Source organism: Coloeus monedula (genome assembly GCF_965178545.1).
Source record: "Coloeus monedula genome assembly, chromosome: 10".
NCBI lineage: Eukaryota > Metazoa > Chordata > Aves > Passeriformes > Corvidae > Coloeus > Coloeus monedula.
In genome coordinates, this window is record NC_138790.1 from 11,237,088 (window position 1) to 11,309,176 (window position 72,089).

At 39.3% G+C, this 72,089-nt stretch overlaps 2 protein-coding genes across 7 annotated transcripts in view; both read right to left on the bottom strand.

Moving 5' to 3' along the window:
• Positions 1-1,524: 1,524 nt before the first annotated feature.
• TFDP2 (transcription factor Dp-2) lies at positions 1,525-59,424 on the bottom strand. 4 transcript variants are annotated; one of them, XM_082288177.1, is made up of 13 exons: positions 59,174-59,424; positions 47,592-47,685; positions 41,602-41,668; positions 32,146-32,249; positions 29,111-29,232; positions 26,627-26,674; positions 25,362-25,524; positions 24,700-24,843; positions 22,422-22,490; positions 20,630-20,781; positions 16,258-16,424; positions 10,055-10,160; positions 1,525-9,158 (listed from the first exon to the last, which is right to left on the bottom strand). In XM_082288177.1, the coding sequence occupies exons 2-13, from the start codon at positions 47,631-47,633 to the stop codon at positions 8,990-8,992; spliced, it is 1,353 nt and encodes a 450-aa protein (XP_082144303.1). In that variant the 5' UTR covers positions 47,634-47,685; positions 59,174-59,424; the 3' UTR covers positions 1,525-8,989. The 4 variants fall into 4 exon arrangements, with proteins under 4 accessions (XP_082144303.1, XP_082144302.1, XP_082144304.1 ...); XM_082288176.1 differs by having other exon boundaries at positions 24,700-24,846; XM_082288178.1 differs by lacking the exon at positions 26,627-26,674 and having other exon boundaries at positions 24,700-24,846.
• Positions 59,425-62,812: 3,388 nt separating this feature from the next.
• XRN1 (5'-3' exoribonuclease 1) overlaps positions 62,813-72,089 on the bottom strand; it is a 63,896-nt gene continuing 54,619 nt past the window's right edge. For all 3 annotated transcript variants that reach the window (XM_082288168.1, XM_082288169.1, XM_082288167.1), the window contains exons 53-57: positions 71,175-71,260; positions 69,830-69,933; positions 68,451-68,510; positions 66,018-66,151; positions 62,813-64,924 (exon numbers count right to left, since the gene is read on the bottom strand). In XM_082288168.1, coding sequence (XP_082144294.1) covers positions 64,788-64,924; positions 66,018-66,151; positions 68,451-68,510; positions 69,830-69,933; positions 71,175-71,260 — 521 coding nt within the window. In that variant the 3' untranslated portion in view covers positions 62,813-64,787. The remainder of the gene's footprint in view (positions 64,925-66,017; positions 66,152-68,450; positions 68,511-69,829; positions 69,934-71,174; positions 71,261-72,089) is intronic.

A 72,089-nucleotide genomic window follows, 5' to 3' on the forward strand; every position in this document is an offset into this window, starting at 1 on the left:
GTTTAATGAATAATAAACCTACACAAATTTGGGGGTTTTATGGTTTTCCTGAATGTTTTCAGACATTTTTGCTTTCTAACAGAATGTGTGGAATTCAAAAAGATATAGTTTTAGAGACTGTTACTTTTAACCAAGAACAGTATTTGTTGTTGTCTTAATGTTTCCATTATTAGCACAGAGCACCTTAATCCTACAGCAGTTACCATTGCTTGATTCCTTTTTTTTAGTAAACATGCAGATTTACTTATGTGAAGAAAAACATAAACTAGTTTATATGATGATGTCTGGTTGGACAGTCAGAGAAACTCTAACCAAAAGTATTTGTAATTTCAGAGAGCATTATCATGCAGACTTCTTAGAGATCCATGCTGAGTACTTCTTTCTTAGAACAGATGAAATGGGCTTTTATGCTTTCACATTTTCTTGGTTGCTTTGTTGGGTTCTTGGGGAGGAGATCCCCAGCTGAAAACAGCACAAAGAACGAAGGATTCTTTAGAGGAGAGTATTTATTCCAGCCAGGTTCACCATCGGCTTAATGTTTCAGAATCATTCTGATAGCAACTTATGGAGCACTGACACAAAAGAAGGTAAGGATTTTTAAGACTTTTTAAACAAGCATAAATAAGCCCTAAATACCTTTATTGCTGATATAAAGACTGTACCCTCTCATTTCTGCAGTCATGTTTCTTGCCCATAGAAAACACATTGCAAGAGTTTTTAGCTGGTTGTTAGCCAAATCTGTTAGTGAAAATGCCTTCCCAAATATGCCATTGCATTTTAGATGAAAGGGGTTTGTGGTAGAGTTTCTATTTATTACACAAGAATGAACTCAGAGTTTTGCAAGTCTTCTGCTATTGTCTTTAACCTCTTCTTTTAGCTGGTTTGAGATTAAAAATAGTGAGTCGTGGGTCTTCTGTGCACATGGGGAAAAGCAAGCACCGTGACATTACTTGGTGTTTTCGTATTTGGCAGAGCTGGAAAACCAACACAGAAGATGAAGAGGGACTGCATTTAATGCTGCCTAAATTCTTGTCATGTGGATTCTTGCTACCAAAATAGAAGGAAGGGGTTTGGAAGGATATATGTTTAGAATCTATAGGTGTTTGAAGGGTGTTCAACAGGATAGAGGATCTAGCATGAAACAGGGGGAACACACCCTGTTTCTGGGGCCTTCTCTTAGGTATAGGTTAGGTGTGTATCTTGAATGGATAGGAATGATAATATCCCTAAACATTTTGTGAGTTATCAAAATGTAACCATTTCAGAAGCCCAGCATCTCTCCCTGGACAATGACATAAGAAGTTTTTCTGAATGATCAGCCAATGAGGATGCCATTGCTAGACTGTGATATTTTCAATAACCAAAGGATGCAATATTTCCTATGTGAAGTAGGGCAGTTCATTTTTTTTGTAACGAGGTGCACATACTGGCAGTGGTAACCTTGAGTGACCTTTTTTCTGCAATGTTTTTCTCAAAGACAAGCTCCGTTCTGTTGCCTTGAAATTCTTTTATTCAGTTCTTCTGCAGTTAAGGTTTACATTCCAGTCCACAGAAAACTGGATGTTCTTCTCCAAAGCATACACAGCTTTCACCTCAGTCAGACTGTCTGCTCCCCACCCCCATTTGCAATGTACAATTCCCACTTGCAGCATTTTCAGTAAACATGGGATCGATTGAGTATACAGAAAAAGCTTCTATAAAATTTCCATTAAAAAAATAACAAGTTTTTATTTACAAAGTGTTTGCTACTACAAAGTAATATTTCCTATTGGTTCAAATATACTATTTGCTAATGCCAGTGTTCCTATTAGGAAAGTAAGACTTTGTATATGCACTTTTCTGTATACATTTTTCAGTGTTTAAAGCACATAAAATACTACCACGTTCTTTTTTACACTACTCCTAGCCACGTGCAATGTGGCAGTAGAAATTAACACTATTTGATCAGAACAAAAAATCAACATAGCTTAATAGCAGACTTTCTGCAAAAATAAAACTTTAGTCTATAATTTATAGGTATTTGGAAAGAAAGAAATCTATGGAGAATTCAAAAATATGCAGCAAATTAAGATGAATAGGAAGCTTGGACTGTCCTGAAGATAAGAGTTTAGCACAAGAAAAGGGAGAAAAATTTCCACTAAAGTGTTTGTGTGACGCTTTGTGCCAATACACATGTTGGGAGAACAAGATAAGTAGATTAAAAAAATTAATTAAAACTTCAAATCCCATATAATTAGTATCCTTGTAATTGGATTTGTCTCTTCCCACCCACCATGTTTACAAACCCTGCTTTGAGTTCAGCATTGGAGGTCATAAAATAGCTTTGTCCATGACTGGCCTTGTTCTTAAAAAAAAAAGTTTTATTTAATTTAAAAGTTAATGGGCTTTCAAGTGGTTTCTACATTTTAAATATAAAAAGGAAGTGTCTCTACAATTTCTTCCATGTAGAATATAGTGGATATTAAAAAGTGCTACTGTAAGGGGGGATGGAGGGCCACACGTGACTTTTCTACCCCTTGCTGCATGTTGTAGCACCTTCAGAACATGGGCTGATGGCACATGAGCATTCATTCATTACCAAGGACTCATCTACTGCCAGATGATTCCCCAGGTGCCAACAAACATGTCCTGGTGTAAAACTCTGCCTGTGCTTGCTGGCCGGTTACTCCTGATGCCATGTAGGGTATGCAAACACAAAGGCTGTGCCTTGGTCTCAGGGCATGAACGAGGACAGACTCACATCCTACTTGTTACAGGTTTGTTCAGAGTAGGATTAATTTTTTTACAGTAGCTGTTTGTGAGATACAGTGTCATAACATTTGCATTATGCTTCTCTGAAGTATTTTTCATGTATAAAGCATGGCCTTTAAGACAAGGGAATGTGCCAGAAACTTGTATGATGGATTCATTTTGTGTTTTCCTGGGGAAATTCTGGGAGAATCCCTGCATTAGTACAACCAAATGTACTAGTTGTTAAAGTTACAATAGTAATTTAACAACCCACCGAAACGCCTGGAGACTGATTTTGTGGACTTCACCTTTTCTGATCATTTTAACTTTTGTGGCCATTCAGAGTAGTTGTATGTGATCGTAAAATGTCAGCAGGAAGGGCTGTGGATATGTGGTGTTTTTTTCCTCTCTGGCTGCCTGGCTCATGCAGCTGGGCAGCACAAGAACCAGGCAGTGTGAGAACGAGTGTTTCACTCAGCCTGCAGAAGGAGAATGGGCTAAAGCCAACTCACCAGTAAACTCATTTTGTCTTGGAAAAAGTTTCTGTCTAGATGAGTTTGATCTGCATCTACAGCTGGATTTAAATTGGACATTGCTGTATCCTGCTCCCCCATGGTGTCCATATATCTAAAGTACCTATGCCTGGAGAGTGTTGAGTACTTAAGAATGGCATTTGGAGAAGTCAGATCTAAGTAACTGCACTTGTTCTAGCCAGTACAGAAGACTAAGTAGAGATGCGAGTTTGGGCTACTGGGAGGTTCCTGTATCTGCTTGGAATTATCATGGCCCTGTTACAGATACTGACCTGATCCAGGTCAGTCTGCTTTTCTCCTTAGATAAATGTAGAAGTATTTATTTGCTCCATGTTGTTCCTAAGCAGGAGGCTTTCCTTTGGGATTTGAATGCTTAGATCTCAGATGTTACTTCTGTCCAATTCTGGGAAAGGATTTTTGGTGTCCTGCAGTTTAGGTGGATATCCTAAATGTTGGATTCTAGGGTACTGTCAAAAATATGGAAGCAGAAAGAAAACAGTTTGGTTTTGGCTGATCTCTGGGGTAGCCAGACAAGGTAGTATTAAAGGTGGAGAGTGACTGTACAATCTCTGAAGAGCTGTGACAAGCAGCCCCTTCAGTTGTTACTGTCAGACTGCTTTAATGAGCATTCCCACCCCTCACTGTCAGTGCCAGCTGGGGAGAGATCCATAGATGCCACCTCAGGCAATCAGACTGAAAGATCTGGCAGGTTCTTGTACATGCAGCTCTACAGTGACTTGAAAGGATGGTAATCCTTTGCAGATGGAATGAAGAACTGGGAATAACATTGGTTACGAGTATTTTCTTGGCAATATACAGGATCAGGGGGAGAAGAGTTACTCACAGCCTCTTAAAAACACTCACCAGACAAAATTTTAACAGCGAAACAGGAAAGAGATAATCTGATTTGGGAACTTTTAAGTCTAAGGAATGAGTTTCAGGAAGTTTTATGGTATCAGGATTGGGTTATGTGAACACCTGCCAGCAGAAAATTAAGTACTTGCAGCTGTTCACATGCTCAGGTAGGTGTGTGATGTCCACAAATTAACAAATGATTCATTGGTGTACTGCTTGCAGACAGAGGCCAGAATTCAACAAGTGGCACATTTTAAAGAACAAAACCTCCATAAACAGGTCCTTGGCCTCTCTCTCCCCTGTTCATCACTAATGCTGCAAGAGGCACCGCTTCCCAGTGCTGACAGCTGAGACTCCTTTAGCCACAAAATAGACCAGACCTCTGAGTGACCCAACTGCAGCAGAAGGATGTCACCCCAAAGTATGGCTATTACTAGAATTTTTAAAGTCACAAATTAAAAGTGATTTAAATTTAGTAGTCTTCCCCCAGCTCATTATATCTGGTTATTTAATATCATCATGTTCCTGAGAGATTCTTGGCAATGAAAAGATATAAATGAGGTGGCTCAGGCAGAAGATAGCTTGTTTGGTTTGTTTTCTCTAGACCATACCCTGTGGTACTGGCTTTGTTTTTAAATGAATCCAAATCCCAAGCATCTTTAACTCACTAAAAGGAAAGTCTTTACAATCAACTGCCTGGATTATTTTCAGCTGAAAAGGGCCAGTTACTACAGAAAGGAGTATTACCCAGAGTTCAAATGTGGTTAAGTTTCAGCCATGCTCTTGAATTAAAATGGTGGATTGGTTCAAAAGAAAGAGCACTTGAGCTTTTAAATCTTAACTGTGGAATTCTAAATTCAAGCATCATTTCATGTATGAACATGGACTTGAAGGCCTCATTTTCCTTTAAAAAACCAAAAGGATTAAAATTTGGTTATTAGGCCTTTTTACATAATGTTACTTCAGGCTGACATAGTGGATCAGCAGAAGCCCTTCTGTGGAAATTCTATATTGTCAGCAATTTCCAGTTGCTCAAAAGGATTAGGGGTATTTGCAAGCTGTAGTTTAAAAATTAAAACCCCTTAACCAAAATGGAAACACCTACAGCGTGGCTTGTACTGGGTTTAATGGTGTTAGTTGAAGTCATACTCTCAGTTAAAATTGTCTTATTTGCTTAGATACACACACTTTCTGAGATTAGGTGGATTGTTGGCATTAATTCCAGTGTTGAAATGAGAACACTGGTGCACTTTAATACAATTTTAAATACCAAAATTCACAAACATTATGTTAGATTTCCACATAATAGAAAAATGCTGTCTCCCATTTGTATTTTGTCATTTAGTTAGTGGAGCTGACAAGTTTTTCTAAGTCAAATTTAGATCTTTCAAGCACCACAAAGTCAGTCCAGAAATAAAGCTGTTTACTTCACTATAGCTATAAAAGCATTTACATGCAGCATTACATTGCTTGCAGCCAAGTGCCTTTTGAATGTATAAGTGAGAGAGTGTTCCAAGACACAGAAACATCACTTAAATTTATCTTAAATGTAAGTTGCATGGAAATTTAAATGTTAAGGTTTCCTTATATGATGTATGATCTAGTACCCGTTGCTGCTTGATTCCTGTCAATGAATGTCAGGGCTATTGCATGAGACAGGAGAAGATGATGGGAGCTGAATAGAAAATGGGAAAACCAGTCTTGGTCATGACCATTTTATTGTGGAAAGTGTCTGCTGCCTCTCAGCAGGAGGGAGGGCCTGTGTGCTGAAGCAGCTGAGCACAAGCACTGCCATGAGCTTAGTGTGAGCTCTGTGGTTTGTTAATATTCTCAACCCCCTTGTTACTCACAATTGCAGCTGCCTTTAGTGAGGTCTTGCATTTACCTGTTTTGGTTTGTGGTTTTTGTGTGTGTGTTTTGTTTCTTTTTTAAATATGGCAGCTAAGATCACCAGGAATGATTGAAAGGCTTGCCTGAGATCATACACAAGTGACTATGGCTGGATAAGGCCCCAAATTCTCCTAGTTCCCAGACTTTAGTGTAGCCACAAGACCACAGTGCTTTAGTTGAACTTCATCCTCAACTGGTACTTGGCACAAAGAAGCCCAAGGAAAGAATTTACTTTTGAAGTCTCTTCTAAATGTTCTAACTTGTTTTGTCCTTTGTCTTCAACTAGTCCAGGAAAAGTAACTTGTAAAGGCTTGGTTCAACTGTCAAATAAATGTTATGTGCTCCCATATTTTTTATTTTTTATCTTTAAATTTGATAGCTTGATGTTTGCCAGAAAGCAAGCAGCTGTGCAGGCTGCAGCTTTGAAGGGCACAGACATCAATGGAGGAAAGGTATCATTGAAGATCTTCCCCCTGTAAAGCCCACTGGCTGTTAATAAAATACATTCCATTTCTGGAATGTATTTTTTTTTCTGGAATGCCTTTTTTTGCCAAGTTCTTATAGTTCAAAGTGCTGCTCTTTAGGAACTGTTTAGTGTTTTGCTGATTTTTCTTTTTACACAAATCTTGAGTAGGAAGTGTGAAGAAGGTGTGAAGTTAAATGTGTCCCTAATGTATTGTTGGGGGGGAGGGAGGTATAACTACTTTGGAAGATATTTCCCTCTTTAAGAATTCCTTAGGATCATGCATATGTAAGTTATCTTTGATCTGCCCTCTCCAATGAAAGCTGACTGACAGGACAGTTTTTGAAAAAGCAGTGAGTTTTTAAGAATGAAAGTGATTATCTGTTTAAATGAAAGGTCATTCATGAAGCTGACAATTCCATAGTAGTATGTCTGGAGTACCTGTTCCCTTCTCCCCCCATTTCAAAAGTGAGGCACTTTGCTCAAGTGCACTGACTCTCTCAGCAAGAACATTGTTTTGTATCTGTAAAGCTTTCTTGGTATAGAGGTAGTGTTACAGATTCGGTGGAAGTGAGGGGGTGTAAAGCCCTCAGCCTTTTGTTGCCTGTGAGCCATGAGCACAACATTGGCTTAACAGTCTTGCCCTAAGGCTGAATATCGTGGTGTTTTTTAGTTTGTGCATTTGCAACTCATTTGTGTAAAATAGATAGCTCCGTCAAGAGTCATACTTACTTACTGGGGCTGCCCTCAGGTACTCCTCACGTGCAGGAGTTTGAACTATCTGTGAAAAGTTTCTGTCTGCATGCTTTAGTTTGTAATGTAAACATGCACATGGTGCTTGTCTGCTCCTCACAGTTTTACCTGTCCTGTGAGCAGCCAGTCCTGTGCTAACTCCTGCACATGGCTAGGCAGCTCTCGAGCTGGAGCTTCATTTTCTCTCTGTAGCTCAGGCTTGGTGCTTCTGGATCTCGCTGGCCTGAGTGAGTGCAGTTTTGGCTGTAAAAGATGATGTGACATGGCCCAGGCTGTGAGAGTAATGCTCCCAGCAGCCCAGGGACAGTCTGCTGCCATTGCTCAGGTGAGCAACAGGACAAACTGCCTCATCTCCCAGTGCAGGAACAGAGCCAGGACAGCTGCCTCAGACAGATGAGACACAGGGCAACTACCTACAGACAGTATAAAAACTGAAAAAGATTTACCTAATGAAAAAGTTAACTTAGAGACTAGTTAAAGTCCTGGATGCTGGAACACCATGGGAAGAGTACATCTACAGTGTATTTTGCACTGATATTCAAGTCTTGTGTTTTTTCAAAAAGGTGTTTATGATTGGATGTGATGTTAGCTATGGAAAACACGGCCTCCTGCTGCAAGTCTAATGTAACAGTTCACATGGAATACATGTTATGTAACTTGAGCCATAGATTATTTTAAGTGGTTTGATAGTATTTTCAAAGGTGCATCAAGGTGAGTGCAACTGAAGCTACTGATAAGAAAGTCTGTCAGAATCCAAGCTGACCAGTATGCAAAACATGAAATGATGTACTGTTGACATTTTATTTTTTTTCCCTAAGGGCCTCAGCCTATGACTTTAAAATTTATATGACCTGCCCACCCCAAATTTGAAAAGACTGCCTTGAAAACATGCTGCCTGAGATCCTTAACATGGTAGGAGGCCTTTTTTAAAAAAACAACACATGCTCTAACATCAAAGGGTTTATATAGTTAGAACAGTAAAGGAGAAGCTACACTGAATACACTGTAATCTAGAAATACAATTCTTTAATCTTTTTCTTGAAAAAGGCTGGTGCAGAGAATACTGTTTTTTTTCCTGACTGTTTTAATAATGGCTAAGAATAATCACTTATAATAAATTAGGCTGGCAATATAAATGAACATACGAACCTTTTATACTAATGTTACTTTTAGAGTATCTAAAGTGGATTTAAACTATTTCAAGATTCATTTAATCACTTGCAATTTGTATTACTTTAAGAATCTTCTATACAGCAAGTTGAACAGAAAAAAAGCAAACATTTGAACAGCCCCTTTTCCCTATAACCACGTTCATACAAGATAGTTTTAAATAACGATTTTGGCGCATTTGCGTGTGCTCTCTCTCCCCCTTTTTTTAAAGGCAGCACAGCCAAAAGACAATGCAAGAATTGGCTTTTACTGACTGACTGACTCTGTTCTCCATCTGAAAAAGACATGGGGAAGACAGAGGTGTGAGTCCCAGAATGGAAAAGATGAACTTAAGGTTTACTTTGCCAAATCTCCAGGGACTTTGTTCTTTTCCTCATTCGTAGTTGATAAAACCCACTTTGCTCTGTCTCTGCATGTCACTCTGTGTTCAGTTATAAGATTTTTCAATTTCAGCTATGGATAAACTTGTTTTGAAGCTTCCATTTTGCTTCACTGAACACAGTGCAAACCAAGGCAAGAAACCAATAAAATCCAAATAGGAACTCCCGTTAAGAATACTTGAGCAGCATTTTGTATATTCCATTTTCTACTGTCCTCATTCTGGGGAGGAAGAATCCTCATCTTCATCCTCTTCATCTTCCTCGTTGAAGGAGCAGGGCGTCTCCCCCCGGGACGCTGCACTGCTGGACTGCTGACTGCTAGGGGCAAGCAGCTGCCCAGTTGCTAAGGCCACTTCAGCATCCAAACACAACCCTGGATTCTCACTAGCAAAACAACAGAAAGGGTGAAATTTAGAGGGTTTCTCCTGAGGTTTTAAGCTTTTTCTTTTAGGCCTCAGCTCTTCTGTAGTCGAATAAATGCTATGAACAAGGAAAAATCCCTAAGTGTTACAGTAAACACAGCTATTAGTTAGGAGAGCTGATAAAACATTGGAAGGTTGCATAAAAAAGATTACTGGGTGACTTTTTTTTTTTCATAAACAACTAGTAGAATTGCTTAAGCTGAAGAACAAAAAAAGATATTCATCACCATTTCATTAATACACAGAAATGTTTGCAATATAAAATGAAGCTATTAAATGCTATGAGAAAGAGCCTGTTAAAAAAAAAAATCCCTATTTCCATTTTTTTATGCTACAGGTAAACTCCAAGCAAAGTCTGGCTGTCGAGGTGTATTTTAGATTGGCTTTTTGCACATGGTGGTTTTTTGTTTGGTTGTTGGTTTTTAATTTTAAATTCTTATTAAGCTGTGTGGACTAAACTACTTTCATGAGAGCTTAAACAGTAGTGCATTTAGACACCAGACATTCTTATGCATTCTTCAGAAATATTACCAGGCTTTTATCCACATGTAATTACCTATTTGTAGTCCATGTCCAGGCAGGAATTTAAGGTTAATCAGGAAAAGGGGCTTGAAACTGATTCTATTCTTAAGAAACACAGGTACAAAATAGGTGGTATGTTCAACATTCAAAGCATGTTGATTTAACCTTACAAATATAATTATCAAGGAAGACAGAATTATAGACTTTTTCACAATCAAAATTAACCATGATAGGAAAATATCTCAATTCCTGCATGCAAATGGTATGAAATAGCAAGGTTACTTAAGTACCACAAGCATATATAACTATCCTTGAATAAAAAAATATTTTATTTACCTTGATTTAGCATCATAAGTGCCTCCAGCTGCCTCGAAATGGGAAACTGCTTGTGCTGAACTTGAAAGTAACCCTTGGTTTATCCATGAAAATCCTGCAGACATATCTAGAAGAAAGCATAAGTATTTATGAGAGTTACTTACATTTTTTCTTACTTTTACAATTTTAAACTTTGCATTCTCTTTGCAGTTAGGATCTCTTCATTTAGTTTAGCAGGTACCAGTAGCTCGAGTTTATTTTTATACTGTAGATGTGTCCTGTTTAATCAAGATGAAATTATATCCTGTGTTTGTGGATGCACTTAAACCTTGTACTCGGCTTTTCCCTCTGTCTGAAGAAGAGTCGCCTGGCTGCTGGCTGTATGCAATCACAGGTATCTGAAATAAGAGTTCTGGAGTCCATGGAAACTTACTGCTACAGCCTGACCTTGTGAAATGGCCCAACAGCTCCAAGCGCCTTGGCTGCTACACTCAGTGAAGGTACAAAAGGAGTTGTATTTATCTGGGTTTGAGATAGTGCAGTGAAGCCACCCAGGCAGTCTCTGTGTCACTGTGTTCTGGTGGCCAAAGGCAGTTTCAGCCTGGTGCTCTCATGGCTGGCTGTGAGGCAGCCTCCTAATCTGCTCTGCCACCAGCCAGAGCTGGGCACCTGCAGAGGACATGCGCAGACCATGGCAAAGGGCTGGTGCCAAGAATGGAAGAGAGAGCCTGGTGTACACTGCATGTGAGACATGTAAGGTGCTCTCCTCCCTAGAATAGGAAATGGTAGGGTTAAGACCATTGAAATGGTCTGGCAATAATGCCGAGTTTCTTGAGGTAGTTTGTTAAAAGCCCCTGGGGGGTGGGGGGGTGGGATTACTTACAACCCTCATAGTACTTGTTTTCAAATTCCCTAACAAGTAATGCCTGTCAGTTGTTTCCAGTTACACACATTTCTGCCAAGAGAATCAGCAAAATAAGTCCACTGACCCAATTACATTTACAAGACTTTTTGGGTACGTCTGTGTTTTTAATTTGCTTCTTAGATAAGGTATTTCTATTGACCTACCCCAATTCCATCTCAACATAAAGTTAACATCAAAACAAAGTTATCAAGACTGTCTAGTTCTTTTCCATGGTACTTGCATGTGGTTCTAGCTGGATGCATTAAACCAGGAGTTAGAGTCCTTACTTTTAAGTTCTATGCCTAACTCAGGCTCTGTTTTGGACAGTATAGTGGCAGTAAACTGGGACTGTACTACTTATATTTTATCTAAAATTGTTCTATAACAGCAGGTAAGAGGAATAACTGTGTTTGTTACATACACATTGTCATTTGTCCTTCTGTGTTGTCAAGCTTTGGTTGCTTGAGATTTGGCAGTGCTGCCTAGCACAGGGACTGTTTTAAGCAGGTTGACACAGCCATGTGAATTGGCTCACCATTTTACATGAGGGGTGGATCCACAGGCTACCTTGGTTTGTGCTGTGGAAAGCTGTTAGCAGCAAGGTATTTAAATGTCATGTTACAAAGCAAGGCTAGCAAGTTCCTGGCAGCAGCCTTTGAAACATGACAGCAAACATTAATAAGTGGCAGTTTTAGAGTGATCTGTGAGGACAGAATAGATGAGAACAGTTAAATGTGGATGGAGCTGGATGTCTTTCATTAAGATTGCACTAAATGCAGGTTTCATGTTACAGAGAACATGTTCTGACAGCTCCCTCCCATCTTTGCAGGAGGAGGCTAAACCATTTTGAACTACTGTGTTGTATTTAGATTAATGGAGGTGTACCATGATGTTGTTTCCTGGTATTTTGAAGGAGTGTACCTGTGTGTACATGTTTAGTATTCCAGAAAAATAACAAGACACTGCTAGTAATCTTGTGGTTTATTAACATTTCTGGATAATGGCTACTTAGTTTTCTTTTTGAAGAGCAAGATAGAAGTATGGCAGAAAGGTGCTTCATAAATGCATATCCCTGCCTTGTATTTTCATTGCCTTGTATTTCTAAATTCAGTTTTCCAATGGGCTCTGAGTAGCAAGGGATAAGAAGTTTGTGAGTGATGGGGAGTTGAAGCCATTTCCAATGGAAAATGGAAAAGTCTGTCAAAATAGAAGTGTACCTACAATGAAAAGACTTACTCGTTCTGGCAGTGTAGATCAATTACTAATAGATACACTTAAAACCAGGGAAAGCAGTTAGAATAAACCTTCCCAAGGTGCTGAAGTCCAATCTAAGAGTGGCATTGTTATGAATTAGGTATATCTTGCAGCAGACACACTTAGTAGAAATTTATTTTATTTGAGAAGGCTGTAAAGCAATACCCTCAACTGCTGAAGCTATTAATGTACAAGTGCTGCATAAGAGTGTTGATGACAACTGAACAAACTCGTTCAGTCAGTGGGTACTCTTAGCTCTTTAGTTCCAACTCCAGCCCATTTTCCAGTCATGGCTTATTATGCAGGTAAGTAGCAGGGCACTTCTTCACACAGGGGAAAAAAAAGTCCAAAACTGCAGCACTTTGTCTGCCCTAGTGGGATACATAAGGTGAGACATTGTTACCCCAACTGTTAGTGCCTCAGAATTTTTACTTCCTGCTCTTTTTCAATCTGCAGCCTCACTTCTAGTAGTCAGGACTCAACTAACAAAGCCAGGACTTGTTTTTGTGTTAAATGCCTGTAGGATGTGCACAGCGCAAAAGGCAGTGATGCTACTCTGGCTGCTGTTCTATGAGTTTATGCTTGTCCCGGGCAGTGAAGTATTTCTGTGTCATACATGAAATCCCTATTTGTGCTTGGTCTTTGCATATTAAGTGCTTTAAATAATTAATTTTGAGTTAATTATTTTTAAATTGAATGTTACAATTAACCCATCAGCCCAGGTACAAAAATCCAGTTCCATTATCAGTGTTTCCATTTGTTTAAAGTTTATTAATAGAGTTGCACCCTTCCCAGTTAAAATTTTCCCAGTTAAAAATCACAAACTTGCCCCTTTTCAAGCTACAAACCACTGGTACACCATAAGAGTTACCTTTCCTGTGTTTACTGTATACTTTTATAAGTGTTTTGAGGTGTGTTGGATGTATTTTAATACTTTTTTGTAGGTGTTTCACTTGCATTTTGATTCCAAGGCCAACCCCCCCCACCCAGTCTTAATAGCCAGCAGCTATTTTTAGCTACAGAGCCATTACTCTGCAGGCAAATTCCATGGCAACCTGAATACCTGAATTTTAATGAAGGCATTGTATTCCCTTATCTCTAACTGATACCATCCCCCTTGACAACGATGAGCCATTGGTGGACAGAGATGATCCATCAAAGGGAAAGCACCAATCGCCTTGGACCGAAGGGGCGGGCTGTGGGCGGAGCAAAATCTATAAAAAGGACGAAGCAAAGAGGTGGGCCCCCGTCTCTCTTCCCCTCTTGCTCTCTCCAGACTAGCTGTGGGAGACATCGGTGCTGGGGCATTCAAAGCCTTACCCCTTTTAAGGGGCTTTTAGTAATTTTTTTAAGTCAACCCAGCACTGCAAGTTTTTTTTTCTCTACCTGAGGTCTAGTGCTGTCTCAGCCAGAAGATTTCAAATCCCTGCGCTCCTGGGGCATACCATCTACCGAGCCATAGGATCCCAAATTTTTATATTTTTTTAAATTTCTGTAATTTTTCTGTTTTTCTGTTTTCAATAAATCTTTTTAAGAGTTGTCTCATTTCTCACATTCTGCTCACCCAGCAACCTCACTCCCTCCTTTCCACTTCAGCTATTCTCGTTTGAGTCCTTTTCTACATAGTTCTACTTGTTTAATTGTTGAAAACTCCTCTGCCAGACAAAGGCTGCAGTTTAGTACCTGGAACCAGCCCAGGGAGAGCACACAGGAAAGCACCTGGGTCAAAATGCAGAAATGGGCAGGAATGTATAATTAGGATTGTGTCCTCGGGGTATCCTCTTAAGCTGGTGCAAGTGTCATGTTTTAGACATTGTTAGTTTTGACAGTCAAGCAACAGAAAAGTGTGTTACAAAAATAATTTAAGATACACAGAATATTTTTCTCTATGAGGTCAATATGCCTTAGCTTCTGCTGATTTCAATGGCAGTCCTACCTGAGGATCACACTAACATAGTATTTAAAATGCATATTACAGAAATACATTTATTTGCTAAAACATTGTGAAACTAGCAAACCTAGAAGACAATACTTTTATCAAATTTGGGCACTTGAAGAATGGCTAAAACATATGATCCTCTTTAAAAGAAAATACACCAATAAAGCTTTGATGTGCACATCATAGACATATTAGAACAGGACTGGCTTCTAGAGCAGTTGACCATGGAGTCAGCTACTGTGATTGTAATGAATCTTGATTGCAATAAATTTACTCAGTGAATAAATAAGAGACCATGATTAGTTTTTCCTGTATAGCAGTAACTGAAGCCATTGTTCTTGAAAGAGCCATCATGACAATGTAGAAGTAACCATGAATTCTAGAAACCAGTGATGACCCTTCTGTTTCCCTACTCTTGCTGTGTAAGAAAATGTCTAAAGACTCCCAAGGTTACAATGGGAAGATCACCAAAAATATCTGATCAGGAAAATGCTGGCTTTTCAAGTATTGTGCAAAACATTTAAATCTGTTTCCTTTATTGGTCGCTTACTTCAATTAGAAACCATCACTATGCAACTCATACTCTTTCTTAACTGTAGATTTGTGTAGCACAATTAAGTAACAAGCAACAGATAGAATAAACCTTTAAAATAAATACATATACTAGTATGTATATAAATTAAAGTATATATATTTTAAAATACAAATACGAGTAAGAAGACCTCTCAGCTAGTTTTTACAGAGGCTGAAACAGCTGAATGTAACCCATGTCTGAAGAGTACATTACTTTGCCTTAAGGATATTTCAGTAAAAAATTAAATCAATGCATTTCCTATGGTTAAAACTCTATATAGGTTCTAGGCTGCTGGTTTGCTACTAGGGAAGTACTCAGTAAATAGTGTAATGACACAGGGGTTTGTGCAAATGTAAAGAAAATCTGTTTTCTGGAGGTAATTAATGCAGGCTTAAAATGAAAAAGAAATTTTAGTTTGATCCTCAACACATGGAAGCAATTAAATAACTTCAACATTGCAACACTATTTATTAGAAGACCTAGGTTCTGCTCCTTTCCCCTTTTTTACATTGCTGATAAATCACACGGTAAATAATGTTGAGTTGACCGAACCTGTGAGGAACAAATCAAGATTTCTTTCAACTTCTCTTTTTGTTGTGAGTGTATTTCAAAACTGACCAAAAATAAAATATGAAATCTTAGTTTTAAAACCCACAGGACAACAGGACCAGGAAAACACAAATATGTGTTAATAAACATATGCACATTTGCTGTAGTTTGAAATGTTAAGCCACTTAAAATGTACTAATTTTATAGAATGTTAACTGAATTCTAATTTATATATAGCAGTAGAAAAATTAGGGCAAGAGCTTTGTTCCCTTTCCACAAAAACAGAGGTCTGTACACAGTAGTTAATTGGGTAACACTTCCTTTACAGATGAAGTCCCTCCAGAAACTTGAGAAAATGCTGGGCTAAATTTAAGCTCTGGGTACAGCAAGAAGAACACACTCTGATAATAACTATAGGAAGTGAAATCAAATCTTAGCAGCTCTAGTCTAGCGATGCAACACTGAAGGAGCCCTAGTTTTGTGTCTAAGCATGACCTGTTCAAACAGGGCAGTAAAAGCCTCTGCATGGGACACCTGTCGTGAAGTCTTTAGAGCCTCTTGCTTTATTTAGAGAAGCTCAGTTCTCAGGTGGCACCTGCTGGCTCCTGAGGGATTACACCCAACCAGTTCAAGATGCTCTTTTTCTTTCCTTTTCCTCAGCTTGGGAAGAGCTGCCCTCTTCCAGTTTGCTCCTCCATACATCCAGTTACTCAAAATTAATACTAACGCATGAAAATCTGTTCTTGGTGTCAATTTAGCTATTTAAGAAATAATTCTTCATAATGCAGCTCACACAGAAGTTTTTTGTTATAAATCAGTGTGAATTAAGTCAACATTACAACTAAGATAAACCTTCCAAAATTAACAGTAAAACGACTGGTTCATGTACCGCCCTACTAAGTCCCACAAACCCTCAAATGTTACAGACTTAATAAGTTAATATAATTAAATTTGCTTCAGTTAAGTAAGGTTATGGATTTTATCAGGACCAATATTTAACTTACCTGTGATGTAGCCTTCTAAAGCTTTTGGCACCAGTGATTTTGCAGTTCTTAGGTCCTCAGCTGAACATTTGCCTGCTTCGAGTCCAAAGGACATTCCCATTCTCTTCAGCACCTCGCTGTCATCATGAATCTCAAAAGTATTATCGAAATTAAAGAGGTATTCAAATCTGCACATAAAAAATTAAAAGTGAGATGATTCTGAAAAGAGCACAGCTGTGCTTTTCTTGCCTGTTCTTTCTCTGGTGTTTTTGGTATGCACTGAGGTAAGTGTCTGGAGTCTTGATTTTCTGTGAAGGGTCCTTAAGGAAAGAGAAGAGCAAGAAATACTTTCTCTTTTCTGTGACTAGCATGCCACAGGTTTAAAATGGCACATTCTCAATTAAAAGTAACTTCACCACTGCAGGAACAAAGTTTAAAATTTTCTACCTCAGTAAGTAGATTCAAAGGGGAAGAGGGAGACCTTATTAAACATGAACCTTCACTTGCACTAAAGCCAATCGGGTCACCTGAAGCCCTGTCACCAAAATAACTATTTTGTTTTTCTGCTTTTACATTTCACTTTCTGTTCTAATGTGCAACACTCCTCCTGTGAACTGACCTATTTACTTTGCTACAATTTTGCTTTTTTGGATGCAGCTAGAAAAGCAGCCTGTTCAGAGTCCTGTGTGTTCACAACCCACCGTTTCTGCTGCAGGACTCTCAAAATGTTTTTAACTGCACATAAAAGTGGAAATTGAGATATAAACTTCCGACAGCTTTAAGAAAAGCAGGGGCATTTAGGCTGGCCTTACACTGTCATCACAGGTATTCTAGTCTGTAAAATAAGGCTTAGTTCCCGTAAGTACCTCCTTTGCTGCTGACAAAACCTTTGTCCCTGGAAAAGCAACCCATCTCTGAGATACAGTCTTTAAAAGGTAACTCACTGGTGGGTCTTCCATTATCTCTCCAAGCTCATGTCAATTTTCTTGACAGGTTGTTTTCTAATACTTGTTTTCTTACACCTGAGCCAGTAAGCTTGGAAGCTTTACAGCTCTTGAGTTTATACATAGAATTTTCAATTGGTAATTGAATGCTTTGTGCTCGGTGTAATTGTCAGTTACACACAGCATTTCTTCTGTGGCTCATACCATGTTACTTGTAAAACCTATTGTTTATGCACCTTTATTTATTTCAGCATAATCACATTAAAAGGGAAAATAAGACGTGTTAAGGCCATTTTAACTGGTACAATTACATTCCTGCTACCTAAACTGGCAAAGCTCAGTGTCATACCAAGCTACTACCAGCAAGCTGTGTAATTACTGACTCATAACTGAATGGCACAGGATCAAAAGCTGCATTTATTGATAGTTCTGCATTTATTCTCCAATGTGCTATGGCCAAATACTGGATGTTAGAAAGGAAGGTAACTTCTTTCCTCTTCCCAGCAAGTTTCCAACTAAGACATTTACAGTCTTCAGTATTTCTCCAGTTTGGTTTCTAGCAGCCTGCAGTCATTGATACAGGAAGTCCCTATACTTCCTCTGCTTTTAACAGCTATTTGAGGATTTTCTTTCAGGCACTTGACATTACCCCTTTCTGAACTTATGTAAACTTTTGGCATGAATAAAATCAATTATGATTTGCATAAACATTCTTGTCACCTGGTTTCTTCTCTTAATGTCTCAAAATTAAATATGCAACTGTGTGCAGCATTTCTTTATGTATGTTCACCATCTCACTGGTGATTTCTGAGACACCTGGGAGTCCACTGTCCTCTCTTTTCTAGGCCAAAGAGCCCATCTTTCCTTCTGTCAAAGCCTTTCCTAAGCCTCATTTCTTCTTGCTGCCCTCCTGTGTCTCTCCTGGTTATGCCATACTTTTTCCAAGAACATGAGAGTGTATAGTATCCCAGATATAAAGCACTATATGCATCTAGTTTTACACTGTAGTCCTTACTGTTTTTCCTAGTAATTCCCAGCACAATTTCAGCTGTTATTGAGAAATCAACTTTTGTTCTCACAGAATGATCTACTGGGCTGCCATGTTATTATTCAGTACTACAAGCTAGGTCCAGAGGCTAATAATACTGTGTATACAAAATTGGGTACACTTCCTGTCTGTTTCCCATGGTAAGTGCAAATCTGATCACCAGTGATTTTAATATGGATTTTCCACTGCTACAGGCAATTCCTTCTGTAAGGGTACAAGAAGCCACTTCCTACATGGTCTGTCCAATGTACAGCATTGTATCTCCAATGACAAAATCTTTAGCATTTCCCGTAAGAGATGTTCTAATTTTCCAACTTTCTGATACATCTATTGTGTCTGAATACTTGTTTAAAACAAAGTATTCTGGTTACTTTTTCTTTCTTTTTCCTAGGACCAGCAGCATTTATACAGAAGTACCATATATACTAAATACATTTTTCCTGTATAAATGGGACTTACTCAGGTGCCTCATCTTTAAAATTAAGTTAACTACTTCCTTTTTACCTGACTTTGCTTTTCCTACTCCAACTTCAGAAATGCCATTCCCAGTATGCTGCTTGGCACTCATCTACCTTCTTAAACTCTAAACAAAACTTGCCCAATAATTTCTCTTTTTTTTTTTTTTTATTTGTGAGACATTTCACTCTGTTTTGGCTGTTCTTGCATTGGAAAAAGCTTAGAGAACACAAACCTATTTTCCTTCTGATACTAAATCACCCTTATATGTACAACATTTCCAAGCAATTAATTTCCTTTAGAAGTTCCTCTGTAGATACAATTTTGAGTAGCTAATGCTGTGAGCTTAGCTCTTCTAAGCTGGACTTACCAGCATCAGTACTTTATATAAATGTTATTTGGAGAAGAAATGAAAATGGAAGCCCTTTAAAAAGTGGCTTTCAGACTGGAACCAAGTGCGGAGCAAGCACTCAAGCTGAGCAGTTATACTCTCCAATAAACTACAGGTTGAGAATTCTCCAGACCAAGTCACCCCCTTTGCTAACTGCCTTATTTAGCAGATCAGTGTAACAGTAGTTAAAACACAGCAGTTTCTGGCACTGTTTACCTACTGCTGCTGCCACTAATCAGTTGCACAAATAATAACCACAGTGGAAAGCTGGCTTAATTTGGGTCGTACACTTAATGACCTCCAGATGACATACTACCAAAGCTGAGTTCTATAGATTGAAGTATCCACAACTTTAATAATTTTGGTGTGCTCACTTTTAGTAGGAGTGTTTTCACAGAGTTGGTGAGTGTAGAAGTGTGTTACACTGCTCTGGATCCCAAATGCCAGATTAATCTCTAACAACTCAAAGCAGCAGTTTTGAAGTTTTAGTATGAAAGTGTTCAACTTTTTAACAGCTTCAAACCTAAATGTAGAGCCCTGTTTAAAAGAGCAGGAACACCCCTATAGTGTGACTATAGAAAAAGGGTGTAATTATGCTAAATCAAAAGTGATCCTAAAATTGCCAACTTGCTGAACTGCAGTGCTGATGAGAGTATTCCACAAGTTTTGTCACAGAATATATTGGACTTCGGTCTAATTTTCTACAAAAATTCAGCTTTTAATAGTATTGCTGTTTTGCATGCTGGTGCTTGAGTTACTAGAGCTTGTCTATTTTTGCTGTGTGATTGACTTGAAGTTCAGTACAGGATTTGCATACCACAGAGTAAAATCTGTAATCTACAGTATTAGAGCAAAGCCAGCTATTTTCAGCTAATAAACTGGTTGTGAGCCGATTACCAGTTAACGTAACTGCACCTCATAGTTCAGCCATATTTTCACAGGATGAAGAGCACAAGCACCCACAATTGTGTAACTGGTAGATTTTCAGATTAATGTGAATGCAACTGTAGCAGTTTACTCACAAAGACAGTATTACAAATTTCTGTGTCTTTTCCTTCAAACAACTTTTTGCTGTTAAAAAACACTTTCAAAGATGTTGTCATCACCTGGAGTATGTTACTTTTGTGCCCCATGGATAATCTTGTGTTTCTGACTGGGTATATTTTTATGGCATACTAAGAGTAAGAATTCAGAGACACAACCATGCGGCTGCTTTAAAAGGTAGTGCTGTCCTAGTATATAGTTTCATTCAGTTATTTCTCCTGTGCAGTGAATGCTCTTTGAAATGTCAGCCTGAAGTGCCTTTTACAACAGTGAAAGTCAGCCTGTTTTAACTAGAGATTGTAAAGCAGCATTTATAAACTCATTCATATTACTACTGCAGTTGCATTAAATATTTAAAAAAACAACAAGCAAACCCCTGAAGTGACAGTTGCAAATGTAAATACAATAATTACTTTTAGTAAACTAGAAAAATTTCCCTCACTTGTTTGAGGAAAAATTCCAGTCCACAAAGAAAATAAAACTATAAAAATTAATTCCATAAACACTCACTTATCACTTGATATGCTGCAGTCTATAATTGTTCTTTTGCTAGTGTTGACTATTAAGAAAGGCAGCTGTATTGTGGAGTTCAAAGATGGAGGGCCTTGATTTTGCTGTTCATTTTGCTGATTTCTTTGTACCAAGTTTTTAAATGCTATTTGCTGTAAAACAAAAGAAAGAAAAAATGTTTACTGACAATAAAAGAGCAGACATCAGTGTTTCCAGGAAACACCTGGAAAAACCTCATAGGTCTTATTTACCACTTCTTTACCTTGAGTAATTTTCTGTCAAAAAGCGAGTTGTGGCCTGACTTTTCTCTTTGCACTAGTGAAGTTCACCAGGAGGCAAATTTAAACCTAAATTTTGCATACATATACTATTGATGCTGACCCCCTCACATTCCCTGGAGAAGAAATAAGAAAGTAGCAATAAAGCTTGCTGGAGAATGCTTCCCCAATCCCTTTGAAAAGGCTCTGGAGTCAGAGGTCTTCTCTGGTACTTCTTATGTGTAATTACTTTGGGGTAGGAGATAGTTACACTGAAACAAAAGTTAACAAGATTCCCATAATTTGTATTTGTATCCTCTTTCCCTTCTCATCCATCACCACCTTCTCTCTCTCAAAAGAATTAGTTTGGGAATTCTCCTCTGGAAGTTTATTAAACAGGTGCTGTTTGTGATACCACTCACTGCCTGCCGGTTTGTTTTATCTGACTGCACATGTATGAAAATGTGTGGGTTTAGGAAATGTGATTTGAGGGACTGGAAGTCAGTGTATTTACCCACTTGAGGCACTACATACTTCACTTAAGGGCAAAAAGATGGATAGCCAGAATCTCAAAGGACTGGTAAACCCTTTGGCAATCAATACAATCAGGGCAATAATGACACTTGTGGACAGTAAGGGAGTCAACTTGGTCATATTTGGACTAAAAGTTGAGAGGGCCTGAGTTGCCTTATTTTCACTAGTGTAATTCCATGTTACTCTTAGAGGAACTGCTGATGTATTGGGTCAGACAGATAGAATCACAGTTGTACCCTGAGAAAAAGCTTTTGGTGACAAAAAAAGGAGAAGCATCACATATTTGAAAGTTTCAGTGAATATCAATTATATGAAAATTGTATCAGTATAGTTGAACCAGGAAAAATACAGCCTTATTGCCTGTAATCTCATAAAATAGTTTGATTGCATTTAAATGACTAAAAGTCTGCACAGACTAGAATGCTTAAGAATGCTCATAACTATATTTATAAAATGTTACTTTATAAACAAGATGCATTTCAAATATATTTCAGCAATTAAAGCCAAAACTCATCTCAAAGGTACATTACAGAAAGTAAAGGTGTTGGATTTGCCAGCCTTCCACTCTTAAGATCCAGAAATGTCTATATCCCCCAAAACAACTCTGTACACATTTATATAAGTTCTGTTGTGAACCATAGCTTAGATCAAAGAGATCAAAAAGAAATTTTTGAAGAATGACTCAGGGTAGCTCTGTGGGAACCTGGAGTCAACAAAGGGGACTTGTGAATTGTCCCCATTCCCACAAAGGCTGGCAAAAGCAGAACACTTAGGAAAGCTTGTGGCACACAGATAGAGCATGCTGGTTTACAGTAGGCAAAACTGAACCACAAAGTGATGGCAAGAGGTTCCCCTGCCAGAATCCAGAAAGGTCACAGGGGTCAGACTTTTCTCCTTAGTATGTCGCAGCTGTTAGTTAAATCTAGAAAGAACTTCAGAAGTTCTAGCATGTCGGATTTGCACTTGATATCTTCATTTATGGGGAAAAAAATTAAATATACCTGCAGCAGCAGTTCTTGCAGCTGGGCTCGCTTCTGTTTTATCCTTTCAATCCGCTTCTGTTTTTCTATCTTAAAAGATAAATGTAAATGCATCAAGATACTTAGTTACCTTGTCTGTTCCCTAGTGCCAAACTGAACAGGCTTTCTTTGTAAAAGGGGGCAAATTGAATGGGCACATGAGTTTCTCCATTAAACAGGTCTGGCAGACTGTAATGTCTTTCTTTGTCAACGATTTTAACTCCAGTAAGGATTTAATTATTACAAGAGACTATTATCTTCCCACCCATTCTGTCTCTTCTGCCTTGAGCACTGAGTGCTAACTGGCACCAAATTAAACACTTGCTCGAGGGGATGCTTTGGGGGTTTTTTCAGTTTTCTTTCCTTCTGCCCTCCACTCTTTTGGAATTGTGCATGTCCCACTGTTCTCCTAGCTGCAAGCTACTAGACATAAATATATGGAGGCTGGGCTTATGATCACCTATATCTTTCCAGTGACATCCACTTTTTGTTTGAGACTTGATTAAACTGGCAAGATTGCAGCAACACAAAGGGGTAGAGGTAACATTTTCTACATAAGCACAGCTCTTGCAACAGTTTAGTTACTGCTGGTTCACGTGGCCAAGCCATTGTCACGGGGACACGCAGTGCTGGCTGCCTGCTGACCCTGCAGGTACAGCACTGTTTGGAGGTGTCCTCTGGGGTAGTGCTGAAGAACTGGACAATATTCATTGGAGCTGAAAGGGGTTTTGCTTCATCATCCTCTTGGTGCCAGCACTGTATCACTGGCTCCCCAAAATACTAAACTCTTAAATTACCTTTTCATTCAAGCACTGAAACTAAATGATGTGGTCTTTTAAAACTTAGCTGGTCCAAACTCCTCTATCTTATTTACAAGGTTGCTTTGTGGCGGTTCCCTCCTCACACACTTTAATGTTTAAAATGCTTCTTTCAGAGCACAGTAGATGGCTTTCTGTGCTGGGAGTCTTAAAACCAGTAAGCAGTACAGATATAATTTAGGCATGGTTTCTATATAACAAGCTCTTTTGCACTGATTTTTGTACTGGTAATCTTATTATGGATTTACACTGTAAGAATAATTGCCACTTTATACAGCTATAAAAGCAAAATGTATTCTGATTTTCACACCATGAAAATGCAGCTTTGTTTTACATTCTTTTCCATCATGTCAGAAACAGCAACAGTTTTTGAAAAATATGCCTGGCTTCCATTTTGTGGATGTGTAATTAGAGCCTGAAACAGTGGATTGCATATGATTATTGAAGATGAGACAATGGAATTCAAGTTTTATATTTGTAACAATAACCTATACTGGAGACAATGCATTCACATGAATGCATGCAGAATGTAGATTTATCCAGAATTAAAAAAACCATCCTGGAGCATAATGATGGAACACATGCATTCTCCTACGATGAATGTATTTTTCAAGTTGCTGTAATGGACAAGGACAGTAAAAGCTTTTCTCTTACCACATTTAGAAAAACAATTGATATAAATGACCCTGCACAAAAAGAACTGTTCTGTACTGGAGAGACACCCACCCACCTTTTAAGATACCTAATTAGGCCCAAGTATCACAAACTGTGATATATTTGAAGACAGCCATTACAGCAATCTGCAGTAAATACAGTGACTTGTGCTTTTTATTTATAGCACATTTGGCCTGAAGGACAGGCAACATTTGTGCATATAAATTCTGGCATCCCTGCAAAAAACCAGTGTAACTCTTAGCCTGCTGAAAACATAATGGAAATAACCAGTAAGTAAAACTTCTTTTTAGTTTCTCTACCAGTTCGTAACTAGTATTTGACATCCCAGCAGCAATTATTTTTCAAAATAATTTCCATTGAATGATATTTCTAAGTACAGACTTTAATAGAGAATTGGTCTCCTTTTAAATGTAAACCATTTTGTGAGCATAACTGAACCATAAATTCTTTTGACTTTCTTCTGATTAGTTCAAGGTACTACAGCCTTTAACCTTAAAAATAATCCCTGATTTAATCAATGTCCATTTTTGTAAGGTAAAGAGCTTGGTTTTTAAAAAAAACTAAATGTAATGTCTACTAAATGAAATGGAACTAAGCATACACAAGCATATTCTTTCAGTTTGTTCCAATATCAAAAATTTGTATTTTCATAGTGCACAAGCATCAAAACCAATCAGGTTCAAATTGAGAAAAAAATCCCTCTTCTAAAGAACAACTCAATTATCACAACGTGAACTAAACAGAATTTCCCATGTACCTCCCTTTACCTCTAGATTCTGACATTCCTGAGCTGAGTTTGTAGGAAGGCCGATCCACCGGATTTCCTTCTTCTCCTTTGAAATTATGTTCATTGCCATCAGGACGTTGAGGGCATCATAAACTCTCCGTCTAATATTTTTCTGATCATAAGCCTGCTAAGAAAACAATACAACACTAACTACAACGAAAGAATTGAATTAAAAAAGGAAAAGCAATTGAACACATCCTTCATAGACATGGAGAAGATAAAATGCCAAAATGGCAGTTCAGGTTAGAGTAGTGTTAGACCATGATCCTTCATCTGTGATACCACAAAAGCATGCTTGGTTGTAAATGGAAACTTCAGGCCTTCCTGAAGCATCTCTGCAGGAAATTCCATCATGGCAAGTCTGGCACTGTTCAAAAGCCTGACAAGACCATGTATACAAGAGTAGCCTTTTCTTAAAGTTAGTTATTTTGGCAGATTCCTCTGCTTTGTTTATAATTTAGAGGGAGTTCAATTCTTTATTTAAATTCTGTATTTTTAAATTTCAAAGGATAAGTCTTTATATTAGAGAACTAGTTAAGTGAAGGAGAATATGGACTGTGGCAAGACAGTGCATAAGCAGAATTCCATGATAAACCAGACAAATCTGTAATGGTATAACAATTTCAACACATATTTGCTTACTGAATCTGTTGCTAGGTGGCTGTTAGAATTTGTGAATTCTGATACAAGCTCATCAGCGACTTCGTTGTATGAAGTTGTTCCTTTACGTTGAACTTTTTCACAAACTTTCATTGAAAAATGCCTCAGACCCTTTCCATTTTTATCTCCTTTCTTGCTTCTCTTACTGAAAAGAGAAAAGTATTTTTTTAATACATTGAATGTTAATAAGCTACTTTGTTACACAGCAAAAGGCCTTTTGCAACAGAAATTTGGACTGTCTAAATGAAAAAGCTTTTGCATCAGTTTCTTGTTTCTTACAAATTGGCAAAAAAATGCACTAGAGCCCCTTCCCCTTCCTTGACTTTTTCTACATTGATAGCATTTGAATACATCCTGCTGGGAAGACGCTTAAAATGGATTTGTAATTCATCTCCAGGTAGTCTCACAAAAGAGCAACCAAAAAAGAGAGGAAAAATCTCCCAGGGTGCTTATGTGCCTGGAAGCCAGATTTATGGGGATCTCTCTTGTATGTGCCTAAAATAGAAAGGCTCAGACATCCCTATTTAAAATACAGCAGGAGATACTAAACTTGGTCATTAGGGGAATTAAGGTGTGTCCAGCCTAGAATATATCCATATACATACATCTATTCTATGATGTGTCCATCATAGAATAGATACAAGAATCCCTTTTGTGGAGAGTAAGTACATATTCATTGGGTTCTAACACGCCAAATTAAGAACTGGAAAATTGTCAGGGTTATTTTCCATTCACCTTCTTCCAGAAAAGCAAGAGCTTAGGTAATGGTAATAGAAAAAAACAGGAGCGGTTGTTTTTATCACACAAACTAGATCTGGATGTGTAATTCAATAGAAGCCTTAAAAAAGTTCAGCTGTGTTATTTCTGGGTTTGTTGGGGTTTTTTTTTGTTTTTTTTTTTTTTTTTTTAATTAGTTTCATGGTTTCATTTGATAATGTGTTCCAGGGAGAGCTGTTATTTTACAGATAAAGGTCCCCTGTCAGCAGTAAAAAGCTAAAGAAACTATTAAAAAACATGAATGGTTTTCAAAATTGTGAATGTATTTAAGAAAACAGAACACAGATAAAAGAAAAAAAAAAAAAAGAGTAAAAAGGAACACCAGAAGACTAACAGAAACCCCAACACAGCTTTGATGTGAAGGAGTGAAAACTGCTGGAAGTGGAACTGGAAGCTGTCTTTCTGAAAGGCAAATCTGAAGTAAACCAGGTATGACTCTATACATAAAATATATGTTCAGTAACACTCACCTTTCTGAAAAATCTGACTCTATAATTTCTTGAGTCCGTTTTCGCTCCCTAAGACAAGACAATTCAAACTTAAGTTGAAAATAACATTATATCTATAGACCACTAAAATCACTGTATATGGGGCCTAGCTGGTTCTAGTGTTTGTTTTTACATGTTTACTGAAAGGGAAAAATAACACACAGAGCTTGACAAAATTTGAGGTGGGACTTGTGGAGGAAGTTGTCGGAGCTCACTGCCAGACAAATTCTATTCCAAATTTTACCGTGCTTTGTCCATATGAATTCAGGGAAGTCATTTCACCTGGAACTACAGGAAGTGCTGGTGTGAGCTAGATGACCAAAGTCCCTCAAAAAGGAGAAGCTGAGCTCCTTTGAAAATTCCCATTTAAAATTCCTCCACATGGAAGAAAAATGTCTTTAAACAGTGCATAAATTATATCCTATATTTTCAAGCCAATGAATGTTCAGACATCTTTTAACAAAATCCCAAGGTAAAACACTGAACATCTTTCTGTTAGAGCTGATGCATACAGGGCTGAAGACAGACTCTGAAGAAGCAGCTGCCATGAATTTTGCATAGGACTAGCAGTCTGCAATCGCTGGCCGTTCCTTATCATTCTGTTTATTCCCCACAGCAAGCAGGCTGCAGGAGCTGTTTTCCAGCCCTGCCTTTGCTCGCTGCAGCTGACCCAAGGCACTGCCTGAGAGCTGTGCTGAGCTAGGGAACGTTGATTTCCTGCACTTTCAAAAGCAGGGCTCACAGCACAGCTAAAGATCTGACACTGTTGGGAAGGAGGCTGAACAAAAATGATGGGTTTGAAAACTTGTGCTTGAAAGCCAGCACACATTTGGTTGTGTGATCCAGAACGCAGAACCAGGCCTCTCCCTCAGCAGCACCAATGGGATTTCTGTCCATGGTGCTTAACTGGGGCTAAGCAGCTGGGCCAGGGGCTGCAGCACTGCCCTGGGCACGGGCCTGGAATGGCAGTGAGGGGAGAGCTGTGCTGTGCACACCAGACTGCCCCAGCTTGTGCCAGGCCCTGCCAATGAACATGCTCCTCTCATTTTGGAAATAGTTTGGAGTCTGTGGAGTAAAGAATGGATAAAGCAAGCAGTCTTCTGAAGTGTCTTCAGCAAGGGCTCACTACTTCAGTTCAGGAATACCACAGATCCTTCCTCAGCCCGGTTCCTCAGATGAAAATACTGCCTGTTGCATGGACTTCTGCATGGATCACTATTGACTGGTCTGTCTGGAGTCATCTCGATCCTTTTCATGGGTGAAGCAGGAGTAAAGCTCATTGGAAACCTGTGTCTCGACTCGGACAGTACACAAAGAGAAGGATGGTGCTTCTTGCTGGTGGCCGTTGATACACTGCAACAAGGCTGCTCTGGGAATCCCCATCACTGGGTTTGGATGACACTAAGGAAAGTAACGGCTGTCGATTCTTTGGTTTAGCAAGCTGTGACCAGACAGTAGAGTTTGTCCCTCTTCTGGGTACCGAAAGAATATCTGCCTGGCCTCTACATTTCACAAAATTTGCATTAAAAAAGTAGTATTTGATGACTCCTTTTTCAAATAAAATCAGAACTAAGTGCATTCAAAAGGTATTTCAGGAAATGAATACATAGCAAAAAAATTAGGCTTAAAAACTGTGCAGCTGGGCCTGCAGTTTATCAACTCTGTGGGGGGGAATAGAGTAATTGGGAAGTACAACCTATGACAGTCCTTGCTTACAGAGTAAAATGAAGAAAGCCAAGGTAAAAGCATTGCATTCTCATTTCTGCTCTCTCCTAGATGCTCCATTTCCCACCTCTAATGTTGAAAAGGCAATACTGACACTGATTAGAAAAATTAATCTAGATGCAGAAATATATTACTTTTTCAGAGGCAAAGCACTACACCTCTGTTTTGAGACAGCTAAGATCAGCAGTACTAATATTAAAACAAAATGCCAAGAAACACTGTAAAGATCAGACTTAATTAGAAGAGATAAAGAATGTCATGTTTGGCTGGAGCACCTCAGAATCCCATGAAACTTGTTGCTAATGTAGAATAGTAATAAAAATACCACGCTGATCATATTCAAAGTTTTCCCTTTGAGTTTATTCTTAAATGCCTGTTGAAGTGTTTTTGACAGTCTCTCTCCCTGTAGGCACCTGCTGCTGTGCTCAGTAGCAGTACTACATGGATATACCATGAACCTATGAAAAAAAGAAGGCTTCTTTAACAAGAGTCGTTGTGACTCTCCATTTTCACCAAGAAACAGACACTGCCAGAAACCAATTAAAACTGACAGTGAAGTGACCAGTGCTTGTAACATGTTCACACTTCAGACATCAGAAGTGCCTCCCAGTCTGAAAAGCACACACCATACTCTCTTTAGCAGTGCAAGAAGTAGAAGCTGTAAGTTAGATTCAACAGTATAAATAATGGAAAAGATCAGAACACATGCTCAGACATCTTTAAATGAGACAAAAGTCTTACCCTGGGACCCAGCCAGAAGCTTCTGTTATATGTGTCTGTGTGACCATCGTTGGAGCTGGGTTATATGGACTCCCAATCAGAACATTCCCCGAACTGGTCAGTCTTTGTGGTGTGCTTATGATCTGTAAAATTTAGCAGTAAAAACCACAGCTCTCTTAAGAAAACAGAGGTTACTTCAGCCCAAAATTCATACTAAGCATTGCACTAAGAAAAGTAATAATAATTTTGTACCAGAAGCAGTCATATTATACAGAATAGATGGCATCAGATCTTCACACAGCAAAGTCATTGCAGTGCTGCTAAGTTTTCTATTAATTGTACTATGTTACTATATTATTCATATGGATGAGAACTAGACAAATAATTCCAAGTAACTCCTGGGTATGGCAGATAGGATTTGTACCTATACACCCCCAATTGTTCCTTCATGAGTACATCTAAGCAACTTCTTGATCAATGTATTCAATACAGCCTTCTTTCTTTCCAGTGGATTTGTCTCCTGTAATTGTCTGTACAAAAGACAGTGGCAGGCAAAGTATTCCCTGCAGTTTCTAGCATTTAGAAGATCCCAAGGCACTCTGGCAACAAATTGTACCTACAGGATTTAACATAAAGTCTTTACGGTATAGATAGAATTTACATTTATACAAACCTGTTGACATTGTATGTACACTGGTTAACACCAAGACACCTGGTCTCGACTTTTAAATCACATCCAAGTTCATTTTTCGAAGTAGGTCACCAGAATAATTTAAATAGTATTTAAAAATGAAACAGTATTAATTAGCTAATCTTTAAACCAATTTTAATTATTTTGATTCCATTTTGGTAAGATTCATACCAAAGCTTCTTGGACAGTGCTTTTTACTCTTATACCTTACCTAATTTTTTAAAACTTTGTTTTACTCTATTTATTAGTGACATTTTGAGTACTGACTGTACTAAACTTTGTAGTTTCCTTTACTATTTAACTTATCCAACATCTGTGTAAGCATCCCAAGGCACTCTGGTAACTAACTGTTAAATGCTGTAAGTATACAGCCAATATGTATGTACAGCAAGTGTGTGTATATATATAAATACACACATCTATATACAAGCTGCAGACAAGTATACAGCATTCGTTTGGTATCCATCAATAGACGAGTTTAGAGAAGTAGAAAAATTGTATGTGAAGAATTCCCCATTTCCTCAGCTCATTGAGCATTATTTCACATCCCTCCTGGTACCACATCGTGACTACATACATGTCTTTTTTGTCTTAAAGACGTAAATTTATCTCACTTATTGTTTGCAAATGTACAGATTGACAGAACCAAGTGAAAAGAGAATTTTAGAAACCAAAACACAGGAACAGGTTATGTATTTATTTCCTGGTTGATACTGGAGAACCAATGGCGCCTGGCTTTACTCATCGCAGGCAGGCACAGGGAAGGTGTCACTTCTGTCACTTGCCTGCTGCCCTGGCCTGAGGCAGAAAGGTGTCAAGGGCTGATTCACGTTTCGGAGCTCGGTGGAATGAGCGCGGGTGTGGCCGGCAGGCGCCCATGGGCCCGGGGTGAGTGACACGCGGCCAGCCCGGCCCGCGCCGCCATCTAGCGGCACCCGGCCGCTCCTGCACCCGCACCGAACCGCCACGGCCACCGCGGCACAGCCCCGTCCCACGGCAGCCCGGAGCCTCCGCGCCGCTTTGAAGGACCCGGAGCGGCGCCAAGAGCTGGAACCCACAGTGGTTAAATAAAGCCTAAATAAATTAGTTAATCAAGCAGCGTGTTGCTGACACAGGTAGATGCTGAGGGAGTGCTAATTTTGCCACTACTGACAGCTCGTGAGCATTCCCTTTTGAACAGCCTGGCACAACACAGCTGTATGCTGAGTGTCTTAGAAGGCCTGCAATTATGGCTATTTAATAAGAAAATTTTTTCTGAATGTAGATCTATCCTTGCAAAGCAGCAGAATAAAAGAATAAATAATAAAACAAAACAAAACAAAGAATAAAAATTGTGCATCTCACATCACACAGTAGCTTTTGCAACTTCTACCTGCTACAGAACCTAAACTGCAAGCAGGGCTCACTGAAACCAAAAGCAGGGCTTGAGAAGTCAGTCATAAGAGTAGGAATTGCATTAAGTGACTGTTCTCCCTGTTGTGGGCTATTTATTTCACTGCCAGGACACATCCTCAGCAGCAGAACTGTTCCAGTGCAGTGCCACAGGGCACAGGCAGTAGCAAGACGCGCATCAGCGCTGACGCACTGAGCTGTTCCTGGCAGGCAGCCCCTGGCCAGTGCTGGGGGCAGAGCTCTGTGAGCAGGGGGTACCATGGGGGTGGCTGTGATGTGTGTGCCCCTCTGCCCAGCTGGGACAACCCCCCTGAAGAACATCAGACACTGCTCATGTGAGAAAGACCCAACACCATTTTTATGAAACACATCAAATGGTTCTGTACTCATGCTAAGTGCTTGGCAAGGAGGTATCAGGTTACTAGAAACTGTTCACAGTATTGCCTATTTAGCTCTCTGGCCATCAGAAAACCCAAATTTTTTCTCATAACTAGATCCAAAATCCCTGGAACATCAATATACATATATAGTTACCATGGACAGGAAAAGAAAGTTTTAAGAAGAGTAGTTTCAACAAGTTTAGAATTTCTACCAACACATCAAAGACACTCCCTGACAATGCTGGAGATTTACTGGTGAGAACATGACTCAAAACATTCAAAGAGTATCAATAATGAGGAGTTTTTTCTTAATACACTTTTGAGTAATAGTTAAAATGTCAGCTGGTAAAGCTGTTTCAATTTCCACTCAAAGCCAGGAAGATAGGTACCCCCTAAGGGCACATACAAGAGCATTGTTGAGAGTGGCAGTTCTGGCATGCCAAGCCTGCTGTGCCTCCATGTCACCACCTTCCATCCAGGTGGGGCACTTTGTGGCTGAGGCAGGAAGCAGCAAGTTCCTCTCATGTTCCTGTCTTACACCATCAGGAAGTCACAGCCAGTTACACAAGCATTACTGGGGTTGCAAAACTTACCATTTGGGGTCCAACATTCACATTGATTGGTCCCAAGGTTTTTGGCAAAATCTTAGTTGGAGAGTTGGTGCTGGAAACTGGCAATGCGATTACTGAAATATTACCTAAAAAGAGTGGTAAAGAGAGAGTTTTAAATTACTTCCTTAGCAACCTGTGAAAAACACTTTGGCAAATTCTCACACCACTTTAACACTTTGGAATCAGGTTAGCTTTGCTGTCTCATTTGCCGCAAACACACCCTCACGTAACAACCTCCAGACCTCTCAGCAGATGTCACAAGGACACCTCACAAAACTACACCTTCACTATTTTACCTTTAAAATTACATGTATTTTATTTCCAGAAACAATTTATTCTTGCCTAAGACAAAGAATGTACAGCCTGACATTCCTCAGCATTAGAAGTGAAAATTAATGGGAATACTTCTAATAGAAGTCAACATACAAATCCTAATTATAATCACGTGTACAAAGTATGCATCCATAAACCTTCAAAGCCTTAACCACTCCTCATCTGACTGTCCCAGAGCATTCCACAGACATCACTGATGTAAGTCAACCACAGCCTGCCACCAGGCAGCCATTTGGACTTAATGTTTAAATCAAAACTGTTGCAGCACCTCCACTACTCCTTGAATATTCAATATTGTTGTGCACAAGCCTCTCAAAGCCCTGAGCACACTGGCTTATCCGCAGACACCATGGTGGCAGCAGCTCCTTTCTCTGTGACAGCTTCAAAGCAGGAGAGCTGGGAACTGATCAAACACTGGCCCCATTCCCTACACACAGCCTGATCCAGCACGGGGAGGGATGGGCGTCTGAGGCACAACCAAATATAAGGAAGAGCTGCCACTGCCTGGTAATCCAGAGTCAGCCTGGGTCTAGCTGGGGTCATGAGGACAAGGATTGGTTCCTGGAGAGCTACTAATGTTCTCTGGCACTACAGACAGCAGCTGAAGGCATCTGAGGTGACAGGTCCCTTCAGAGCAGCACAGAACCCAGCCCTCCTCCCACAGGAGCCAGCCAACATTCAGCTTAGCCCACATGACCCAAGCTGACTCAGAGGTGTTACACATCCCTGTTCCCCTGTCTTTTCTCATATCACCTGTTCACTTCCACTGCCCAATTTTCTTTGCTCACTTTGTCCTAAATCATGGTCTCTTTTTTTTTCATTCAATTTTAGTATACCTATGTTTTCCGTGAGGTAACTGAAAAATGATAAATTCAACATAGTAACTTCTCTGCAACAGGAAGCAGAAGCAACACAACTGAGAGAAAAAGGATCTTATCTTCCATAGTTACAGCACAACAGTAGAAAAGATGTAGATATATGCAAAGTGTCACCTTTATAAGAAATATTCAACAGATATATGAGAACTACAAACAAACTGAGACTAGGATGTTCTAATGTTCTGTGTAAATTCTTTTGGCATCTGGAGTAATACTACTACTTAATATTAATTTTCCAAAAGGCAAATCTTTATCTGAAAACATCTTTGGAAGCAACTTGCATCTCTAGTCAATAAAATGAATAAATTATTCAGTCATGTAACTTACCTAGAACAACAAATATAAATCTCCCACACTTGCAAACCCACTCCCCCAGTAAATCCTTGCTCTGTTATGAAACATCTTTTGTAAGGTGGTGCCAGAGAGCACAAGACAGTAATTAATGATTTACATACACTGTGTTCCCATTTTGAGCCCAAAATAGTTCTCTCACTTGTCAGTTCTACTTTTGTGAGAGGATTTTGCCCAGGATTTCCCAAGTTGTACCAGCATATTCCATCAAAACCTAGTCTCTCCCCTCATTCCAGACTGTTGCCATCAATGACGTGTCACTTCCCAGAACTGCTGTAGGAATTTTCCTCTTTTCTGCTGCAACTGAAACTTTTGACCCTATTATCTCCAAGATCAGCTCTCATACTATTTTTCCTTGTCCCTTTTCTTACCAGGGAAAAGAAATAAATTACTTTCTCTGGTGCCTACAGCATAAGGTCACATGGCCAAGTGCAGTAAAATTGTGAAATGTCAGTCTTGGCTCCCAGCTATTTTACCACAGGGCTACACAACAGAGTTGTCTCCAGCTACACTTCCCAGCCTGCAAGAGGCACTGGGCTGTCATGTTTCACAGTGCCAGAGTGGCCATGCGGGGCTCACAGCACTGGACAATGAGACAGCAGCACAGCCAATGCACACAGCCACCCACCACATCCATCACTGGGCACAGCTTGTTTCTTTCTCAGCATGCGCTACACAGACTGGTATCCATGTGATCCATGTGATCCAGCTGCACCTGCAATAGCTTTGAACATTTGTATGGATGTACTTCCCTCACACACACAGGCAGACCCATGGCCAAAGCCACACAAACCCACCAGATTTACTGAGCAGTCCTGGAAAAGCCACTAATAAACCACTAATTAGCAGCTACTGCTGCACTGTGCCTTCAGTTAGACGGCTCCCTGGATAAAAGAACATGAGTACCTATGGGGCAACTTCGGTGAATACAAGGGTCATTCAAATGACTTGATTTTGATTTTAAAAAGACAGTTGCTTACATATGGTGTGTGTTTAAATGTCTTTTTGGCTAGAGTTACTGTCAATAAAAAAGATTTTCATCTTCTAATCCCTACACAAATCCCTCATTTGGCAGCAGTACTGTCAAAACAACCTTAAGAGTTGACCAAGTTTTCAAAGAAATGTTTCCCTGCCCTTGTTCTTACTTTTAAATTTCTTCATTAGCAAATACAAATATGTGAATGTGTAGATTTTAAAATATAGATAGGATTGAAAATAACCAGTTTGTTTTTATGAGTGAGGTATTTCTTATCCACAATGGCCAGGAAGAAAGAAGAACCAAATTTTTCACAGTAAGAGGTTGTTCTATATGTTTGTCAGCAGTTGAAAAAATAGTAAACAGAAAGTTTTATCAATTATAAATAAAATATTCCTCCCTACCATTTTCTTTTTTTTCAAAATAGCATCATGGTCCAGATACTCATTTGAATCTCAATTACTTCAAATATTATTATTATATCATTATAGTATTATATCATTGTAGTATTATATTATTATATTTAGGAGGAAGTAGATGCCACAAAACATTCAACAGATTCAACTGAAAGCAGAAGTATCATCAAAGTAACTATATATACTATCACAAAGCAACTGTAAAGGCTTTAAAAATGACCAAATTCTAAATAAATGCCAAGTCTTAATAACACCCATCATTTGGGGACAAAAAAGATTACACTGATTTATGTCCCAGGGCACAAGAGCAGTGAGTACAGTGATAAGCTGAACACAATGAGACCCATCAGCCTTGAGTCACGGTAATCTCACTGCATGGATGGAAAAGGTCAGCACAGATGGATCAAACTCGAATGATTTGTACAATAATCCTCAATTCTTATATAACGTTTCTCAGCAGCACTTTCAAGGCACAAAGGAGGTCAGTGTCATTATTCCCATTTACCTATGGAAAACCAAGCACATGGGAAAGAAACTCACTTAAAACTCTCATCGAGAGGCTTTAACTGCAATACACAGAAAGCCATCCCAAACTGAGCCTCCTTGGTACTGAAGCAAATTCAGAATAAAAATCTGCCAGTGGACATATATATCTTTCAAAACAAAAGCACTTTGCTTCTACATTAAATTATTTTTCCATCCTTCAGTCACCACTATTGTTGCTTCTCGGGGAGAAGAAACCAGTGTTGCTATTATTTCATACTTTAAAAAGCCATCGTCGCTACATAACTATTATTCTTCCTAGCATTTGTACAATAATTTTACTGGCACACACAAAGAAAAATTCAATTTAAATGATCTTCAGCTTCAAGCAGTCACAGATAAAGTTATTCATGTTTATATACATGTATACTCACATGCTCACAAGACTCACTTTAAATCATTATGTGCCACCCTAAATAGCTTAATTTCACATAAACAACATGCACTCCTATACAAATATGAAGCTAAAGAGATTTTAGTGATTTCTTTGCCTGTATAACCAAATCTGTTAGGTCTGCAGTTTAGCTGCACAGATAATCAGAAACAATGTCAACTGGAGAATCTGTAGACTCTGTCACAGCCAGTTTGAAGGAGACCATGGCTGATAGGGAGCACAGCCCAACCAGCTGGAGTTACACACAAAACATACATCACCAAAAAAAGCCTTTGAATTTTCAAACAAAACACCAGGGAAGTGTTGGTAATTTGGATTTCATATTCAGAATTCTAAACAAATGTCCACCTTTTTAAAGTGTCTCAGTGAACAGCCATTTTTAATAATACAGCCTATGGCTTGACAGTGATGGCAAAAACCCCAGTTCAGAGTTGCGAGATATCAGCAGTCCATTAGGATATTTTGCAATACCATATGTGATATGTCCTCAGGGTTCTCTATTACACTAAGATATTTACTGATCTCCAAGATCACTATTATAAAAGCATATAGAAAAACTGAATTTTTATCATGTTTTTAGTACACAAGTATTTTCTTGGTAAATTTTCTTCATTTGTTCATTGCACAAAATTACTGGGCTACAAACACAACTTTAAAAATTCCATAGCCTGTAGAAGCACATACATATCAAGAAATAGATGAAATCAAAGAGATCTGTAGAAAAGAAAAAAATAAAATGGGGCAGACAGTTTTTCAATATACTTCAGGCTTACACTGAGTAGTACATATTCTGTCTTTTACTGCTCAGTTTGAGACAAATCTACAGGAGTTAAGAGCTTATGAATCTGAAATTACCAGGCATAGGCCTATGGATAACTGCTTCTGATGTCTTGGTCATTTTAGCAGATGTCTTCAAGCATACAATGAAGTACTTCTATTACAGCAGCCCTGTGCACTAAGTTTTTAAAATACCAGCCCTGTCAGGACTGAGTAAAAGATAGGTACTGTGTAATAAAAAGATGCATTGAAACAAAAGTTCATTGTGAAGTTGTATTAGAAGTGAAGATTTCCACCCAAAGCAAGCTCTCTGCAGCTATGATATGATAATGGCTCCTTCCTCATGGAACCTGTTGCAAGATTGGTGCTCTATGGCTGGAGTCCCTTTTCCCTCCACAGCAGTAACAACGTGTAAACTCACAGGAACTGGGGACACAGTAACAAAAAAGTATTAACTAAGGACAGCAGGATTCCTCAAAACCATTGTGTGAGTCTACACTACACATTTTAAGATAAGAATCCTGTGCCTAAGGCCCCAGCAGCAGCAGATGTGCCCAGTCCCACTTGCCCTAGGGCAGCCTCCTCTTGCCCCGTGCGCAGGTGTGCCCTGGCATCCATGCTGGTATCCCGAGATATCACCAGGCTGTTCCATCCAGCCATCCCCACTCTGCTGTGCAGCTACGGCAGCAGTGCCCGCAGACTGCAGGGGCTGATGACGACTCATTGACCACTAACATGAGTTTTCAAGTGATATCTGATGCAAAGCTTGATTTTATCACAGAATTTCACACCCAGGCAATTCCAACAGATCAGGGAGTCTTGGGTCTCTCTAAGCTGCCAGGGAGCCCTGAAAGCTGCACATATCCCTGTGCATGGGGGTGGTTTTATGGGGCAGGGGATAACGCAGACACGCCCTCTGCTTGGAATCACCGGAAAAACAGTTTCATTTTCCGTTTTTGTAATAGATATGAACCGGATTACTGAGCATGTAACTTAGTGACTGGGAGTGTCTCCCAACAGATTAACTTTTAAATCCTCCCAGTTACACCTGCAACTTTTTAACATGAACGCTTCAGCATGTCTGGTTCAATTCAACACAGCTTGCAACAATTACCCCAAACCCACAGTACAGCTGCCACTATTCTTCTCATTCACAAATCTAATTACACCAGCTTGAGGACTAACTTGAACTATTATAATTAATCATTTTAACAGAATGAGCCAACTCCACAAAGGCATTTTGCCACAAAAGCCAGGATTTTGACTGAATGATGGATGCAGTTCCTATTAATCAACCTTACCGGGCACCAAAGTTCTGTTGACACCCAGGAGCACATCAGCCTTGTTAGCATGGATCCTCCCGGGAGTTTCTACCAACAGGCACAGTCCACGATGGAAAACTAGGAGAATACCTGGCACATTCATACAGATCTATCCCCAAGGCTACAAACAGTCATCTCTGTTCTCCAAAACTTGAGAGGAAGAATTTCTTTTCCATGCAGCAACCCAAGAATATTAATTTACTAAACAGTGAGAACCAGAGCCATTTTTTTCTGTCTGGGAGAATTAAAATGCAGGTCTCCTATAGGAATAATTTCAATCGCTAGTAATTTCAGGTAAGGAAATGAAGCACGGCCAGCCCAGCCAGCCACAGCTGAGCAATTTTGACTGTAACTATAAGAATCTACTATGTCAAAGATTAGGTGAAAAGGACTTTCAGAAATGAGATATCCTGACTGTGATGCATGGACTGCTAAAATATTTTACTCAATTGTGGTCCTTGCACAAGCAGTCCCTGCCACTAGGTGAGTACCCTGGCCATCAGTCAAAAGCCATCTGCATGTGGCATTCCCTCTCAGATTGAATGAGTATTCATTTCAAGCAGAAGAAACAAGCTCTAAATGGAGCAGCTTTTAGCCAAAAGAGCCTGTTACCTACGAGTTAAAGGTAACAAATGTAGGGAAGAGAATTGTCTGTTGAACTAGAATTGTTCACTAAACGAAGTGCTCTACTGTGAAATTTCTTCTAGGCACATGTAGGAAGAAAATCTAGTTCCCTTCAGAATTAGGCAGCAAGTCTTTTTATGAGGATTACAAATTTGATGTATATGCTTTGATTCTACAATCATCACATTTAAAACATCAAATTCCTTAGTCAATTTTAATTGCATTTAGATACATTGGGTACTAGAAATGGTTTTTTTCCCCCTAGACATCATCTATGGAAGGAATAAAAACACAAATACTGAAAGTATTCCAAAAAGTCCGAATCAAAAAAAGCTGGAGCAAGAAGATGACAATATTCACTAACAAACACAGGAAACAAGCAATAATAAGAAAACTGGACTCCCAAATAAACCAAACAACCTGTCAACCTATTTAGAAACATTAATTCCGATTTAAAAGTCAGCAAAAGTGACACAGCAGTACTCTAAGACTAACAGATCAGATTGCAATACCTAAGCAGTCTGTGAGCATTAAGTTCTCCTGTAGCAAAGTAAACCAGGAAAACACCCAGAGGCTGTGTGTGGACCATAAAGGTAAAGGACACTAAAGGTAATGGTGGGAAAGACAAATGGAGCCTAATCACACAAACAGTGCAACGGCAGCAACAGAGTAACGCCCTCAGATGGTTCAGGGGAAAAACTTGTGGAGAAAGGAGATTTTGAAAATTGAGCCTGTGAATGGAAGAAAAGCAGAGAAAGCCATTTTGGTGTGTAAGGGTCAAGTGATCATCTACTTTGATTAGTCATTTTAAGTGAGACAAAGACAGAAAGTTTCCCCAACACAATGATTATCTCGTGGTGGTAAAGCTGTGGAAGGAGACTGCAGTATCTGTGTGAGTACAGAAACAGCAACAGCTGACTCGGTGTCTCAAGACACTCTCCTGCAGTTTGAAACAGCAGCCTCAAAGACCCAGGCTGCTGTTACCAGGCAAAGGGACAGGGCAGTGGCTTATCTAGAGCAGTCCGGCATTTTTCAAAATTAAACCAAGTAAACCTAGAATTTCCCAACAGATTTCACAGAAAAATAAATTATCAGGGTTCATTAATAAAAAGGAAGACATTTTGCAAGGAATTTTCTATGTGCTCAAGGTTCAGCACTGGAATCCGAAGTGTTCCATTAATGCAATACTGTTTGTGCTAGAGGCAAGTAACAAATAAACACACACCACAATTACCTTTTTGGAAAGAACAGAAAAATGCAATTTTTCTAAGCAAAAATTTCTAGAACTTGTAATCTGATGCTTTCAAGAAGGTTCTCATTAGAGCAAATGGTGTCTCTCCTTTGTTCTTGAACATATGATAAATCCATCATGCTTCAGTCTAAGAATACTATGAAGACACATTATAAATAGGCCCAGATATGTAGAAATAAATTGCCTTTATTTTTACTATAGCAAATTATTTAACTTAAATAATGGATTAAAAAAATACAAACTGCCTTCACTAGGAAGCTCACAAAGCCCTGTTAAGAGATAGTGGATCTGAATGCCTTTTTGGAGTTTCTTCCCCTCCCACCCATTAATTTCCAGAGTCCAACAGTGAACATGCCAAAAGAAGTAAGTAAAGGATACTTTAGATTGAAAGTAAAAGACAGCTTAGATACTGGCTGTATCTATAACAGTTTCCCCAGCTTTTACAGAATATTTGATTCTCTAAGAGTAAGCCATTGTGAACAAGATGTTATATCTCAATAGAGATGTCAACAATTTTTAATTATACCTCAAGGTTAAAAAAAAAAATTAAATCATTAGATCGTAACATTTTATAAAATATACAAAAATGGAGGTAATAATGCATCCATTATCTCAGAAGCAAAATCTGATAAAGAGTGGGATACGGGTGATTGGGATATTCCTAACAGTAATGACCTATGCTTTATAAAGTTATTCAGTTATTTTCTGCACAAATCAATTGCTTGTTTCAGAAATTATTTGAAAATGTTGCACTTAGTCTTTTTCTCTAGCATCATGACACAATAATCACAAAGCAATGAAGCACAAAGTGCAATTATCTCACCTGTGTGCAATATATAATTCTCAAAGGCCTACAATCAGTCTGTCATGTTCTGCAAAGTTTAGAGAACTAGGAAGATACTGTAGCTCCAGCCATTTTCTGTTTAGACTGTCTCATTTTTTCAGTCTCTTAGGTTTGATGGCATGAGCCAAGAATCATCCTTCCTGCTCTTACATGCATTGGGTTATTGCAGTGGATAACAGCAAATCAGTATTTACTTAGAAAGGTTGATTGAAATGTTTCCTGAATTGCAAATCTTCGAGTTTTCTAGTATAGATAAGGGGTTTATTTTACTGGAACACCATAGCTGTTACGACTGATCATAAATTTTTTTTCAGTCAAAAGTGACTAATCTTGAAGTGCTAAGACAAAACAGGATAGGACAAAATATAATTATTATTGTAAATTGTGCAGAACATTTAAAAGTATGACAACATGCTTAACCTTCTCTGTCATTTTGACTACAACAAAGTCAGGGAACTTTAAGGGTGGGGTATAAATCAGGAAATTCAGCATATTATTCCCCATCAAAGAATGAAAAAAAGGGCTTATTTTATTCTCTTATTATTTTTACTGCACTACTGAAGACCTTCCCATCTTTGCTACTGACACTTACATGTCAGTAATAAACAACTACCAGTGGAGATGTATGAAATACATTGTAAACATTTTAATTCTGAGTATCCCAAGTGTGAATCAACCATATCCAGTGAAATAAGTCATAATGTATGTATCAAATAGAATTCTCTTACCTTTTGTTGGACTCTGGTTCTGATCTATAAATCCTTTCAAGTCTCCATTTGTGGAAGTCACACCAACCTGAACAAAACAATTTTGAAGTCTTAAAATATGACAAACCTTTCTATGTTTTCTAATATGCAACTAACAATATTATGAAAGCAACTTTCTGCATTATGAAACACCATAATCCCATGGACAGCAGAGTCTAACAAGAGCATGAGACTCAAGGCAAGATATCCAGGACTTTTACTGTGTATATATGAAGACAAACTCTACTTTTCACTAAGTTGTTACCTAAAATACACCCTGACCCAAGCAGCCCATTCTGGCTATTATGGTGTAAGGCACTGTCCCCTCCAAGTCAAAGGGAGCTGCTGCCACCAATAACACAGCAGAAATCTGCCCATGTCCAGTTGCCTTAGTACTAAGCTGCACAGTCTACAGGTCTGAGATGTGACTGTTGATGCATTTTAAATACATTTCCTAGTGTTCAGATATGCTGATTTAATGAGGGTAAGTTACTGGAGACATGAAAAACTTAAATCTTATACAGAATAGTGCAACTCAGACTGTGGCGTGCACACAAAGCAAAGGAAGGTGTAGCTTGTATAAAAAAAATACAAGATCACAGCTCCTGGACAAAGAAGGGAAGAGATGGAAAGTCCTTCATGTCCCAGCAGCTAACAGGGAATGGGCACACCAACAGCAGTAATGGTAAGGCAGTTTGCAGTTTCAGCACTTCGTACTCACACCAGCTTTGTTCAACAAAGCATCTTGTTCTGCTTCCAAGCTGTGATAAGCACTGAGGGACTGAGCCCCGTTGGAGCAGTAGGCAATTACGCTAAATATTGCAAAACCTCTTTTTAAAATATTATAAAATTTGAGTACTTCTGTAAATCACTGAGACAAAGGGTTCCGGTATCCAAGTTAAAAGACGACAATCATATGATGAAGGATCAAACATTTTGCTTTACTTTACAGATGTATGTAGCAATAATGGAACCTATGCTAGGGCCACTTTAAGAATTTTAATATACTCAACTTAGAGCATCATTTAATTTTATGCCAATTAAACAGTAGTAACATAACTAAAATAAACTATGCAGGACAAAATAATTCCTAATGTAAGCATTCAGTCTCTCAATTCTGATTAGAGGCCTTGGATTCAGCAAATAATTTTTGTAGGGAAAAAGCCACACACAGCATCATGACAAACTCTTGAAAATACTTCTATTACGGTTTTTTCCCCATCAGGAGACACATAAGAAGATCAACTGTTTCTGCAGTACTCTGATTGTAAAACACTGCCCAAACGAGCTCAGTTATGTGCTTCTATAAACAAGCCCTTGGAGATGCTCAGTACAGTTCCTCAGTTTATCTCAAGCATTGTCAGTATCAGACTTGATCTTTCCTGCCTTTCCTGGCACACCCAACTAGACTCTCCTACACTCTCAGACGCTTGGGCTGTTGTGGTGTATCCCCAGAGGCTGTGTCGAAAGAGAGGTGTCCCATTTTCCCTTCCATTCCCGGGCTGTCTCCCAGCAGGTGGCAGCGGTGCAGCAGCGATGCAGCGGGGCTGGGGAGCGCCCGAGCGAGAACGCCCGGATTGGAGCAGGGCGAAGGGAGGAAGACATGAAAGCAAACGCAAAACGTCTCCTAGCACGGTTTGGTAGCAGATCCACACAGAAAAGAGCAGCATTCTAGGATCCCTCCTCCCGGGTGCTTGGGCACAAGGAAAGCTCGTGTGGTAAGGGCCCACTGTGGTTCCTTTTACACTGAAGATGTATTCTCGAGGAGATGTTTAACCGAGAGGTTGGTGAGGTTAGTAATTGCACAGTGTAAAGCACTGCAAGGCCATTCCAGCACCCAGCCAAGGGGAGGGAAGAGGCAGCACTGCTGGATCACACCACAACACACAAACAACAGTGTCAGCTTCTCCCCAGGACCCCTGCCTGCCTCTGCAGCAACTAGAACAACACAAATGGGAGAAATTTTAAATTCAGAGAAAGAACAGGGGTCCACAGGGATAAAGATCAAGTTAGTTTACAGGCCTCAACTCATTCCAAGAGAATGGATAAGAATTACAAAGAACATCTTCCAAGACAGCACTGAAATTTGTTCACAGTTAAACATTCAGCTCTAGATTTACAACCGTACATTTCCCTATTGATTCAGATCAGTGTTTTAATCAAACACTGAAGACGATGTACATATGCAGTGACAGAATGAAAATTCTAACTTTTACGTTTAACTCTTGAAAGATTTAGAAGGAAATGCAACAAAGTACTTGAGGGGTTTTTTTTGTGTGTATGTCATACTTCAGTGATCCAAATGACACAAAATCACAAAATTTCAGTTTGCACAGAAATACATTCTTTTCATTACAATGGTCCTAGCAGCACATTTATAAAGAGTAGCACTTTTTTCAATTTTATAATCTTTGTATCTAAGTTTAGAAGAGCTTGACAACCAACTTGAATTTCATGAGAACTTAAGTGAGAAATGTGGCAGATCTAAAGGAATTTGTTTCCCTTGCAGAAGAATGATCCCAACTAAGCCCTCAGAAGCAGCAATGTGTGATGCAACATTACGATACTGCAGCACAACAAGACCTTTGTAGGATTCCATCTCAGTCCTCAAGAGGTCCCAGGCCATGTTGTTATCTGAGACAGACCACCCACTGCTTTTGGGAATCTTGTACCGTAACAACTCCTAAGCTGAAACCAGCAAACAATCCTATGCTTAACTGGTATCATTTGTTACTTTTTGTACTGCTCGTGTGATATTTCTGCTTTTTAACACTGGCCCAGAGTGTCCGGATTACTCAGCATGGCAGGAGCTGGACTGCTGCTTCTGTCCATCTGCAGCACGAGGAATCCAGCCACGACAGAAGATGAAGAAAGGATTTGGCAGGCCTTTGCATACTCCTAACTATCTTTGAGGTTTGTTTGCCTTTCCTATTAGGTGACTAAGTTTCCAAACAGGGTGAGGGGAAAGAAGAAAAAGAGTCACAATCAGAGTCTTGGATGGGGCCAACTGCCATGAGCAGCTCTTGTAGCTTGCCAGCCTTCTCTGCTGCTCAGCTGGGCAAATCTCTGTGACCAACCTCAGCAGTTAAACTTTCTTCCATGCTGACATGTGAAAGGAGAACTATTGCAGCCATTTAACTGCCCTGACCTATGGCAAGACAGCCACCCTTTGAGAAGCAGTGACAAATAACTTCACAATCAAAACTAACAGTCTCATTCAAAAAATCTGCTTAAGTCATGTTAATCATTTGTTTGAGTACTGAAACTAAAAATTTGTTTGGGTAAACTAAACTAAAAATAAGTTTACGATGAGAATTTGCTCATTTTTTGCTCCATTTGTTAGTACTGTTTTGGTGTCTTCTTACCTGAAGAACAGATGGGAAAGGAGATACAAAACAGGCAACAAAAACACATTTTATCATATAAGCAAAGAATGAAATAACCCAACTCAACAGGGTGATTTGAATTACATCTGGGTACAATGTATATGGTAAGCACATGAACACCTCTTTTCCAAGAGAATATGTAACTTTTATTCAACATTTTATTATTCATAGCTTCTTTGGTTGGATTAGTTTTCTAAAGAAGGTCAAATTACCCATAAACAATATTCCACAAGCAGATACCAGAAAGGGTCCTGCATTTAAAGAAAATGAGCAGTGAGCCCAGCCTGGATAATTTTCCTACCACACACTCAAAAAGTCAGGAAGGAAAAACAGTGATGGGGAACGTTATTCCTCTTGCATACACATTCAATCTACATCCTGGCACGTGCTTGGAGCACAAGCTTCCTTGGGCAGAAGGTTGTTCAACACAGCTTCTTGCAAGATGAAAAGCCTTTTCAGCCACAGCTGCACGTGCCTGTGATGCAGCAGGAGCACAGACGTGCCCAGCTGAGGGGCAGTGATTTCAGAACGCAGACATGGCAGCTTCCTGCTGTGCACATTTGACAGAAGATATGTGCCCTTCAAGAGTTTCCTGGAAGATGCCCAAATTCCAGTAGTTTAAAGTTTTCTTTACTTGATCCTTCAACATATAGGAAAAAAGATGGAAATACTCTCACAAAAAAAGCTGTCTCCCTCAACTCACTCTGCAGATCACTAAACCATTTCTGACACTGTAACAAACACTAACCTTACATTGAAACAGGTTTTGACCTGCAGAAACCCCCAGATATATACAGAAACTAAACCCTGCAACTCTGCAAATTCAGAAGCATTATGGCCTTCTAACAGCATCAGGAAACACCAGGGCTGACACTATTGCCCTGAGTGTGCAATTCTGCGTAACCAAGGTTGGGAAAACCCAAAGAAGTGCTACCAATAAGGACAGAAAGCATATGACCCCCACATGAACAGGTAAACATGAAAACTGAGTCCTACATTCATCTGCACCACAGTAGCTGATTTTTATTACAATAAACCCATACTTATTAGGTATCTGACTAGGTTTGCATGAGTTTGATATGCAAAATTTCAAAGCACGCATACCAATAAAATATTTCTTCTCTAAAGTAACCACAGCATTGAAGTAAACAACAAAATCATATTTCTATATTCAGCACAAGAGTAGGTTACGCAGACTGAATGTCACATCTGTCCTCAGACATTTTCAAAACCCAAAGCCCTGATGGAGCTCTGAACAAAGCACCAAGCAACTGGGTTCCAGTGTCAAAGAGCTTTGCACAAAGCACCAGAGTAGATGGCCTCCTGAAATCCCTTCCAACCCATGCCACTCTATGACTATTACACAACACTTCAGGGATTTTACTGGGATTGGTATTTATCCTTTGACTGCATCGAACAAAAGGTCAAAGCCACAAATGACCTGGATTTGTGCATACATCAGTAGAATTACTTATTTGTACTAGAGTTGAATATGACCTATGAAATAATAAGCAAAGGGCTTTGAATATAAACATCAATTTATTTTGTGTCTTGGTAAGCTTGAATCAAAAAGTGAGATATAAGACACCTCAAAGCCTGGAACTACACACCAAATGAAGCTATTAATAAAGCAAACAGAAATTTCCAACACTCAAGAATTAATTTAACCAAACTATGTCCTTGGCAGTAATCTAACCCAGTATGCACAAAACCTTTTGCAGCTACTGAACAGAGCACCATCCTAGGCTACCTGCACTTTTACTGTGGGGCACTCCTTTGGTGGTGTTGGTTCCTAAACCTGCTCAGATTTAACTAGACTGCAGGATGCCCTGTCAAAGGCAGTCAATAGGCAAATTGCCCAGGGCCCAAAGTCATACTCAATTCACTGATCACCAGGCTTAATCAGAACTGTTCTCTATACAAACTGTCTACTTCAGGAAGCACAGCCAATTAGGCAAAAAATTAAGGTCAGGATGTTAAGACATTTCATAAGCTTCCTCAGAACACAGGATAGAGGAGTCAAATACAGAGCCCCGAGACACCTCTACAGGATGGTTAATGAGCAAGCAAAGAAACAAGAAGGCCTTCAGTCTTCTAGAAACCAGGAGTGTACCAACATTAGCAAAGTAATATGCAGTCTTTCTATTCTTTCTTGAGATTTGAGACTCAGACTCAGTAGAAGGATTTTACACAGGTGCAAAGGTGAGAAGGTTAAACAAGATGAGCAGCTTTCAGCTAAGTTTGGAGCAATGTGAGAGGAATCACAGACTCACAGAATATCTCAAGTTGGAAGGGACCTGGAAGGATCAATACGAAAACAGCATAAAGCATTGCCTCAGTTATCGACCTGACCCACAACTGAGTAAACTCCACATGTTTAAAAAGCTTCTAATCAGTCTAAGTTTATTAAAATATTACAAAAGATGATGAGGTATACATTTGTGGTATACAAAAATCACACAAGATTTTTTAATTTGAAGGTCTTTGTGTTTGATTTCTTGTATTTGTCCATAAAATTCTGGAAGTCAGAAGTGACAGGCAGAATGCCAATATGAAAAGTAACACATGTTGAAGAGTTATACTTACATTTTTTGCCGTCATGTCAGGCAGTATTGCTTTATACTTCATAAAGCCATAAGATATCCCTTTTCATCTTCACAGAATCTTTAAAATGAACATCCTGTAAGAAAGTTAATGAAATATCTTAGTTGAAAGCCAAGCTTTTGATAAAATAATTACCACAATATTCATGTTTTGCAGATACTAAAAATATACATTGCTTGGAACAGGCAGAGATGAAATCCTATATATAAAGGCCCAACTTACATCAAGGCCTAGCTACATTATTGTGCTAGTAAACCATGTTATATCATTACTAAAGTTTTGTAATTAAAACCATGCAATCTTTTGCATCTAATGCAGATTGGCTTTAAAAATTGAAGTGAATTACTTCTCTCCACTGTCTCTTTAGCCACCAACAACAGAGAAAGCTTTTAATGAACTGTATACATACAGAAAACATTCAGAATTTTTAGGAAACGCACAAGAAAAAAAACAATTCAGCTCTACCTCATCTTTTAAATATTTTCATGCTTTTAAATTAAACTTGTGTAGTTAGAATTATAATATTAGAATTCCAGGAAAAGACAAAAATTTTGGTATACGAAAAAATACTTTAAAGTGACTTATTTTCTAAATGAAAGCTTCCACAAGTCTAACAGAAAACAGAAGAAAAGTTACAAATCAACACAGTCAGCACAAACCATTTTAAAGATAGAATTTACTTGACAAAAAGTTTAAGTACCGTGAAAGTACTTTCTAAGTACTACTAGCAGTTAAAAAATGGACTATAAAAGACATTTGAATTGCATTTGGATGAATAAGAGAGAGAGAACTGCTCACACTTTCAAGTGTGGAAATAAATTCAGTAAAATTAGGAAAACACATCAGCTACTTATCAAATAAGACTCATGACCATTTACAGCAGAACTCACCAGCTACAAAAGCAGGGTGCAATTCATGACATTTCCTCTGTATTTTAACCTATGTGAAGTCTGAGAATGGCCAATGTCTTCATGTCTTCAGGAAGGTGCCAGGGATTGTTTCAGTAGTGTGTGTAACTAATGAGGAACTCTACCATCACATCCCATCACTGCTTTAGTAGTTTTGGACAACCCAGGGGAATTTTAAATTCTAGGCTGTTTCTATACAATTCTTGGTTTATTCTGATATCATATCAATTAAACTGTTAGAGGAAAACCATTTTATTCAACTTAGAGATGTCCTCCACTTCCTGTTGACTGAGTTGTACTTACCTTCCTTTATTGCCATATTAAGCCATAATTAAACAGTTACTCCAGCATGTGAACACCACACAATTCTACTAAGACATTCTCCTGTGAAAACTTGTACATTTTAGTTTCACCACAAAACATCCAAGAAAATAATAAGAATTTTTCTCTGGCTTCAGAGAAGATACTACTAAGAGGTATCTATTCCCATCCTGGGGAAAGGGGCTACTGGATCTGGTAGTAATCTTGAAACCTGAAGTCGTAACAGCTACAGAGGTCATGGCCAAGAGCAAATACTGAATCCTTGCAATGCATCTGAAAATTATGATCTTTGTGCCTGTTCTTTTTCCACATTTCTCACCCTTCCAGATGAACTCTCCAAATACATCATCTGGAGCTCTGGCCAAAATTCATATTGTAGTCTGACCTCCCTCTCTTTCTTTAAGAGGCTTTACAAGTAATTTACTGAAATAAAATGTAGTTAAGAACACATTTGCTAAGCAGTTGTAACTCATTTACACATAAGCAAACTAGGTTCATCTTTGACAAGTTATTTGCTGTCAAGCTTAGTGATCCAGAAGGTTTTGTCCATAAACTATTACAGTCCTTTGCCACAATGTTCTTCAGCCAGTATGAACAGTTGGTATTCTTCCAGCTTTATGAACACATTTTGTCAAGCCCGAGAAGCTAGACTTTGTGACCCCACCATCTGCCATGACCTCTTGTCAGGTTCAGACAAAAGAACTGACACAGATGGCCTCAAAATGGAGATTCTCTTCATCCCCAATTGCTGCATGTGCTTGCACCACACAAATAGAAAAAGATAAAACTCAACCTTTTTTGTTCTTTAGCTGGTTTCTACTGAAATGAAGCTGCATAAAGACAGGTTCAGAGCCCAGAGCACATGAGACACAAAGACTGCTGTATTTGAACTACCTTTGTCCCTTCACAAGCTAAGCCTTGGTTTATAACCCACTCCCATAATTTTGCCTTTTGGTCACATATTATACAGTACAAGGAGCCAACCAAACTGTCTCACTTTGTAAACTCTGAGTTGCAGCTTCTTCTAGAACATATTTCCTAATCACTTATGCCACTGACATTAAAAAGACAGTTTGAGCATTAAATTTACAAAAGCCCAAGTAATCAAGCTCTAGCTACAGCAAAACAGTCCAGGAGTTTTATTTGTACCTATTCTCGCTACAAGTTAAAAGCCAGATCTATTCTAAAGTTTTGGTGATACTGAAGCTGAATTCCAGTGCAACAAACAGTGCAAAACAGGAAACAGTTACCTGCAGAATAACATTACATTCCTTCTTATGTTCATTTTCTATCTATTGTCCAAAGTTTTATTTTTAAATCACCCCTCTAAGACAACATAAGTCTGTTCTCTGCTTTACCAAACTTATCCTGGTTTTTCTTCTAAAATTTTTTTAGTACTTAAAATCACACCTTCACATAGATCAACACCATGCAAAGATCCTCCTCAGTGCCAGAGGCCAGTTCCCAACAGAAAGTGTCATTTATTTAAGTATTACATCAATACTAAACATCTACAAATGAAGACAACTAGTGGAACAATTACCTAAATTGTTATGATGAAAAGTCTTTATGGAATGCATGGAAAAAAAAAAAAAACATATTTTAGTATACTAGAATGATTTTCATCATCACTAAGGAGTGCTTTTTTTTCATTTACTTGGTAAACAGTATTGCGAAGTGAAAATTATTGCAGGTAAGTGGGTCAGCTAAGACGAAAGTGTGATCAGTTTCAAGACATAGAAACCTGTATAACACCAGCCTTTCCACAAGAAAGTAATTTATACTCTTCATACCCCTCTCCATAGTACTAAATTTCAAGCTATGGTATTACAAGACTGATTTCAGAAGACAGCAGTAACAAAAAAGACTCCTTATTAATCTGTACAGGCTCAGTTTTAAACCACTAATTTATGCAGAGCATCTACATGGCTTAGACCACCTGTTACACATATGCTGCTTCAGTGTGTCTCAGTTTTCAGACCAGTAAAATTTCAAAATTATGAAGTACTTATCAGAAATCCACCTGTTCCCAGGAAGTGTTTCTCCATCTTGTTCCTAAAACCATTTCAATATCTAACTCCTTTTAGAATAAACTGAGATTAAAAAACCACAATTTTAGTGAAAATACCTGTATGTACTAGTCAGAATAATTTCCCGGTATCCCACAAAACAGAAATACAACTTTCTTATCAAATTTCTGACATTTAAATTACAGATTTTGCATCCCTCTGAGCAGATTCCATTGATTTGTCAACTTTTTTCCTGAGTCTTCTTCAGATGATTTAGTCCTAGTTTTATCCTTTATGTACGTAGACAAGAAATTAACTTAGCCTGTACACTCCAGAGACAGGAATACGATATAACATCCAGCTTGTCACTCAATGAAGCTCTTCAAAAAAGCCAACCAAGGTGTTTATTCAACAAGTCACACACACAGGATGGAAAATACATCACCACCTTCAGCTATCACACAGTAATTTTTATTTTGAATATAACGTTAGAAAGTAGCTCTAAGGAAGCATTTGAAAGGAACTCCCACCATGATGTGTATGATGAAGGTCTGGCAGGTATAACAACTTATTTTTCCAGCTTTTACTGTTAGCAATTGTATGCCTTCAAAAAAGTCCTAGTAGATAAGAGACAAGGTGATTAGAGAGACTGAACAAAGGAAATCTAAGTGACTTGATCACTGGATGATATTATGAGTTTTTAACAAAATAAAATAATTTGAGAAGAGTAGTCAGTTTAAAAGTGTCATTGTTTAATCACCTTTACTTGACTTAAAAGGCTGCAGCCTATGAAACCAAAGCACAGAAGTTCTCCCAACTGTATGACACAAAAAGGAAACGAGGATGACTGCTTTGAACTGAGATGGAAACGAAAGATAAAACCACGTGAACCTAATTTGAAAGTGAAGATCTCATCTGGAAGTTATGATTGAGCAAAATGCCAGTGTATCATCAGAAAAAATTAACTGACACCTCCTGGCAACAGCAGTTACTATGACTCAAGTTTACACAGTACAAAAAACCAGGAAAAACAGATGAGGCCTTTGTGCAAGTTCAATGAGTATAAACTGTAGCACTTCAACTCCGTAAGGGAGAATCACCAACCTGTGTGGTTTGCTAAAAGCATGTCAGGAAAAATGTCCCCTTAAGGACTTCATGTAGCAAATACTGAGGCAACATTATTGGATCCCATTCAGTACTCTCGGACTCGATCCCAAATGCTACATTCCCATTACTCCCACTGTTTGCTGTATTTACTCTCACTGTTGTACTTATTATATGACTATCAATGTACATATTATATGACTATACCTGTTGTACATACATATATGTACATATGTACATATATAGCAAAAGCACTATTGATGGAGGCTACTGAATATCCTGAATCCCAGGGATGAAGACAGGTCTGAATGAGAAGAACACATGACAAGGGCAGAAAATCCAAAGCTGGATCCAAACTCTCTCCTAGCTGAAAGTCCTCAAAATCTCCATTCACTTAACTGCACTGCTGACCCTCAAGTTCTGCTGCTTGTCCAGTCCTGACAGTGCTGAGACCCCAGTTCCAGCAACCTGGAACTGGATACTCCTTCCCTCAAGGGACTCAGTTTCTTAGGCATGTTCTTAGACACACTCAATGCCAGTACCAGCACTAAACTACACGTCTAAGAATAGGAGCAGCACTCATGGCTTATTTCAAAATCAGTGAGGTGAAGTATGTCTCTTATTGTCCAAATAAGGAGAACTTTACATTAAATGTGGAATAATTCCCAAGCACTTGAACCTTTGCAGGCTCTTTTAATTCCCCAAACCAGCTTACTGTCATTCAAGATGAAGTACGTAGGGCCTGACATCAGAACAGCGGGTAACATTCATGCAGCACTTACAGCGTGATCAAAATGTCTTTTTGAGTTTTATAGACAACTTTCATCACTACCAAGATTAATTTAGAATTAACAGAAATTTAGCTGCAGGTTTTTTCAAGCAGACAATCTATTCTATAAGCTCATTTTTTGTTCTCTCACTAGGCTTCTGGCCCATAGCTGACTACTATACCGGGCACAACCTTGGGAGTCTGCTGCCGCCGTGGAAAGAGGCAGGCACAACTTCCTTTCAGAGGAAACAGCACACTGTATTTTCACAAACACATTTTTGCCTTAAGAAATTTCATTTTCACAATGGATTGACATTTGAAAAAAATATAGTGATCTATGTGATGACTGCAAAATACCTTGGTAAGATGGTTTCTGGGCATTGCCAATAATATACTGGCTCCTCTTTCAATTAAGCTCAACTGAAAAAAGCATCTTTTTGACCACTGAGACTTCACACCAGCTTCTTGCTACCACCAGCTCATACACTGCATGGCACATCAGAGAATGCTCTAGATATTAATCTGGTTTTGTAAGTTTTAATTTTGATATTTTAAAATTTCCAGAATTATCACTGCATTGACAATATACGGAAAAGTTTAACTACACTGCTGAGATATACTTTTGTCTACACCTCACAGCTGGAAGGATCTCAACATCCAATGAACTGAAAATAATTTTACATTTGCATTTAATTAAAGATCACCAAGTTATAGTGTGACAAAAAACTTGATGATGAAGACTTGGTAGATATTTCTTCAATTTTCCTTATAGTTTGCTAGAAGCTTTGCTCTACTTTAAAGCCATTATTTAACTCTACTCTTGCATGGATTGAAGATTATGACAGTATTCACCAAAGGCTAACGGTTACAAAAAAATTCATACTTCTTTAATTATAATTTGGTACAAAGGCAAAAAGGGATTTTTTTGGTGATTCACAAGCTCACAAATACTGATTACAGCACACAAAATTACCTGAAGGGCACAATTCCATGAAATATATTGCACTGCTCTGAGATCCCACCCCTGCCAAGACTGCTAAAAGGGATCTTCCACTTTTATCCATTTCTTCCACTCCTTCCCCATGCTGCATGCTCTCAACAGCTCCCATTCCTACCTCATCCCCCCAGCGAGCCAGTTCAGTTCTAATACCGTCGGAATTCCAACAGTGGGGCTGAAAGGGGGTAGAAGAAAGTTTTCCATATGCTGCAACCCACTTGCAGCTCCAGGGGACACCCAGGCCTGTGCACAGGACAGGACTAACCCTCAGATTTGACCCACTGATTGACCAGGTCAGTCTGGTTTCCAGAACCACACCATGATTCCATTTCTGAAAAAAAGCATTTATGATCCCTCAAAATTTACTTATGGATTGAAATGTCACAAAAAGTTGGATATGGTTTGTTTATACGAAGACTACTGCATGCTTTTGAAGAGTTCACCGGGGTGTGTGCATGCTTCAAAACTCCATTAGGAAGGGGATATTTTTGTCTCCAGATCATAGCTTCCTCAACTTCTTATACAGCAAGAAGCAGGATGAATAATTTGCCTTTGACAGAGAGCGGAAGCCTTCTGTTACCAAATCAATACAAAGCTTGAAATTTTATCAGTTGTATACATGAATTTATTGATCTAAAAAAAGTTTGAATGTATTTGCAATTGTAAGCTGAATTTTAAATAAACTGAAGTTTACAATAATTTGATTGCACCTTTAAGAGAACAGAAATATATTTCTCACATTTCTCAAATCTCAAGGTCAAGTTTATAACAAAAGGAAGTTACCTAACTCCTTCCTTCCAAGAAATGGAGAGCCCATGCACACATAGGTTTCTTATGTCACTCTGAGGACATAAGCTTACTTTCACTTGCAGTTTCTAATCTCATCCATAATTACTGGTCATGTTACCACCATAATTCTTGGATGACCATTAGAGTTCACAAGTGATTTATAGCATGTCAATGCATTGCCATTCACAAGCCTTAATGAGCAACTACTGATACATTGGCTTTAAGATTTTAGTTCCCACAAATGTCATTATAATACCTGCTACCAAGTTGAAGAATTCTTCTATACAACTGGAAGTTCACAGCCTTAAAGACAAGTGTGTACCTGTTGCAACCTGCTAATTTCTTACTGACTTTTTCTTTTTTTTTTCCCCTGAAATTTGCAATAACAAAACAGTAAATGAAAATGGTCCCTTATTCACACAGAACACATTTGCTAACACCACCCATAGGTAAATGGATTATGAATTCCTATCAAATTAACCTTCCCATACACCCAGCCAGATGTTATAGTCACCTGACAGAGGTTAGTGAGGGACTCAGTTGAAAAGTACTAAAGAGGTTGTAAGCCACAACTGAATCATTTGCTATTCCCACCCAAACCAACACAAATCTGGCAGCAACAGGAACCTGATGAAACAGGAGAAACCTGCCTTGCTAAACAGAGGAGCATGTCCTAGGCTCCACAGGAAAATATAAATTAAGCTGCAAGACCAGAATTACATTCACAAATGGATTTTGGTCTATAGATGTTAACAAAACTTCTGTGTTTTGGATACAGGCATTCCATTCACTGTTAGGAAAGAATCAAGGAATAGAAGTACAGTCTCAGCTACTATCACTGCTTTCTCTGACCACTGTTTGTGTAAAACCTGGTGGTCAGGGCACATCCCACTGACTGAAAATACAGAAAACCACGCAAAACAACGTCGCCTTTATAAAGCGGCTTATTTCTACAGGTTATGTTAATTAACAGCAGATTTAGAAGTTTGGTGAAAAACCTGGCTGTAAACCAGGAAGATCCCAGTGCTGTGACAATTCTGGATAATGCCTTCAAATATACCTCTAAAGGAGCCCCTTCTAGAATTCATGCTTAAGTGATTTGGGAAGCTAACAAAAATCAAGTTGTCTTCTCTTTCAGACATTATCATCAAGTCAGAAAGAATGAAACTCTGCCAACACCTGAATTGCTGCAGTTCATAACCAAGCATACTAACAAAAGCAAACACTCATCTTTTCCCAGCTTGGTTCTAGGCTCCATAGTGACAGCCAATACTGGACGTGAACTGGCTAAAGCATTATTTTGCAACCAAGTCAGTGCTGCAAAAATCTAGAAGTTACTTCAGGTTTCAGTAAAGACAAACATCCTCAAAAATGGCTTCACAGTAGGCTGTGGATTTTGCAAACCATGTTCTGAAAGGCAAAGAGTTTCTTCAACAGTACTAAGTGAATAGCTGGATCAAGAATTATTTCCAAACATCATCCCCTTTCATTTACTGTTCTGTATTTCACTAGAAGTATGATATTCTAAAAAACTGTGCTTTTGTTACAATTCTATTTATGTATATGACAATATATTAACATAGATAATGGTCTTGCAAACTGAACTATTGTAGGCCTGCAGTTTGATTTGCTTAGATTGATTTTTATGCTATAAATATTGAAAAGCATAGAAGTAAAGTTGAACAGTCGGTAACAACCTTTACTGGAAACTATCACTGCACACAGGAAATCAGACCAAGGAGCAAAGGAGTTCCTTTAATGAAATGATGAAAGTAAGATCACTTACTACTGCCTCAAATTCTTGCAAAAGAGTCATAGTCTACAAATCAAATAATGGGGGGAAAAAGAATCCATTTCATTCTAGTACTGGATGTTACAAAACACACATGAAGAATCAATCCAGGAAGCTGTTATAAAACTGTAACTCCCTACCACACCTGCACCTTTTACAATATTTCCTTGCATATCCCTGGGTTCTCAGATCCTGCCACAGGCATTTGTGCTCTCAGCTCCAACATGGTATGTGCACTATCACCACCCCAAGACATCGGGATTGTTTTTCATCTAATACCTAAAGTTTTGTGACAAACCCATCTGATTCCAGTGGTTCCTTGGCTTTATACACAAAAAAATCCACAAGTGTAATTCCTTGCACTAGACCAGACAGGTAATTTTCCCTATTTTAAGATTTACTGTTGATTCATTAGGAGTCATGTACAGTGAATGCAACTGGAAAGGTAGCAGAGAAAGTCTTACATCATTACACCCAAAAAATGAAAAAGCAAACAATTTAAGAAATTATCACCTATTAAAGACAGCCCTAAGAACATTATTTTAAGGTAGCACATTAAAAGAAATGAATTCCAAGAACTAAATTAGACTGGCTATAGCTAGAACTCATTTTACTCTATATTACGATGCAGAAATTTAAATATTACTGTCTACACAGTATGGGCTGCAGCAGCTTCCCTCCCATATCATGCAAGTCACTATTCTTATATTCCCTTTAGAGATTCACACTCTGCTTTCAAAGACGCAGTGACAAGGTCTGCACATCTAAACCGAGTAACATCATAAACCCTTGAAGAGGATGTAAAGCTGGAATTTTGGTCCCTATTTCTTCACTAAACCTATAACACGTTTAGGCAAAGCTACTGAAACATCTTTACTGGGAGGGTACTCACAACTGTTCAAGAAGTGTGTCCAGATGCACCAGAGGTCTCTACAGTGGTGTCCAACATGGACAAGAGTAGACAGAGATAAAAGAATTCTCCTGTACTACTGACATCCCCTGCAAAACAGCACTGCTGCTGCCCAGCTGGATTGTTTGGCCTAAGCCTTTTACACTGGAGAACTGCTGCCAAGATGCTGTTCTGAAAACTGAACCTGATCACTTTGTAAAGTGAGGCTGCCAGTCAGAACCCTCTGAGCAATAAAGAGCATTCCTCTCACTGGTGTGTTTTCTGTAAAATTAATTACATTAAGATCCTACAAGTCAAATGGATTCTTTTTGCTATGCTGCAATAGTGATTTTTGTTCAAAGATGAAGTGGTTAAAAGAAAGCCAAATAATTTGACAGTAATATAAGATCACTCTTAAATTCACCCATGAGACAATCTTATTAATATTGAATAATTTTCACTTTTTCCCCTAATATAGAACTAAATCATTTGACCTGTTACTCTGTCCTCTTCTAGAGGCACTAGACACACTTCACAGTAAGAAACTTTTCAAAGTAGAACTTGACCTTTTTTTTTCTCTTGACCACCTCTCCTGCCAAGTCTTTTCTTTTCTATAATGCAAGCTTCTCCTTAGTCTTCCAGGTTTTTTCAAAGTTCTATATTTAACACCCTACACGTTACTTTGAACAGAAGTTCCTGAAATTCAGTACTTCACTGCATAAAAACCATCTCTGAGTATACACAACATTGGCATAAATGTGGGCTGTGAAACACAGTTCTGCATTTGCCCGGTAACACTGGTCCTCTCAGTCTTTGTCCCACTTATACAGATCCTTTTTTGTGTATGACAGGATATAGTATAATCAAAAGAACTGAAGTTAATTTGGGAAGAGTAAAGAAATCAGGAAAAGTTATTAATTTCTCTTTTAACAACATCCATTTTTACCAGCATAACATTATTTTTGAATCAAAGATTGTATCAAGTTGCAATTTGTTACAACACCATACGACCTCCAACATTTTACTATCTTCTCTCAACATAATCAAGCTACATTCGTGATAGTAGTTGGAAAAAAAGTCACTGTGACCAATATTAATGAAGAGTCATAAAAATAATTAAACTGCTTTTAGAATTATGAAAATTGACTAAGAAGTAATTTGTAAAAATTTTTTACCCAGCATGCTATATCATATCAATTAAAACTATTCATTTTCTCTGACAAATCAAGAATTTACAGAGAAAATGAAACCCAAAGTCCTTTCTCCAGAAGAGAACAGCACAAGCTGTGATACACTGCTCGGCATCCCCACTTTACTCAATGAGGGAACACGTTCTCATTTGCGGTTTTCTTCCACATTTCAAGGATGTTTGCTTATTCCATATTTTCCTCCTATTGTTTGTATCCTCAGCTCCAACAAACGGTGTTTACACTGGGTTCACCTCTGCCGCTGAGCCCTTTACAGCTGGAAGCCCGGGCAGGCCTGTAACTCCCAGGAAGCGGCAGGCAGGGAAGTTTTGTTGTTGTTGTGCCGGACTGACCCTCTCCCGATAAGACCCGCGGGTCAGAACCGCCCCGACACGAAGTTCAAGCACCACCGAGCAGGGCCGGGAGCTCGGGCGGTGCCTTCCCGCTCCGGGGCCGGGGCCGGGCCACCGCTCGCTCCGCAACCCGCACAGCCCCGGCGCGGCCCAGCCCCGCCGCGCCAGCGCTCCCCACAATGGAGGAGGCGCCCCGGCTGTCACCGTCGCCCGGGCCCGCCCGCAGGTGTCGGGCACCGGCTCCCGCCCGCCCAGGGCGCCCGCCCGGCGTGAGGCACCGAGGAGGACGAGGGGAGAGGGGGGCGAGACCGCGCTGCCCGGCGGCACCGGGGAGGGGGCGGCAGGGGCGGCGGGACCGCTCTGACTGGGGCACAGGGGCCGCTGATCGCTCAAGAAAGGCGCTGCCCTTCCCCCCTCACAGCCCCCCAAACCCGCTCCCAGCTCACCCGCAGGCCCGGCCACGGACGAAAGGTAAGGCGGGCGGCGGCGCGGGCCGGGCCCAGACAGCGGCGCTGAGGCGACGAGACGGCGACGGTCCCTTGGCAGCCGCCGCGGCAAGGAGCGATCCAGCCGCGCCGCGCCAACGACGCCTCTCGGCCGGGCCGGCGCCGCGCACCCGCCGCTGGCGAGGAGGCCCCGGAGCCAGGACCCCCCGGCGGCCCCCGGTGCGTGGCGGCAGCAGCGCCCGCAGCGCCCCCGGCCCGGCCCGGCCCCGCCGCCCCCCCGCGCCCGCCCCGCGCCGAGCGCTGCCCGGTCCTGCTCCCCCGCACAAGCTTGGCGGCGTCTGCCGGCCGGGAGCACCCATTGGCCGCCGCGCCGCGTGACGCCAGGCGCCCTCCCCGCGCCATTGGCTCGGGCGCGTGTGTGTACACACACCGCACGCCAATCCGCGGGGCCGCAGCCAGGGGGGCGGGGCGGAAGGGCGTGGCCGGCCGGGACCAGCGGCCACCGCCTTTCCCTCGCGGCTCGCGCCGGCCGCTGTCAGGGCTCAGGGCCGCGGGTTCGAGCCCCGCGACAGCTCTAGGCGGCCGCACCTGTCCCAGTGGTGCCCAGGTGCTGCCGGGTGGTACGAAGTGTATAAATATACAACTGTATAAATATTTATAGGCCTGTATTTACACAAAGCGCACGGCGCCGCGCTGGCTGCGGCCGCCGGCCGTGCCGCTTATCTGCGAGGCGCGGGCGGGGCTGCGTGTCGGGATGCAAAGTTCAGTCCCGCCGCGGGCTCGGCGCCGCGGGCGCTGCCGAACGTCCGGCCCCGGCGCAGGAGGCGGCGGCAGAACGAGGCCAGGGCCGCCTCTGCACCCTGCCCGGGCCCAGCTCCGCGTTCCCCCTGCGAACAAAAGCTCCCGGGCCAACAAAGCGGCGGCGCGGCCGGGGAGCAGCGACCGCGCCCTCGCACCTCCGTCCCCGCCCTGCGAGACCCGGTCCCCTCCCCGCAGCCGCCACAAACCCAGGCCCAGCTCGGCGCCTTAGAAAAGCCCTAAGAAGTGTTTGCTTTCAGCATTTCCTTACCGCTTTAAAAAACTGTTTCCACAAAGCAGGGTTATGTGTTCTTACAGAGACTGTATAAATAGAAAGCACTCCTGGGAGCAAAAAAAAAAAATTTGGCACTAGTTCCATTCAAAGCAATGATACATTTGTTAAGTCTTTCTCGAGTGCAGCCAGGCAGACATCCAAAGCGTGCAGTTACCCGTTTTTCACATTTCTCTAACACAAGCTCAGCTTAATGCCACTGAGCAAGCTGAGCAAAACAAGGTTTACGGGGACACAAACTATTTATGTGCTTTAGATCTCTGCAGATCATACACACACTATTAGTCACCACAGCTAAACAAATACCTGAAACCAGCCTCAATAAAGACACTTGGGCTTCATATATCTCTTTTTGGTTCATTGGTTTATTTACTTTTTTGCAAGAAACACTGATGAGCTGAAGTCAGATACTGGAACTGATTATGAACATGAAAAATAGCCATTTTAACCACCAAAGAGAGAAACGGAAGGAAGGTCACTGCTGTAGTTTGCATTTGTTTCAATAGCAAATTGCAGACTAACTATATATACGTATATATACATATATTTATACACACACTATTGAGTTTGAAGGTGGTGAAACAATGACCAATTTGCATGAGTGTAAGTACTCTATTGATGTAACATTCTAAACCAATACATAATCTTCCAGAACTTTCACAAATCCCAAATTTTATCCCATGAGGGCTGCATTGAAAAACAGAACTGGGTTTTTTAGACCTGCTAAGGTGTGGGTTTAGCAGCTACTTCCTTCCCCTTTCACAATACATCACTTTTCAATATTTGCTAGTTTTACCGCTTTCCTGCCCTTGCTGTGATAACCTGCACAAACACTAACCCAAAACAGGCTCCCCCTCCACCACCACCCCTTTTCTCCTGCTGAACTTGCCCCGACTACCCATAAAGCCTTAAACTAACATACTGCCCAACTTCTGAGTCACAGCACTGCCGTATTACCCGACTCATCTGCAGGACTGTCACCCTTTATTTCAAGAGGGGCTCACAACTTTGTACTTTTTGGCTCAGACCAGTAATACAACCCCACTTACTGGCAGGAAATGGTTCTTACCTCTTTCCACAAGGCTTCCCTTCAACTGGTGAGCCTCTCGTGCTGTGCCCTGATACTGGAAATAGTGGGACTAGTTGAAGGATCTTGCTACAGAGGTTATGCCAATAGAAGGTAGCAGGCTGAAACAGCAACTCAGTATTTTGCTTTTTTTACTTTCTCCTGACAGGAAGGTAAGTCTAAATGCTCTTGTTAAAAACAGTAAGAGCAACTGAATTAATTTTATGTAAAACTAGCTGTTATAGTAGAGCAGAAAATACTGCTTAAAGAAAACAGTACTCAAAAGTATTGGTCAAGTTCATTTCAGTTAAGATTTGAAACATAGCTGGCTTCATTTTTTTTAGCTATGTAACAAAATTTATATAGCTGCTCAATATTTTCAACTATCTGACAACTGTTTAATCTGCCCTTTCTCTTGATATACAATTAATCCAATAGTAGCAAGATCCCTCTAACAATAGAGGTATTATTATGAGACATTATTTTTCATGCCACATAGTCCTCACATACTTAATAGGACTGTACGTTATGAGTGATACAACTGCCAAAATGGTATGACATTACCTACTATCAGCACTGTGTGTATCTGTGTATCACACAGAATGCCCAGAGATCATTAACACATCTCAACTGAACTGCAAATCTTCACATGCCTGATGAGCTGCATTACTGTCCAGTCCCAAGTAAAATATTCAGTCTCAACTGAGTATCTTAAAATGACCAAAGTACGAACTAGTTAATATTTGTAATTTTGTATTTTACCTTTACTATCAAACTCAGCTGATAGAAAATGTAAAATTGCATATACTTTCCAAACTGATGAAAACAACCTTGAGACAAATGAAATATAAGTAAAAAAGGGCAGCAGTAAAAGCTGTCATATTTAAAATAAAAGTTAGTATGAGTGAGGTTCTAAAATGGTCTTAATGCCCTTCTGTGTAGCAAAAACTGAGACAGCACAGCACCTGTAAAAGTGTATTCAAAGCTTATTTCAAATCCTTTATCAATTAACAGGTACCACTTTCAAATATTATCACATTAAAGATTTCCTGGGAAGATAAAATCAATTTTTCTTGTAAAAGATAAGCAAAAGAGGCTTTGATCAGTAACCAAATTTCTTCAACATGTTTATTAGTCTGTTCAGTCTTCGGGCAACTTCATGTCATAAGCTGTAGCAAATGCTCCGATCACCAAAGTTACTCCATCCTGGGAGACTTTCAGACACCCCTGTTTGTTTCAGAGACTTACTCCCTACTTTGAACCTCTCCACAACAGAACTCCCAACTCTGCAGGCCATTTGAAAGGTTCAGCTGGTAAATATACCAAGGCCTTTTTGCATCCTTAATTTGTAGTGAAGTTTCTCTCCTGTAGATTTGAGGCTAGTGAAAAGAGAACATGTTAAATTCCTGCTTCAAATTAAACAGTGATCATGATAAAATGGTTATCCAGAATGTGTCCTCTAGGACACTACCTGGAGCAAGAGGACTATATAATGTCTTGGGTATCTTCTGTCTCTCTAGGTGTGCCATTGCCAGGGTGAAAACCACCACCACATAAAGGTGCAGTATCAGGCACATGCTGCTGAGTTACCTTCAGCAGAGTGATTGGACAGAATCAGGTTTAAGTCCTGTCAGAGCTCTGTCTGGGAGCACTGCAACAGTGCCTGCTCAGCCCAGCAAAAACCTCCAGGCTATCAAGTGCACCTAAGTCAAGGAGCCTTCAACAAAAGGGCAATAGGTGGACATTATACCCAGGCAGATGTTGATGAAACTAAAATCCCTCAGTGAGAACAAAGTGTAGAATACCAGTGACTGAGGCACAAACTTCTGTCCAGAGTGCCGGACTGAAAGCCTTTCTGCCCAGCCTTGGAGAGAGAACCTTCTTGCTAATGAGCATTTTCTTTAGCAGTGACTTTGTGATGACAGAGAAAAATTACAAGCTGAATACAGGCGTTAAAGCAAAGCAATTGTTTAACATATCCTGTAACTGCAGGATCTTACCTTACAGCAGGAGGAGGAGTGTAGGAAATCTCGTCGAGGGACTTTATATTGGAATCTTGGCACTACAGCCTGGCACATTACTAGAAATCAGCAGACAGACTTGCTTCTGCACTTCATTTAAGGATTCACATTAAAGAAGGTTCAGGAGAATTGGAAAGATACCCAGAGGGAAAAAAAAAATTGCCAAGATGTAGCACAGGTTGAAGGACAGAATGTAACAGAAGAACAAGAAAAATGGCACATTAAGATAAGGCTGAAAAGTAAATGAGATGGAGTCTGAACACAGCTAGAGTAGATGCTCCAACTCAGGGTACATGATTGAAGGAAATGGTGTATGATTTGACCTTCTGTGTTTCAGCACAACAAAAAGTGAATTATAGTTCTTCAGCCCTCTTTGAATGATGTTAAATGTATAAACATTTCTTATCTCCAGTGTGTGTGGAATACAAATCACCCACAGCTTGAACTTAATATTATTCTGAAATTAAAATGTTTAATCATTTTACATTTTGGAAGCTGATTTACACATAATCCTTAGAAAAGTACAGTAATTTAATATTAGTAATAAGAAAATATATAAGAATAATTAACTACACATTTCTCTAATTATAATTTATTTGCTTAAAAAATACAAAAGTAATTGATGGCTTCAAAAATAGACTTTTTACTCCCTTTTAGCTAATAATAATAGGATTTAAGAATGGCCTTCAAAATACTAATAGTACAGATTTTTACAAGTTAGATAGCATACCTGGAACTAGTTTTAATGTATCTGTGCTGGCCACACCAGATAAGATTGCATTTGGTATTTATAAAATTTTTAAAAATTGAGCTACAAGCTAGCTACAAAGTATCAGCTACAAAAATCCTGGATTTTTTAAATGTAGTGTTGAAAACCTACTTACTTTTGTATTTCATCTAAATCTAGTGCACAAAAAATGTGATCACAGCACTCAGCATCAACCAAAGGGTGGTAACAGGCTACTACCAAAAAAATGTCTTTGTACACAATTGAGTTCATCACAACCCAGCCCCAACAATCATTTTGTTTCCCAAAAATGCCTAGGGGACTAAATGTGCCTTTTACCCTTCCTTGATGATTAACATACCGAAGATTTTAAAGATCCGAAGGGAGGCGAGTTGCTCAGCAGAAAACCCATCACAGTTAAAACAGCCCATGTGCATTACATGGTAGGAGTTGAGCAGCTGGGCCACCCAAAGGAGGTCACTGAAGGGACACAAATGCTGCAGCTGGACCACAGCTGCCACAGGGACGATGGGAAGGTTCATTACAGTATGGTAAGTAATCCAGCAGCAGGGGGGTAACTGAAATACCACGCAACTTATAATACACCATCACAAATTTCAGTTATGGTTTTTTACTGTCCTGTTAATGTCAAGATGTTACAGAATATGAATTAAACTGTCCTAATTCTTCTAAAATTAAAATGCCAATTTCTACCAGTGTGGTGAGTGTTTCATTGCTTGTAGCCATGCATCCATAGCAGGTTTGTATTCCTCTGAATCCTTTTGGGGCTCAAACACTGCTTCTATTCGCCTTAGCTTCTTTAGTTGCTCTTTGTCAGTCCAAAATCCTATAAACAGAAAATTCATTCTCCAGCTCAACTGCAAATATGTTCTTTTTGAGTTGTTTTAATCTATTTCCAATCCAAAGCAGAAACACAGTAAGAAGTCATGACAGCCTTTCTTTACTCTACCAACAACTTTCTCAGAGGGAAGCATATTTTTAACATTGTGAAAATCCTTTCCAATAGGATCCACTTGTTTGGAATCCTGACAACAGTGCATCTGTTTAACTGGGACAGTTTCCAAGGAACAGCTCTGGTACACTGAAGTTCCCTTAGGTTTCATCCACAAAGCGCTTTTAGTTGCAGGTCCTTCTCAACAAAGAAGGACCACAGAAACCAATACTTAGCTGCTTTCCTACTGTCTTAAAATTTGTATAAATGGCAAGAAACAGCTGGTGCTACAAATTCCTATTAATTTATGTTATTAAATCATTCTCATCTGTCAAGGGTCTCAACTTTCTTACACTTTTACTTGCTGAATAAGTCTTACCCAAGCATATCGTTTTTACCTTCATCTGTGTTATTTACATATCAAAGCACTTCAACAAAAACATGTTTTGTAGGTGCACATTAAGCAAAAGCATCAACAGTTTGTAGCTTTAAGTCTGGTTAACAATATGAAACAATTCTGTGTGAGTAGAGTTGTTTTTCCTGTCAATAATTTATTTCATACTTCCATTCCTGTGAAAGCCTCAAAGGATAAAGGCTGTGTTCACAGAGCACAGGACACAGCTTCAGTGGGAATGTCAGGGCTGCAGGTGAGCACGGTGGCTCCCTGGCCACATGGTCCATCTCCAGCTAGCACCACTCAGGCAGCACCAGTATGGGAATGGACATGGGAGTGCCTTGGTCAAGGAACAGCAGGCAGAAAAGACAGGATTCACCTTTCTTCTCTAGTAATACATCCTTCTAATTGTACTGTACAGAGAAACATAAACACTCTTTACCATAGGTCCCCACAAAAATGGCTGAAGTTATCCTTTGGGGGGGATTTTACAATTATTTGAAGTTATGCCCTTTTTTTGTCTGATCTCTTTTCTATTGTATTTACAACACACATTATAAAGGGGGGCAAAAAGCCTTTTTAATGTCTACATACCTGAAGCAAGGCCTGCTAGAAAAGCTGCACCAAGACTAGACATGTCTGCATTTGCAGGTTTTTCTATTTTCTTATTAATTAAATCTGACGTCATCTGCATGACAAAACTATTATTACTGACACCTCCATCAGCTCTATAGGGAGAAGGGAAGAAGTAGTTAAAAAAAAAATGTGTTAAGTGCTTATTGCCAACATTTCAGAAATCATGTTCAGAAAATACCAACTTTTGGTATTTCACACTTATGCATAAATCTTCTGTCACTCATGCACAAATGCATTTCCACTTTATGGGTAAATTTAGAGACCAGAACAAGGTGCCAAAAAAAACCCCAAACCACCAAAACCAAACCAAAACAACCCAAAACCACCTTTATAAACTGGGGTAGGAATGACAGACAGGGACAGACGACACTATCAAAAGCTCTGAAAGCTCTGTCTTTTAGAACTATACAACATCTTGGCTGAAATGTTAGGGTTTATAACAGAACCTTTACATAGTTACCACCACAATATGACAACAGCCAAAACCATTACACTAAATAAACCCTTTCAGGTGTTCTCAGGTCTGGAAAAATACCTTTTTCTTTACTACCAAATTTTTGTATTAGTTAGCTAAAATGCCTTCACAGTTGCTTCTTTTTAGGAGGAAATTCAGAATGACACTTCCATCTGTCTGTTTTCCTAATCTGAGACCAACCTAATGGAGAAAACTAGAACTTATCAATGCTGTTCTTTAATTGTCTGAGATTTAAAAGTAATCACTCTTGCAAACAAAAGTAACTATAACAAAAAGCAATCTTCGAAATGTCCTAGATAGGTTCATTATGTTCTTGTACTCCAATACCAGCCATGTGTGGAGCTGTTGCTCTATCAAATGTGGTGCAAAGAAGACATCTGCTGTTTCTTGCTACAGAAAGCGTTGGGTAATAAAACTCATTAGTTACAGGACAGTCGACTAAAGCTGAGAGTTCTTTCTCTGGACTTTCCTTGACGGTGTTGAGACAAGCAAAGAGAAGTAACAGAAATCTAGAGGACTAATAAAAACAATGCCCAGAGACCAGGAAGGAACAAGGAATACAGGACAATGGCTAAAAAAGGGATAAATTAATTTATGGAGTAAAAACAACAACAAAAAATCAAAAGTAATTGACAAATGCAAAAGATGTGAGGACGTAAGGATGGTAGAGCAGCTTACATCCCTACTGAGAACCCCACTGAATGTGTCCCATTATGTTTTAACATTTAATCCACAAGCTGAATTGCTACTGATGCTAGTTAAGTAATACAGACACTATATAAAACTGCAATTTTATATCAATGAATAAAAAAGAACATGATCATATAATTTAAAGTTTACATTGCAATGTAAATGGAATCAGAATTCTAATGCTCCCTAAGCTGTATTTCCACACTTCCCATATTTTAAGAGTTTTTAAGAGTTTGCACTCTTAATGTGACTTTTCAAATCTTGGATGAAATTTTCTGTGTAAAAAAGTCTCCTAAGTAATCAAAGTTCTGATACTTTTCATGTTCTCCTCTTCATTAAACCCCTAACCCCAGCTGTTTCCATCACCTTGGCCTAGTCTTTCCATATACATGATGGAAAGCAGAAACTTTTACCTTCTCCCACTTTGTACTCTCACTTTTCTTCCACTGAGAGTCTGATTTCTGCCTGCATGCCTGCCAGTCTATTCTTCCTTTGCAGAGGCACAGGAGGGATGGGAACGCCTGCCTCTCCTCCTGACTGCAGTGCCATGCTGGCCCGTCTGCCCGAGGGAGGAACTTTGTTGCAGAGCTTTCTGAGCCTCAGACGGCTGGAGCGTCTGACCAACTGGTGTGCTCAAGGAAAGTCTCTACCAAAATGTGAAATGTAGTCTTCCAGCAATGTTTAACTCAGCTAAATTTTTCCCAAATGTCACAAAAGCATATTCTAGGGATTACAGTTACTGCACTGTATTTGATATGGTTCTTCAAAGATTAAAGCAAAACCAATGTCTTAACAATTGAACTGTAAAACTATTCCCCCTCTTTCCCTCACAAACAGAACCAGTTTAACCAATCTTTTTAAAAAATAGTCTGTGAAAAACCTAGCACATAAAATGTCAGTATGAAAGAACTATGACAAAGGATAGAATGACCTTTGGGGTAGGCATAGCTGTATGCACTCTAGCGCTACCTGAAAGCATGGATTCGCCTTCTTTTTAATTATTGTTTTAATAATTAGAGCAATTCATTACTCACCTGCTAACAATCACCAGTGCCAATAGCTGTGCATAGACTCTACTGCTGCTTAAGTTACATTAACATTTGACTTGGAAATCATCTACTTCTAAACAACAGAATTCTTACAGTATGATAAAATGCATAATAAAGCTCACACCTATTTAAAATCAAACTCTCATACATGAAATTTAAAAGTTACAGGGAACTTACCGAATAGTTCGAAGAGGAATGTGCACCTTCTTCGCAATTATATCATAAAGCAGTTTGTTTCTTTAAAAAAATGTTTAGTTGAATTAAGCATTATATAGTCCACAAAGTGTTTTCAGTATCTACATAGAAAATAAATGCAAGGCAAGAAAAGCCTCAGTTCTGTCAGAACTTCTGAAATAGCTAAAAAGTTTCTAGAATGCATAAATAAAAAACCCCAAGCCCACTGAAACTGGTCTTTGGTCTTTGTCTTCATTACAAAGGCACAAGTATGGCTATATCATGGTCCATTCTATGGCAAGTCACTGTAGAAGGTTCATTTTTCCCACTGAAAGTTACTGATAGGTTTCTAGGGATAGAATTGTTGATGTAACAAGTGGCTTAGAGTGAGGAAAGTAGGCCAACAGAGTGCTAATTGGAGTTTATCCAGCTGTTCAGTAAGGGGAATATCTGAAGGCTTTAATTTTGACTTTTTCCTGAAGCCATTTCATTTAACGGGAGAAAATCTAAACACAAAGGATCTCTACTTGTTTCTAGTTATTTGTAAGCAGTATTTGAACGAGATGATATTCTTAACATCCCTTAACATCCTTTTCAAGAGACCCATGTGTCAGTTCAGGAATTGCAGCGCAGAAAGAAGATGCATTAGAAACCAGTTGCAGCAATTCAGAATGCCGCCCTCCTCCAGACATCCTTTTTGGGCTTTTTGCAGGAGATTTCTCTGCCCAAAGCAAAGCTGTTGACTACATGGAAGGAACCACATCAGTGCTCCCTAACTGGCCACAGTGCAGCGTGAGCCAGGCTCAATCCATACTCAACTCCAATCTGAGGCATATGGGGGATTGGCAAGGCAGTGAGCTACTGATGTGGTATCAGCAGTGACCAGCAGTGGTATCTTTAGCCTTCACAGATCTGGAAGCTGCTGTCCATTCATATCTTTGAAGATGTTTAAGAGGCCTGTTACTTTGTTTTATAAAACACCAAAATTTCAAACTTTAAACAAAATCTAATATAAAACTTACAGCTTCAGGGATACTTTAAACACAGCTAGAGAGGACTACAGCTTCTGACAAAACTCTTGTCAAGAGAGCAAGGACAAACTTTAAACAGAAAACACTTTTAGAACATGCAGAAAACAACATAATTTAAGAATCTCTATATGGTTACTTAATGACAAAAACTCTGAACTAACAAATATACACAAGTTTATTTGCAAAGTGTTAAAAAAAAAAAGGAAGCAGCTAAAATGCCTTTAAAACTCCTTTCCAGTGTAACAGTAGTGTTTTGTACGAACTGCAAAGTCCATGTATCCATTTAACACTGCTGATCTAAATAAAAGCAAACGTAAGAAAATATAAGCCAGATAATTTAGCAAACAGTACCTGAAAGCTACAGATTCCAACATAGCTCGAACAAGATGGTTTCTGTTAGTGGAAGGTTTCAGACCCATGAAAGAGGCACATAAATATGGGTCACACCCAGAAACCTGGAGAAAAGATGTCACCATGAGTTCAGTGAATTGTATTTGAAGGCTTTTGAGAAAGAAATTAAAGAGTAAGAAAAAAATAACTTACGAAAATTACAGGCAGCATAGTGAAAGAAGAAAATTGAAAACAGCATGTAAGAGGTATATAGTGTTATTTTAGCTAACTCAGTGAACAGTTTAAATTACTTCTTTCAACAGCAAAATGCTTAAGTGACTTCTTCCAAATCAGACGAACTAAAAAGACTAATCCACATAATTTCCCTTTAAAATACATTTAAAGTGTACACTAAGTGCCTAGGACAGCGCATACTGATATTACTGATCTTATTGCTGTTCTCTAACAAGGTTTCACTCACGCCCCCTCCTGAACTACTGAAAGAAAGATGAATTGACTTTTAAAAGTAATACTGAAAAGGCCAATAATACTTTTTATTGGTGTATACAACAGCCTGTTATCAGTGACACTGAAGGAAACTGGGCTATCTGGAGAAGAAATTTAATTCTTTTTTGCTTTGTTCCTTAGCATACAGAACTCAGACAAAGGTAAGGTTAAAGATGTTGAGTTTCTTCAGAAAAAAACACTAGTCCTGGGAATGATCAAACTGAGCATGGTAGACAAATGAAGATTTAAAAAAACTCAAACTTTTAGAAACACATTGAGAGATGAGCTGGTATACACTGAAACCAAATAGTTATTAAGACTTCTAAGATAAAAGTCTATTATACTGAGTTTGATCATTCCCAGGAGAAGTGCTTAACTGTTATCATTGCTTTTCACAATACCAGGACTTGCAATCTTGCTAATACTTAAGTACTTTAAAATATTCTGATGAATTACAACCTACACCTTGAAACAAGTCAGAATAAAATGAATTATTTTAGAACAGTGCTTAGAACAGTTGTCTTGATGAAAGCTCTGCACTTCATAGCAGAGAAGCTGTGACATTGGTTTGTGTCTCTGCAGGCATTGCCTGTGTTACTGGAAACAAATAATTTCATTTATCTGTCCTACACTAATTTTCCTATTTGGTAGGGTTTTTCTCAAGGGGGAGATGGCATTTAACCATTCTGATATGACAACAGTCTTCACATAGCATGATGAGCAACAGACAATAACCACCACAGCAGTACAGAATAAATACTGTGATAAGATGTAAATTATTACCTTTAAAAGTGTAAAAATTAATTTTAATTGGGTTATTAATATATATTCTTGACTATATTATTAATAATAATTTTACCTGCAAACCTGGAATGAAACAAACACCTTGAGAATCAGCAATACTCTGTGCCATTTCTGCTGTTTCATCTATGTTGGTGAAAAGTCCTGTAAAAATACATAGGTTGTGTGATGTTATTATTTCCTTCAATTTCTTCATCTTGTCTCACTAAGGGAAAAAAATCGTCAGACTACTCCTTTTGTAGTATTTTCAAACTACATGTTCCAAGGGAAACAATCACTTCTCTACTTCATGTCCATCAGCCACATTAATAATCCCTAACTCTTCAGATGAAGGATAAACTCAAAAGGATCCTTTCCTATCTGTTGTACTGTAGCCCTTTAATCTTCACATCCTGTATAAGGTCATTAGCTTTCCAAATAGACATAAATTGGAATTAAAAATGATAAAGGCATAAAACTTTAGATTCATAAAATATAACATATTTTTCCCCCCAAAGATGATGTTACTCTCAGCCCAACCATGAAACAATTACAGAGAAAGACCTTAACACCCATATTTTATCAGCACCCTTAGGATCTTTACAAGTGACACATAAGGTAATCACCTCTTATCACAATAATGCCTCTTGGATAGACACTGCTTTTATTCTCTGTCCAGCCAGTTGTCTCCTTTCATAACTCTACAGACATTCCTCTTTAGCTTGTTCTTCACCCACATACAACTCTTGTACTAACACCCATCTTCCACAGCTGTGACTAATAATGTCCTTATGTGGCCACATAACACGATTTTACAGAAGACTAGAGGTCTCCTGTACATGAGAACTATTGCTTTTTCTTGTCCAAAAAAGTGAATTCTCATATTAAAGTTAAATTAGGTTAATCTAGCTCAACTTACCTTTGAAAAACCCATCTTGGTAACTTATAAGGAGTTTCAATTTACCTTTGTAACCTTTATAAATTTGTGGGAGAA

Bases quoted from the DNA above. Each gene is read 5' to 3' on its own strand.
- TFDP2 (XM_082288176.1), bottom strand. From the start codon at position 47,633: ATGAAGTATAAAGCAATACTGCCTGACATGACGGCAAAAAAT. The intron at 26,675-29,110 runs GTAAGACTTTTG...GTCTTGTCTTAG, and splicing joins GCTTCTGGCTGGGTCCCAGG to GGAGCGAAAACGGACTCAAG. The intron at 20,782-22,421 runs GTATATTTAATT...TTTGTTTTACAG, and splicing joins TGCAAGAACTGCTGCTGCAG to CAAATAGCATTTAAAAACTT.